This window comes from Haliotis cracherodii, unplaced genomic scaffold, assembly GCF_022045235.1.
Source record: "Haliotis cracherodii isolate W230 unplaced genomic scaffold, xgHalCrac1.p SCAF_12, whole genome shotgun sequence".
Taxonomy (NCBI): Eukaryota; Metazoa; Mollusca; class Gastropoda; order Lepetellida; family Haliotidae; genus Haliotis; species Haliotis cracherodii.
In genome coordinates this window covers 27,489,857-27,561,932 of record NW_027266267.1, presented here as the reverse complement: position 1 = coordinate 27,561,932, position 72,076 = coordinate 27,489,857, and the positions used below count along the sequence as shown (strand labels likewise).

The window sequence follows — 72,076 nt, the reverse complement described above, 5'->3', positions numbered from 1 at the left end:
AAATACATTTACAATTCATGTTTTGGGTCATGGGTCATTGCGTTGTTAGGAACCTGCACAGTGAAGAGGAAAGGTGAAGGTTGGGGTAACATTGTAGTGATCGGTATACAGATAATCGGGGACAGAGACTTGTACTTTCTTTCAGTTTTTGATTGTTCCACCAAATGGACAATTATTATTACTACATCGCAGTAGGATGTCACAGAGATATCTATACACTGTATCATTTCACATCCCGAACATTAGTGAAAGGGTATTGGTTAATGCCGCTTTTAGCAATAATTCAGCAATATCAATGTGGGGGACACCAGAAATGGGCTTCACACATTTTACACATGTAGGGAGTCGAACACCATCACACATATCAGGTGTATCAATACAATGCCGCATGGATGAATAATTTTTACATTAGATTTGTAAGCAACCTATCTGAGATCGTGTCTGTAACGACAATGTTAAACATCTGAGGCCTGCATTACTTCCTGGTTTCTTCCCACGTCAAGCTGACACAACTGATATAACTTTAAAACTGCTCACAGTGGCGTTACAATAAGCTCACAGTCACGAATAGAGCAACAGGATTATCGCCCTTGGATTGTTGGCCAAGTGTGAACGAGCTCCGCTGAAAATGCTCTGTCAAAGGATTTCCACAAGAAATTTGATAATATCATTGTTGTGATGACGCCATGTGAAGTTCGAAAACACTTGTGATCAAGAGTAGCAGGTCAAAACTGTAATGTCAGCATGTGAACTGCGTGAACTGTGAGATGTTCTCACCTGTGGTCGCTGACACCCCTTTATTCGTTCCTGTGTGGGTTTTCGTGAGTTATAAAAGCAATCAGTTATCAGCGATTAAGAGCACTTTAACTGAAATGCCAGGGAAATCGATAATCGGAAGTTATATCATCAAATGTAGATAACATTTGTCAAATCTCAATGTAGCATTATTAAACAAGAAATAAAAAAAGAGATTCTCTCTGAACAAGAGGTTGATCTTAGAATATGAAAAATGATATTCTTGGGTGAAATTGAAAACGTAAAACTTGAGACTTGACTTGAGGTTCTAACTTAAGATCTTAAGATTACAACATTCAAAGCCTCAGGAAAGCTTCAAAAAGATTTATGGTAGACACTTCCAAATTAATGCCGAGTTACCAAGTTTTATTCAGTACTATATTTACTACAATTCAAAATACTTCAGAGTTACATTTTTCAGAGAAAGGACATACACTTAAGAATGACATTGCTTCTGTATGTGAGTGCACGTAATACTTGGCATCTCAGTTCTCAGCTTCATAATGCTTCACACAGGTGGTATTTCTTGATGTGTGTATATGGAAGTATACGCATAGCATGACAAACACTTGCTATTCGCCAGTCTACAACAACTCAAAATAGTCAATCACGTTTGTGTCGTTTATGCAATATCCTATCTTTAGGGACCGCTTGTGCACAAGCAAGTTGTTCAGTAAAATAGTTTTAAAATCAAAATCTATTTGTTTGAGCCATTTTCTCTCTATCCTGTTGGGCACGTTAAGTTTGCTAAATCGTATTGCTCATGTCAGTGTTGCCAATGTTTCTCCTTCCTGATCGAACGTCATAACATTTCAGGTCATAACCATCATCTAAAACACAACACATGATGCCAAGACATGCTTTATTTGTCTTTATTGTCTGTACGGTTTACAATTGATTTTATTAGTCCTTGAATCTTATGTCTAGTGCATATGTTCACAAACAGGGCTGTTAGCTGATATAAGGATGTCACATCCAGTTGATCGACCAGTTATATATCTTACTTACTGTTTTGTATCAAATAAGAGAGCTGTATACGACATACGTCAGTATGATAACGAAGTGTTTACAATTGATATTCTGAAAAAGACGGATAAACGACAGTTGTGACAGGGAGAATTGTATGGTAGCTGAAGCAGACAGATTGACAGCCGTTGTTTACGAGAGTTGCGTGCATCCTTCCACCATGACACCGCAAGTTATTTGTCTACCGATTTCATAACTCTGACTAACAGGGTGGGGAAATGGGGTGGTAGTTCACACGAAACGGACGACACTGTCTGTGTCTGTGTTGTGCCGCGCCTTTGATATCGCCTCCAAACACACATGTAATAGAATGAACCATTATGCGATGATACACATCGGGAACGCGGTGTTGATCAAGGCACCATTTCATCTTTTTTGTTTCTTTGCACCTAATATATCCACAATTAACGAAAATATGTCATACATGTATCTACAAAAATATATATACAGGCAAGGTATTTGCACCTAGCATAACTGTTTATTCACGCGTGGTGTTGCAGATTGTAATTGAACGAGACCAGGTATTGTAGACGCACCGACTTCTTAGGCGAGTGACATTGTGTATTCAAGAGTAAACTGACCTAATCATACGAAGAAGGAACTTACTGAAGGTATTAATCAATCCGCATATACAGAGAGACAGTTACAATGAATTGCGATTACTAACATCATGTACGTGTATTCGTGAACAACTTAAAAATATTGTTTAACTATTAAAAAACTAAAAACAATATCTACTCTTATTTATAAGGATCTCACTTACGGATTAGACATTATACAACGTACAAGTGAGAATATGGGAATTATCAATCAAAAGAAGGCTGTTTTATTCTTGCCGAATTGTTCCCAATTTCAAATCAAAAGTGGTCATGCATTTAAAAATATTTGTGTCCCAATATTCATACAATTTTTCATCAATCGGCGGAATATCATATCATTAAAAATATTGTCGATGTACATGATATATACCTTCAATGTAAAGTTCTACATTTGAAAACTCAAAGCCCAGTGCACTGGTTGGAGTTTGTTGTCACCTGTGTCTGTGACTTGGTTACAAATGATAGTGTACAACTTCTCCAGCACAATGAACATGGATGGAAATCAAATGTCATACAAGGCCTAGGGAGGTGATGATAACTGAATCACAAAACATTTTCCAAGGCTTATCCCCACTTGGAATATAAATGGGGGGATTGCGAAAGTTTAGATTTTTCACTTGAGTGAAATAACTACATCTATATACACAATTGGTAAATACCAAACGTCAGAACAATTAAACCTGGTTATTTATTATCTTAAAACTAACAATATTTACACGCACGTTTAACTTTAATCATCATACAGTTATGTTCGCTTGAGAGTTGAACACATTATACATGTACATCGTGTTGCACCGTGTTGCCACACTGCCACATGTGCCACACTGAACTGATCATTCTGAACATAAGATTGATATACCCCGGTAATTAAGTAGTCCAGCAATATATCGACAGGATAATATACATGTAGATGCACCAGATTACAGGGTTCACATTGTACTCATTTGAGACATTAAACCGAATTTTAGCGAGAATAATGCTTCAACTACCATCCGACACATTCACGAAAGCTTTTTAATATCTGGAGAAAAACACAAAGATGCACTGACTTAGATGCACTGACGACAATTGATGTACATAATACATTAATTACAAATTAATACAAGATAGTAAGCTGTCTCACTGACCGTGTGTCTGATTGTAATACCCTGTGCAGTACGTGTAAAACGTGTTTGAATGTACACGTTCTTCTGTTATGTCACAATGACACTGCGCATATGTTATGCACAGAAAGATCCATATGTTATAGTTGTTTATTATTTAAATAACATGGGAATTGAAGTATATGTGTAAGTATAAGCGTATATAATAATGAGTTCTGTTGGAGTACATGTATTGCACTTCATATTGTTATCAACGTTAACTGTGAGGCCACACTAATCAGGAAGTCTCTCCTTACATGTACAGGGTATGTGTTTTTCACCCAAGTACATGTACATACATCAACTGTGATATAACAGTATCGATATATGATACATAGAAGTAAACATGTCTTTATCTTTCCTCTATCTTTCTAAGAATTGTGGATACAACTATGACTGCGACTGTGCCTTGAAACAGATAACACACATACCTGTGCATGTGATCTCACCCACCACTGAGAGTCCCAGCCTGTATGATTTACTTCCTTGTTGAGCGAATTAATTCTTTGTCCTGAATGCACCAGGTATAGCATTTTGAGAGTTGTATTATAAACAACTTATGTGTAAATATATCTCGGGTCATGGTGACAGTGTCAATAGAGTGGAATATATTTTGGTAAGAGCGTTTATACAGGAATCTACCCATTGAAGGGGAAAGGCGTGGGGCGTGGGGTTGGGTAGTTTCCATGACTATGGTCATACAGATACCAACATGTAACAAGTGAATATTCCCCCTAAAGGCTGCGGGTAGGCAGGACATGTTTTCTCCTTTTGCGAACACCTGGTATCATCACTGATTTTCAGTGATCCATTTATGAAATTTTCACTGCTATTTTGACTTTTACGCCATAAGAAATGTTTCGGTTAATTGTGATTGGTTATTCTCCGGCGTTGAGCTTATATTTCTACAACGATCATACAAACTACATTAATGAACATTATGAACCTTAAACACACATACCTGTACCTGCGATCTCAACCACCACTGGAAGTCCCAGCCTGCCCTATACTCCTCTAGAGATATGGAGTTGTGCAGTTGTGCAGTTGTGCAGTGCTATTTGCGTTAGATTGCGGTTGAATGCGGATGTGGGATCCGCCCACCACTGTTAAGGGAACAAGGAAGGTTGTGGTGATCGTGGGTATGGGGATAAGCAAACATTAGGACACAGGGAAGTATAACCTAAAAGGGAGCAACCATTTCATTTCCGGTGGGGGGAGGTTTCTTAAAATATACAAACCTCTCTTTCACTTATTTTATTTATATATGCCTCGCATTGTAGGAAAAAATATATTCTTTTTACAGACTGTGTGTATTTCAATTTTGTGAAGCAATGGTAAATTAAAAAGTTATTCTAATTTTAGTGTGACCTGTCCAAGGGTGTGTAAAACTGCCGTGGCATAGGGGACAAGTGGCAATCTGGCATCTCAAAACCAGATGCATTGGGCTAAGGGGTCTAGTCAGTATTGGTTAGCTTCTCGTCTAGGAGAGAATAAACTTTCACTCATATCCCACTCTGCCTTGCGTCTGTTCAATCCATTGGAAAGGCTGAAGGAGTCGGAGTCCCTTATGCAGTAAGTTGTTATCTTCAAAACCCCTCATGCAGCTCTTACTACCCCGTTAATAACAAGTGGTATTGTATTTTTCCTTTCCCTTGTCTCTATCAGCGATACATGGAGAGTTTGGACCTCTTGCAATGACATCACACTGCCCAGGTCTGTGACCTGAAGCGGTAACTCCTCCAGTATCATCTCAGGGTGACGGACAGCCTGGTAAGCAGTACTCCTCCGATAAGTTTATCTTTATTGGCGTAGAATATAGCCCCAGGGGCTGCTTCCGATGGTGGAGAGTATCAATGCATTGCACTCTGGCAAGTCTGACCCGCACACTGTAAACTTTGCACCAAATAAGACAACACAGCAGGACGAAAGAAACTCATGAAACCAGCTCTTTGGTTGGAATGTTCGTATGTATGCACCATGACGACAGGATTGTCAGTGGACCTTCGGGTGTTGAAGGATGTACCCAAGACTGCTATCATCCACAACAAACTCCGAAGACTACAAGTGGACATCGCCATGCTACAGGGCCTGATCAAACCATCAATCATGGTGTCAGCTTTGCTGTGAAGGATTGAATGCTCAGAATGATAAGCTTTGCAATAATGGAACGAGGACGAGAAATCCACGGTTGGAATGGATGGGATCCCTTCAGAGGCTGCCAACAATGGAAAGGGGCTCCTGCTTAGTCACCCGTTTGAACGTCTGTGCCAGTGATGGAGGAGGGTGTGGTGCACCATGGCACTGTAGACTTCAACATCATAACCTTGTACAAGAATAGCGTTTATAGCAGGGTGACAGCAGCGTTTGTAACAACTACTCCTGGATCTCTTTTTACTGAGCATTGCAGGATTGTTCTTCACTTGTGTGGTCCTCAGCAGACGTGTTGATATGGTGCATCCCGAATCAGTTTGGATTCGGGAAAGAATGATCCATGACCAACATGCTCTTCTCAGACGACGGCTGCTGGAGAAGGGCAGAGAGCAGATGGAGCCAACCCATTTCACATTCCTCAACCTCACAAAAGCCTTCGACTTTGCTAAGATTGGCTCCTCGTTATGATTCAGTCACTCCACACTGACATGAAAGGCGCCATGCAGTTCTAAGCTCTTCCAGTGAGGCTGTCGACATCCGAAGTGGTGTAAGCAGGGCAATGTGCACATGAACCTACCCTGTTTGGAATCTTGTTCCAAGTCATACTCAAGCACGCTTTGTATGCCCGATCGTCGTAGTCTACCTCCAGGATGGGAACCTGTTACAGCTCGCCTGAAGGCAAAAACTAAAGTTCGTGAAGCCCTCTGCTTTTCGCAGATGACTTGGCTCTGGCAACCCACTCAACAAAGACAAAGAGCAGACAAGACAAACAAACGAGCTCACATCCAGCAACAGCAGCACTTTCAAATACGTCTGCAATGGGTGGGAGGAACTCGCTGACGAAACAGACGACATTCCAAATATTACAGTTCGATTATGTATATTGACCTTAAAACATAGTTGAGCACCTGCTTATGTTAAAACAATAATTGACCTAGAAACATAATCGGGGCGAAACGGGATTCGAAGCCACACTCATATGTTTCTGGTGTTCCCAAGGAAAGCAACTCTGCACAGCGAATTATTGCGCCTTAGACGACCCGGGATATCCGTGTCCCAATGGAATGTTAAAGGAATACATCCATTCCAAAGAAGGCCTGAGTCATAATTAGTAGCTCTACAAGGTGTAGATGTAAATATCGTTACTTTTAGTACAGTCCGTTTGGCTCCAAATGGGAACAATGAATTGCAAAAATAACTCAAAATCGGGAATAGTCCATTAAATGTCAATACGGTACACGGCAATGAATACCCTATACCCAACAATATCTGCTGTTTGTTATTTTCATCCCCCGCACTGATAAAAGTTGATTACGAAACAATCATGTTGTTTTGTGTACAAGTTGACATCTTGAACAGTAGGAGGAACAGCGCAAACATCAAATAATCTTTTCATGTGAGTGAGGGAGTAAAACTTTAACGTCGCATCAGCATTATTTCAGCAATATGGCAATGCGTTCGATGCAATTCCCTACATTGACTTGTACCATATGTTCCCGTGTATTTTTCAAGTGGACAGTTGACTTGCTTTTGCATGTATTTGCCACGGTTTCCACCGGTTGTGCAGATTACACTCACATTTTCGCGAACACCTGGTATCATCACTATTTGACTGAGTTTCATTAATACATGCCCATGATATTGTCCGAATGGTACAATCAATTTAAGCAAGCCTCTAGTATATCTCTATTTATCTGTCTCCGTCATTTTACAGAGGGAATAATGATAAATATCACGTTGTCAGCACAGATGTGTTTAGGTCAGACTGACCCAATGGTCATATCTGAGTCAGTTTAATAAGGTCATACTAATGTGGTCAATTTAATATGTTCAAGCCAGGCCTTTTGAATATGCGAGGAAAATTAGAATTTTGAAGCGCATTGAACTAGTCATACAGATTATAATAATAACACTCGGGCATATTTTATAAATACTTACTTTTTTATTGCAAATTGTATGAATGGCAAACATCTGGTGTCATCACTGATTTTCAGTGGTCCATTCATATAATTTTCACAGGTATTTTGTGCCCAACCCGCAAATGGAATCTGTCCTGGCGAATTATCTAGACTAGTTATTCTCTTGCATTGAAAATAAATATTTTCTACATCATGTTTTGTAAAGAATAGACGGAGCTGTGATATATTTCAAATGACAACATTTACACATTTATTTCACATTATTTATTTCATAGAAGGAAAACAAACAAAACTTCCCTCGTGCATCTGTTGCAACATAGGCAGCTCAACAATGTGTTGATAAGATGTGTCTTTCTATGATCTGTTCATTTTAATGTATTCATTGGTATGTAGCAGTATCACCCACAATATCACAATTAATTATTGCCTTCTCATCAGAGATAATGGTCTGGAATTGTCATCTTGCAGTTCAACATGTCTGCCGATACTTCCAGGGAATCGAACAACGCCAGGACGCAAACTTCCGTCAACATCTCTCTGGCCAGTCAAATGTCCATATCCAATGAACCAGTCAGTTCATCTGTCATGTGTTAAACCGCCCCACACCACGACACTACCACCCTATATCGATCATGGTTAAGCACTGTTGCCAGTGCCAACAACGATTTCTGCCATCTGTGACTCGGAGACAAACACCTTGATTCGTCTGTAAGCATGGTGTAACGCCATTGGGGCACACCCCGCCCCCTGGTGTTACCTTTCCCACCCAAACTTGCCGCCTATGGTCAACTGTTAGGTTTATACTATTCACAGGACACCTTACTTTCAGGTGGGCTACATACAACCGGTTTTCAACGGTAGATGTCGAAATACGCCTGTTATTGTGCTGAATTCTCTTTTGATAACACGATCAGATTTGAATCTATTATGAAGGTCATGTCTAGGTGACGTTTTTTAGGCCTGCCACGCCTAGGTCTCGTAGCAACCCCACCCGTTTGATAGTACTTTTCCAACAGTCGAGATATTACACTTTTTGATTTGCCCAACATTCGGGCGACCTGAGACACTGATGCCTTCCTCCTCCCCTCTCTCACTTCTCCCCCTTCCCCTTTAAATCATTATATCCCTTTCTTTTTGTCAGTAGTATAGATTCAACCATACATGTACTTTATCAACAGAACAGTTATCCTCATATCATCATATAAAAAAGAAAGCGCCCATGCTGTACTGAATATGTCCCTTTAAGTGTTAACCCATCCATGATCACAGAGCATGGACACAACGTTCAAATACTAAACCAGGTGACCCCTGTGGTCTAATGGTAGAGCGTCCGCCCGGAGAGCGGAAGGTGTGGTGTTCGATCCCCGTCTGCGTCGTAACAAAAGAAGTCAAAAGATGGTACTTGTTGTTTCCCTGCATGGCGCTCTGCATTAAGGGACTAAAAACAATGACTGATCGGTATACTGTGTCTGAGTGGGGTATGCATGTTAAACTGCGGAATAGTATTTCAGTGGGCTCCCACTATTAAATCGGCAATAGTATGGACTAGTACAAACAATTAGTCCGGACTAGTAAGCACTTCACACACGCACGGACGCACGCACGCACACATGTATATCGCTATATAAGTGTTATAATCTTAAATGCGACGTTAAACACCTTTTCACCTCACCTCGTATTTTCAACCAAAACCGAGGTGGAGTGCTCTATCTGACGGTCTTATAAGCCGAAATAAATATCTAAAACATCATTTATAAACAATTTCATTCTTCGAACACACTTTCCATGAACCTTAGGAAAGGCACGTAAAATGTCTCTGGCTGGCGAACATGTTTTTGAAAACGTGATTCTTAAAAGCACTCTGGTTTATCAGCGCCTCAAAACCGAAGGTTGCAGGTTCGATCCATCTGAAATATGAGTAAATTCTGTCGTTTGATTTTACAAACTTCCGCACATTTCCGTAAGTTAGAATTGTAAAATGTTATATCGATTGTTATATCAAATGCAAGACAAATATCTGAGACAGAGGTGTAGTCTGCAGAAAATCCCTGTTGACAGGTTATTCTAGGCAAACAAGGCCCCGTCATTAAGATGACGTCCTTGTAGGCTTTTCGAAGATATATAAACTTCAAATGTTAATGGGATGGGGTCACTGGAGGTTTATAACAACACGGTGTTACGTGAATTCCCTCCTCTATCAGCACACAGTCATCTGCACTTCCGTCTCTACCAGCACACAGTCATCTGCACTTCCGTCTCTACCAGCACACAGTCATCTGCACTTCCGTCTCTACCATCACACAGTCATCTGCACTTCCGTCTCTACCATCACACAGTCATCTGCACTTCCGTCTCTACCCGCACACAGTCATCTGCACTTCCGTCTCTACCATCACACAGTCATCTGCACTTCCGTCTCTACAAGCACACAGTCATCTGCACTTCCGTCTCTACCAGCACACAGTCATCTGCACTTCCGTCTCTACCCGCACACAGTCATCTGCACTTCCGTCTCTACAAGCACACAGTCATCTGCACTTCCGTCTCTACAAGCACACAGTCATCAGCACTTCCGTCTCTACCAGCACACAGTCATCTGCACTTCCGTCTCTACCAGCACACAGTCATCTGCACTTCCGTCTCTACAAGCACACAGTCATCTGCACTTCCGTCTCTACCCGCACACAGTCATCTGCACTTCCGTCTTTACAAGCACACAGTCATCTGCACTTCCGTCTCTACAAGCACACAGTCATCTGCACTTCCGTCTCTATCATCACACAGTCATCTGCACTTCCGTCTCTACCATCACACTGTAACCTGTATTGCGTCTCTACCAGCACACAGTCATCTGCACTTCCGTCTCTACCATCACACTGTAACCTGTATTCCGTCTCTACCCGAACACAGTCATCTGCACTTCCGTCTCTACCATCACACTGCAATCTGTAACCCTACCTCTACCAGCACACAGTCATCTGCACTTCCGTCTCTACAAGCACACAGTCATCTGCACTTCCGTCTCTACCATCACACAGTCATCTGCACTTCCGTCTCTACCATCACACTGTAACCTGTATTCCCGTCTCTACAAGCACACAGTCATCTGCACTTCCGTCTCTACAAGCACACAGTCATCTGCACTCCCGTCTCTACCAGCACACAGTCATCTGCACTTCCGTCTCTACCATCACACTGAAACATGTATTCCCGTCTCTACCAGCACACAGTCATCTGCACTTCCGTCTCTACCATCACACTGCAATCTGTAACCCTACCTCTACCATCACACAGTCATCTGCACTTCCGTCTCTACAAGCACACTGTTACCTGTATTCCCGTCTCTACCAGCACACAGTCATCTGCACTTCCGTCTCTACACACACTCTAACCTGTATTCCCGTCTCTACCAGCACACAGTCATCTACACTTCCGTCTCTACCATCACACTGTAACCTGTATTCCCGTCTCTACCAGCACACAGTCATCTGCACTTCCGTCTCTACCATCACACTGTAACCTGTATTCCCGTCTCTACCAGCACACAGTCATCTTCACTTCCGTCTCTACCATCACACTGTAACCTGTATTCCCGTCTCTACAATCACCCAGTCATCTGCACTTCCGTCTCTACCAGCACACAGTCATCTGCACTTCCGTCTCTACCAGCACACAGTCATCTGCACTTCCGTCTCTACCAGCACACAGTCATCTGCACTTCCGTCTCTACCAGCACACCGTAACATCCATGTCGTTCAATATGTACACCTCCACGCACCTGTAATCTGTATTCACGTCTCTTTCAGAACATTGAACGTTCATGTCGGCCCTCATGTATACTTCCATACACTTATAACCTGCACTTCTGTCTCCACCAGAACACTGTACCATTCATGTCAGTCTCTATTTATACCTCCGCACCTGTACCCTGCACTCCTGTCTCCACCAGAACACTGTACCATTCATGTCAGTCTCTATTTATACCTCCGCACCTGTAACCTGCACTCCTGTCTCCACCAGAACACTGTACCATTCATGTCAGTCTCTATTTATACCTCCGCACCTGTACCCTGCACTCCTGTCTCCACCAGAACACTGTACCATTCATGTCAGTCTCTATTTATACCTACGCACCTGTAACCTGCACTCCTGTCTCCACCAGAACACTGTACCATTCATGTCAGTCTCTATTTATACCTCCGCACCTGTACCCTGCACTCCTGTCTCCACCAGAACACTGTACCATTCATGTCAGTCTCTATTTATACCTCCGCACCTGTACCCTGCACTCCTGTCTCCACCAGAACACTGTACCATTCATGTCAGTCTCTATTTATACCTACGCACCTGTACCCTGCACTCCTGTCTCCACCAGAACACTGTACCATTCATGTAAGTTTCTATTTATACCCCTGCACCTGTACCCTGCACTCCTGTCTCCACCAGAACACTGTACCATTCATGTCAGTCTCTATTTATACCTACGCACCTGTACCCTGCACTCCTGTCTCCACCAGAACGATGTGCCATTCATGTCAGTCTCTATCTATACCCCCGCACCTGTAACCTGCACTCCTGTCTCCATCAGATCACTGTAACCTTTATGTCACTCTCTATCTATACCCCCGCACCTGTAACCTGCACTCCTGTCTCCACCAGAACACTGTACCATTCATGTCAGTCTCTAGTTATACCTACGCACCTGTAATATGTACTCCCGTCTCTACCACCACACAGTAACATGTTCTCCAGCCTCTATCGGCACATGTACCTTAATCTGTACTGTTTTCTCCATAAGCTCAATGTAACCTTGAGCTTATTCCCTATACACATCTCCATGCACCTGTATTCCTGTCTCTAAGAACACACTGTAACTTTCAAATTGACAAATTCACTAAAAATAACTAGACTTTTATTCTGACATGAAAACATATACACAAATGCACGGGAGGTAAAGGTAGCTGTTAATTATTTACACACAACGTATATCATACTAAAGGTACACGTTAAATAATTACTTACTGGCACACAACGTATATAGAACTAAAGGTACACGTTAAATAATTACTTACTGGCACACAACGTATATAGAACTAAAGGTACACGTTAAAGATTTACTTACTGGCACACATTGTATATAGAACTGAAGGTACATGTGTACATGTTAAATATTTACTTACTTACACACAACGTATATAGAACAAAAGGTAACTGTAAAATATTTGATTACTTACACGCAACTTATATAGAATTAAAGGTGAGTGTTAAGGATTTAATTTCTAACATACACCCTATATATAACTAAAGATAATTGTAAAATATTTAATTACTTACACACAACTTATATAGAACTAAAGGCACTCGTTAAAGATTTAAAACTTATATAGAACTAAGGGTAATTGAAGATTTAATTATATACACACAACTTATATAGACATATAAGTGTCTGTACTGAATTCCATTTCAAGCCACAGAGTTGTCGTTATTTGATATAGATAAACACACCATTGTTCATTTGAAACAATACTGTTATCAAAAGATAGATCAACATTTAGTACAATAGTACGACCATGGTGAACACTGAGGTATCTGTATGCTTACTATAAGAGCACACACAGAACAGTTGCCTGTCTGAAGTGTTATCATCACATCTCATTGGCACGTCAGATATAGAGATATGTTATCACATCGGCCTCATACCATCAAGGGCGAGGACAACATTCACAAATTTTAAAGTGAGTGCATCTGAAGCGACAGTGTTGTGCTAGTACAGTGATTACAAGGGGAAGGGGCGGTTTTGTATTGCTAGATATATTTGCTCTGTGCTAGAGTTTTCACTTAATGTTGATCCATTTCAATTCCGGTAAAAAATATGAAGTGAAGTAAGGTTACAACATCTAGACTCTCCAACTATTATTACCGACACAAAACATACATGTTGTAGCAACTACCGACATATAAATGCAACGCATAAGTGACAATTTAACATCTTCTTTATCATTAAGGACTAATTAAGCTATTAAGTTAATATTTTATAAACAATTGTATAGTACATTTGATTACATATTCTTATGCGGTTACAGATTGCCCTTTGACTGTCTATATGATTCCGAGATCATATACAGGTATGCATATGTATTCGACACCTTCATCACTGGACTTCCGTATCTGTGTGTGGAAAATGGTTCCAGAGAACCTGCTAGTCAATGTGAGTCAAATATAAATATTTGTATTTGTATGAAATAAGATCAATTATTGTGGTGATGATCAGATATTGGTATTGGTAATGAGGCTATCGGTTCGTATACAATATTATGTCACTGTTTTATATTAATAGCACACACATGTCAATCTAACCTGCCTAGTTCTAGCTGTCGAACCTGTATTTGACTATAATACATCTGTTTTTGAACGGCATTTAGATGTCATACAAATAAGAGAGACAATTCATGAATACCAACTTCTCTAATATGAGGAAAACGTTTCGAAGTATATGCTTAGACCTTCATCAAGTTATCAGGTTATAAGCATATACTCCGAAACGTTGTGTACAATAACTTGACATCCACCGATTCTTTCTCTTTAACGCCTCTGCTTCAGTACTTTAGATACTCCTGTGTCAATGAGGGAGGAAACCTGAGCCGGTTTACATTTTGTTGATAAGATTACTAATTACTTATCTATGATAACTTAAGTGTTAGCTTCCATTGTCCATTGCCTATCGCCTATCAGCGCCAATCATCTGTTGGCTTCCTTTGTTGGCTTCCACCCTTTGTTATTTTCCACCTTTTGTTAAGGGCATCCATATACTCTCTTCCTTATGTGTATCACTTCTAAATGTCTTTCAAAGACCAGTTCAGGATTATTGCTCTTATCTAGCGACGCATGCACGTGAGGGTGGGTGTGGGTGTGTGGGTGTGGCTGCTTGTACTAGTGTCGACGAATGCCGATTTTATATTGTCAGTCCACGAAAAACATTTCGCAGTTAAACATGAATACCGACTCAGACACGCTTAATGCTGAGAGCCAGGCAGGGTGACAACAAGAACCATCTTTTAACTTCGTTTGGAAGGACGCGACCGGGGATCGACCCCCGACCTTCCTCTCTCCGGGCGGACGCTCTTCCCTCAAACCACGGAGGCGACCCAGAACGCTTTGTCATGTGGTGTATACAGATAAGTACCATGTCCCTCCACATATTAGCGTTGTGTTTCCCGCACATGGACGTTGACAGTTGTTCTCACCATCTCTGGTGTGACCAGTTGGAATAGAGTTGCCACAGTAGCACTGATTTCCTGACTGAAAACAAAAATAGTCAAATCTCCAAAAGTTGTCACTATTGAAATACTGAACCGCAACAGAAAAGTCACCCCAAGTAACATTGCATGAAAAGTTGTCATTTAAATATCTGGGTAATTCTTGTCAAAGTTTCTACCTTGTCTGGAAATAAGAAATTTGATAATATAAAACCAAAGCAGATGACAATAAGCCCGATCGCCCAAACTCATCACGGTAACGGCCATGGTAACCCGATGCACGTGAGTTCCGTGCAAATTGAAATGCACACGCGTTCCCCCATTTCTTGCCCTATAAAAATCCACCCAGATCGGGTAACATTCATTCGTTATTGAATTGCTACCACGTGCCCAGATCGACAAGAAATCAGCGACATCAAGCCCTTGGACGATTGCAAGTTGGACGAACTGCCCGGCAAGTAGCCAATGCATTTCAAGTCAACGTAAGGACCATATACAGGCTCCAGCAACGGTACCAGACCACCAACACTACAGATGAACGACCACGTAGTGGCAGACCAAGGGGTCACTACCCGACGTCAGGATCGTTGGATTGTGCGACAGCATCTTCAGGGATCGCTTTGTTACTGCTGCGGAAACTGCTCGACAAACCATCCACACCTCCACTGTCACAGGCCACACCAAGGACCCATTCTGACTCCTCGTCATCGCCGGGACCGTCTTCAGTGGGCAACACAGCACCAGCATTGCACCACCAGCAGTGAAGAGGCCTCTTCTCAGACGAAAGTCGTTACTGTATCTCAACAGCAGATGACAGAGAGTCTGGCGACGCCGTTATTTGGATGCTTGTGTTGTAGAGAGAGACTCGTAGGGTGGTCCGAGCATCACGGTCTTCCAGAACATCGATTCAGTGTTGTCACAGCAGCTCGGTACATTGATCAAATCTTGAGACCACACGCCACACCTCTTTTGTCACATCGCCATAACCGCGAGTTTCAGCATGATAACGCCCTTGCCCACACTGCGAGAGCAACAAGGCACTTCCCCCAGAAGAATGGCATCAGAACCATGCAGTGGCCTGCCCTCAGTCCCGATATAAATCCCATTGAACACCTACTGGAGGAGATTCAAAGACGGCTGAATGATGTCTGAACAAGGCCGACAACTGCAGCTTAACTGCGTCAGGCGTTCCTCAGACTGTGGGCACAAGTGCCTATGGCCTTTATCAACCGTGTATCCATGTATCGACGTTGCACGGCAGTCATCTATACACATGGCGGACACAGGAAATACTGACTTGTGGTGCCATTTTCTCAGGGACTAGTGTTGTGTTTAACTTTAAGAACATTTGACACTTTAATTTCAACCTTGATGATCAGTTTTGCCAAGTTTGATCTTTTTGATATGTCCAAAAGTATGTTCACAGTGTTTGGACCAATAAGGTTTCTCAGATATCTAGCCATGGTGACGTTTCTTTTGCGGTTCAGAATAGTTACAAATGATGATAAGATACGATGGAACATAAATACTTTTAACTGGTATCGTGAAGTGTGAAATTCTTTTTATTCAACAGTGCCCCAGACATGTAAGTTGTATACCTTCAGGAAAATTACTGCTCTTTTCTACAGTGCTTGAGACAGATACGTCGCTGGTTATATTTCCTGGCAACATACAGTTCTCTGTCCGGCAGTGCTTTAGACGGATGGCTGTACAGCTCGGCGAAACATACATACAAACATACGCTGGCTTTACCTAGTTGACTTACCTCAGTGCCCGCAAGTGCGTATCCCTCTGTTGAGCAGTACTCTGTACACACCTCTTGGGTCATGCTTTGGCTTGAATATGGATGTGGCAATACACGTGTCCCGCTATCCTTAAAACAACCAAGATATTCTGTAATAAAAGAAGTTATATATTATCTGGTGCGCCATTGGTTGTTTGCTGCAAGAGCTATAGAACGATGATAGCCATGACATGTGAAGTCAATACAACGTCTAGTGGTCTAAGATGCCACGACATGTGCCATTGACATTACCTAGAAAACATTACTTCTCCTTGACATTATCCAGTATACAATATGTGTCCTCAGCACCCATTTCAATACATGTCATCAACATTATCAAACATACAATGCGTGTCATTGACATTATTTACCTTAATAAAACACGTGTCATTGTCATTATCTAGCACACAAGTGTCATTGACATTATGTAGCATACGCTACATGACATCAACACTATCGGGGATACAAAATGTGTAATTATCATTATCCAGGATGTAATACGTGTCATTAACACTATCCAGGATACAATACGTGTCAATAACACTATCCAGGATACAATACTTGTCATTAATCCTTTCAAGGATAGAAAACGTGTCATTAACACTACCCAGAATGCAATACGTGTCATTAACACTAACCAGGATACAATACGTGCAATTAACACTATCCGGGATACAAAACGTGTCATTAACGCTATCAAGGATACAATACTTGTCATTTATACTATCAAGGATACAATACGTGTCATTGACACTATCCAGGATACAATACGTGTCATTAACATTAGCCAGGATAGAATACATGTCATGAACATTATCCAGGATAGAATACGTGTCATTTACATTATTCATGATAGAATACGTGTCATGAACACTATCCAGAATGCAATACGTGTCACTAACACTATCCAGGATACAATACGTGTCATTAACACTATCCAGGATACAATACGTGTCATTAACACTCTCCAGGATACAATACTTGTCATTAAAACTACCAAGGATACAATACGTGTCCTTAGCACTATCCAGGATACACTACGTCTCATTAACACTATCCAGGGTACATTACGTGTCATTAACACTATCCAGGGTACACTACCTGTCATTTACACTATCAAGGTCATTACCACCATGTCAATTTAACTGTCCATAGTTTCGATCATGTATCGAAATGTCAATAAGCAAGGGGCAATAAAAACTCACTATTTCAATGAAACTAAAATCCAATGCAAGACTAAAAGAAAGCAAACATACACCATGTTTGTATTATCTAGGTGTGTGTATCTAGGAATAAATATAGAAATCTGCCTGAAGGCAACCAACTTGTTCGTTTTGTCGATAGTCCATGGTTTACCTTCGTGAGCTAAATATGTTGTTTCTCTGATACGCAGTTTATAAAGGACATTATAGCTGGAATGGACAGAATTCTCATTAAACCGCCCGCATGTTGTCAAAAATGAGCGGGCCACTGTAACTTGATAATGCCCTCATATTGCTTGACGACGGGCTGTTATCACGTCCGTTGTTAGTTGACGTCATATTTGTGCAATAGTGACGCTTCCATATTGTTGTTTCTTTTTATTTGATAACAAATTCCATCCATAATAACGCTAACGCAATTTTTCAGGGCATTATCATTTGCAGAAGCCTTCGCTCATTTCAGCTTCCCTCCTTCGTCCGGCAGCTAATGGAAGACCTTATATTGTAGCTAAAATGGATAGCATTATGATTAACCTCCTGTATGTCAGAGGGACATACATATCCCTCCTCTACAACCCTTACTTTGAAGTCGAATAAAATTCAAAATACATTTCACAGTTTTGAATTAGCTGGGGAATTCCCCGTTCTGTGTTATCATCCACTGGCATTTGAGGCCAAGTAAACGTACTTAAAATGACCTCTGAAAATTAGGTACATCATAAATGTCGCCATGTTTTACACATTACGAAATCACCACTCATGGTGTTATTTACAGCATGTTTTGACATCTAAATTTCGGATATTTACTCGGAGAATTGAATTTTATCACGGGTGTCTGTCTTGTATCAAATCACCAATGAGAATTCCAAAACGTCGGCGATAACCCCTTGAATCGTTTAGAATGTTTTGGTAAATACGCAACACGAACGCTCATGTGAACTTTCCACCATGTTGGAAAGTGTTTACAAAATCACGTTTCAGGTACACCGGTTGAGGCGCCTGTAACATCACGTACATTTCAAACTTAGCTGCGAAACATATTATCCTTGAATTCCTTATACATTTTAGAATCAAATGAGAAAATGTCACCAATAAAAAGCGCCTAGATGAAATCAAGCAAAATAAATTAGGTGTGTAAACGTATGCTTTGTTCGAAAAACTGCACTTGTTTGAAATGTAAAAAAAGCAAAATTCAGATTTTACACAGTGTAGCTTTTTCTCCTATTTTGAGCTATCCATTCGTCCTTTCGTTCAAGATATTGGCTCATTTAAAATAGATACATTGCAATGATTTGATATTTTCCAAAGAAATTTTCAAAGTTACCGTCCTGTGTGACGCCATGACTGACGCAAAATCACGCACAACGATAAAGGTATTCATCGGAATTTCGTAGTATTTAAACAAATTTATGTCCAATATTGAATATAATTTTGGTAGTTTTCAAATATTCTTGTGGGGATGTATGGGCATCATATTGATGTTCAATAGTGACGTCATCTGGTTTGTTCTATGACGCTTCCGTATTTGTAAACATGGGTCAGTGACATTGGTTGTGTGCTGATTGCAGTAAATGTTTCAAAACCGATATTGTTGTTTATTTTTATTTGATAACAAATTCTATCCATTTTAACTATGATAACGGTAACGCTATGTTTCATTGCATTATCATATCATTATCTCTTCAACTGCCCCCCTTCGTCCGACAGTTAATGGAAGACCTCGGGTTGAAAAAACTAAAAATATCGTTACCCTTATATTATACAAATGTTATGAGTGACAGCAGAACAGATTCGAGACATCATGTATGGGCAGTTAGGAGCCACGCAAATTCATGTGGTTAGAACCTTTGTGCTTGGTTGCAAGAGTGTCCGTAGCTACATTGCCGCAAGACTGGCGATCATTAAACCGACCAAGAAACGACCGCCCACAGGTCACAAACCCTCATGGGGATCTCTATCCCCGCACATGGCAGTTACGCAATAGGTTTACTGACAGTGATGTCATCAGTTTCGAAGGCATTGCGTCAGCGTATCAGCGCATCAGCAGGCTGTGTACGCCTGGAACTCAGGCTTACATACATTTCTGGGGTGTAGCTGGGCAGCTTATACGTGGGGTTTGTTGTGTGAGAAGATGGCCGCTGAGTGAATGACAAAGGGCGCTGTTTCAGCTTGTTTTCATGCTGACGGAAGTTTCCGAGTCTACTACCAGAAAGGTAAAAGGTATGCTCCAGGCGCCACGCTGAAGGTTCATCTCAATGTACGTGGGTTTGTTTGTTTGTTTGTTGTTTAACGCGGTTGTTTGCTGCGATAATACAGCAATATGACGGCGGTCTGTAAATAATGGAGTTTCGACCAGAGAGTCCAGTTATTGACATCATGAGTATCGATCCATGCAATTGGGATACTATGACATGCATCAACCAAGTCAGCGAGCCAGACCATCCGATCCCGTTAGTCGCCTTATACGACAAGCATAGTCGCCTTTTACGGCAAGCATGGATTCTACCCCTGATCTTCACGGGTCCAATGTACGTGGGAGTGACACAGTGTGGTGAGGGATTTGGTACAAATTAAGATCAAGCTGTTGGTGAACAGAAAAGAAATATCTTTACAATGGTACTGCGATCAGGTTCTGCAAGCAGCAGCAACAGTGACGGTTAATCTAAAATGACAACGCCCACACCACTAGAATCACCCAGGACTTCGCTCTTTAGCTATGTACTGCATGTTCACTCTTTCACCTTCTCAAATTCTGTTGGATCACCCAGGAAGACAAATAAGTGAACGTGTTCTCGCCTCTCGCCGCCTCTTGCTGGAACAATACTAACTGAGGGTTGCAACGCGTCCATCGTGACATCATCGGGTGCCTAACATTCTTCGTGACACCTCGTCTTCAAACTTGTCATGATTCCCAAGGAGGCCATTGGAGATATTGCGACTTTATTTGAAGTCTTCGAAAGGACCTGGTCATTTTACATGACTGATCTGCGTGCATGTAGTTAGATGCCACTTTACAGAACCATGCTGCATGTATGTTGAAATGTTTCACTTTATACCATTGCGTCATGTGTATACAGGAACGCGTGTGTGGTCATCCAAGTGAACTGAAGCTGGAGACTAAGTTGTGACTTACTTGAATCACATGCCCATGTATCTGTAAACAAGTTGGATCTACACTGGCAAACTCCGAGAAGACAGACTGTTCCCATAGCCAGACAGCCCGCATCACTGCTGCAACTGGAACCAATTTGCTTCTCGCCTTCAACAGATTCAAGAAACCAGATACACAGTAAGTGCTATTTTTGGATATTAAATATATTTTCACCTACATGAAAACCTATCAAATTAAAAAAGTACCATTTGCATAAGCAATAACAACGTCAAATCACCATGAAGATCTGGGTCTTCAGCAACCCATGCTTGTCCTAAGAGGCGAATGACGGGATTGAGTGGTCAGGCTCACTGACTTGGTTGATGCTTGTCATAGTATCCCGGTTGCGCAGATCTATGATGTCAATCACTAGATTGTCTGGTCCAGACTGTCTTGTTTACAGATCGCCGCCATACTACTGGAATATTGCTGAGTGTGCCATTACACAAGACACAAACTGACGATCAATGTCCACTTGCATCTACGAATCATTTAAGAATTAAACGTCAGTTTGGATGGGTTTATTGAAGTGTGAACGATTTAAAAGCACTGGTTAAACTTTTGTGTGAACCTCCGTGCAACCAGTGCTTTTAAATTGTTCACACTTTAATGAACCCATCCAAACTGACGTTCAATTCATATAATTTCATACTTTGTAGTTTACTGGTCTCGCCGAATAATATCGCAACACTGTTTGCTTAAATTTGAAGTCCTCTGGTTTCGCCGAAGAACATTGCAACAATGTTATTTTGTCGGTATTTGCCGGCTCTCAGTCACATACGTTTCCCCACTCATACTCAGTTACGCAAAGAAAAATAGTTCTTTGAATATATACAACATAATCTAGAAATATATCAACATAATTTCTTTCTCTGAGCAAATTTACAAACAATATTTGGGATAAATCAAATCTTAAAAATAGGTTACAGGAAGGTGAACAAAAATATGAATTTCACCTCGATGCACCGAGGCGAGGTCAACCTTCATGCGCGGATTTATATATGACGTCACATAAGTTTGTAAAGAGGTGCATTTCGAGTCGAACGGGAGCATGAGGATGAAATTTATACTGCTGTTGAAAATGACGTTTAGGGAGCAGTTATGGAAAACACCCCGACGCGTGAACCCTCTCATGGCACTAGCAAATTGGGAATATCACCGATGAAAGAAAGTGTTGCTTGTGTTTGGATAATCGCAAACCCATTCGGACGATGCGGAATGGACCGAGTGCTCTGAAACGTGTGTGTTTTGTGTTAATTTTCAACGTCAGGGTGTGTTATATTTTGAGTTTGGGATTTGTCGCGTGTGCTGTAATACTTTCCTTAGCTGGTGTTTGTTGTCACCTGAGATGGACCTACTGTATGACCTGATACTAGCTTCATTTCTGTGCCCCGTCACTCCTCATGTACCGCCGCTTCTCGGCCTAGAATGCACGGAGAAGGTCGGCCAACTCAGAAACCGGAACAGTAGATTTCTAGTCTCCAATGACCTATCGTTAAAACAGGTAGGCAAGTTTTTTTTTTTGTTTTTTAGAATTTAAGTTTCCTTCCTTACCTTTTTATGTTTTATGGTTTCTCAAAATCTCAGATTTATTTCCCGATTCGAAAGTAAATCGGGTTTCGGATTGATCAGGAGCAGTCGCGTTTGCTCTGTGTCAGCGGACACATCAGAGCAGGGTACGACATTGTTTTCATTGGCGCGAGATTCCTGTCATTTCCGAAAACAAGGCATCAAGTCAGTATCGCTCAATAAATCAATTTCGTTCACCTCAGTAATTTTGCAGAATTAATTTTCTTCACTTGCGTTATTAGTATTGAAAGATAACCATTCAATATCCAAAACATCGCAAGGACAAACAGTTTTCCATTTTGTTTCATGTAGCAGCTAGACGACATCAATCACCAGACCCAAAGCATTTATTTATTTATAAGTCAAATGAAATGTTACAAGACCAGGCAAAAGTACTAAATTAATTATATTGCTGATAAATGCAGGTATTAAAAAGAAAAACGTGTTGACCGTAAACATCGATCGAGAATTCGGGGAAACCCCGGAAAGAAGTTCCGGCAAAAGTTCACACGATCAATTTCCCAAAAAAATGTTCATATCGTGTGAACTTTTTTTGTCCGTTCACGGGTGTGTGAAGTCCAAATATCAGATCACGTGACTACCCCTTCAGCCAATCAGCATGAAAGAAACAGTGTAAACTTCAAAGTATGAAATTATTTTCTGATATCCAAACATGGCACATGCATTGTCTTCTATAAATCATAAGACGGTAATCATATATCGTTTCTGTATCACTGCATGTCCTGTTGTTTTTTTCCATTCATATTAGACAATAGTGTAACAATAGTGTAACCATAAAACGTAGGGCGGTCGGGTAGCCTAGTGCTTAAAGCGTTCCCTCGTCACGCCGAAGACCCGGGTTCGAATCCCAACATGGGTACAATGTGTGAAGCCCATTTCTGGTGTCCCCCGCCGTGATTTTGCTGGAATATTGCTAAACGCGGCGTAAAACCGTACTCAATCACTCCCAGTAAAACGTATCTATATTTTCATGCAATGACGATACATGTATGAACAGGACACAAAAGTCTGGCGGGGGCTTCGTCATGTTTTTGTTTTTTTCTGATGAAATACTGTCCACAATGTCATAACCTACCTGTGCACGTCAGGTATAGTTTGTTTCCAGTTTCTGTCGAGGTGTTAACGAGATGGGGAGACGTGAAGGTGGACGCGTGCCCCCGGCAGCTGTTGGTGTTCAAGTTGAATTGATAACTGAAGCAGTTGGTGTCCAATAGACAGAGACGGAAACAAAGCTGGGGGTGTGGCGCCGGTCTAGACCACAGGTGATAGTCCAATACGACGAGGTTATCAAACGCCGGTGAGTTAGTCACCAAACAATCATCACACAGGTCGACTGACAAAACGTTATATGAAAACAAAACCATCACCATCATCACCAAATGGTCATGAATACTAGTATGTTGTATCAATGCTGGTGACGACAATGCCATATTTTGAAGCAGGCACTGCGTTTTCTTGTGAAATAAGAGTCTTATAGAATTCTGAGATTCCTGGTTCCTGAGGTCCGCGGTGACCCTTTCCCTCAGTAGACGTGTACGTGGCACCCCAGGCAGATGGTCATTGATGTATCTAGATCTCAGTTTGTCTTGCTTGTAACTAATGGTCACCAGCTGATTTTGCCTGTACACCCACAGCCAATGGTAGGCTGTGTAGATCTTGTAAACTATGCACTGCGTTAAGGTGTGATGCTCCGTATCATCAGGATATGGGTAACATATATATCCCCTGAAACTTTGTAATCTCCATCTTCAGTGGAAGTGCAGGGTATGTCCTGGGTTTGCAATCTGACCTCAGTTACTGTGTCTCCAATATCCCCTAATATTAATTCTCGGTTACTGTGTACCTGTTGGCCGTGGTACCCATATAAATGTACCACACGAAACGGTGTATATTCCAAGTATTATCGGCAAAAGTGTGGCATGTGTTTCACGATCCCATGCGTGTTCGTACATACCGAATAAAATAAAGGCACATATGGTGTGTGCGGTCTCAACGCTTCATCGCCAACTCTTTTTTACATTAGCAACCACGCTTTACATCTCATGCCAGCCATTGGCAGAGATCTGTTTATGGTAAATACGAGAACGTTTTCATTCACACAGACAGTAATTGCACTGAAACCGAAAAACAAGTTGGAATCAATACAAGATCAATGCAAAACCAACCATATTTAGTTTTGGTTTTGTTAGATAAGCATACATATGAACAAGTTATATTGATTGTCAGGTGTCGAGTTGGTTGCATGATCAATGTGAGAATATTTATGTTATTAACACACACTCCTAACATTCCTTCCTGTCAAATAATTCGCTTTGTCCAAAAGAGAGGCCACTTTCATGGCAAGAACGATTGATTCGTCTCTGTTACTATGAGAATTTACTTAAGAACGGAAATATATTAATTTTGATTACAAGTAAGATGGATAAAATTATTGATTCATTAAACCGCACGCATGTTATAAGAAAAGAGCGGGCCACTGTAACTTGATAATGCCCTCATATTGCTTGACGACGGGCCATTATCACGTCCGTTGTTAGGTGTCGTCATATTTGTTCAATAGTGACGTCATCTATGACGCTTCCGTATTTGTAAACGTGTGCCACTCTGAATGAGAAGGCCTAGCTGTGGTAACTGTTTCCAGTTGCCAGGAACCGAAGGGTGACAGCAAGCTTCAGCCCAGGACTCAAACATCTTCTCCAATTAGGGCCTTGTTTGGTCAATCCGAGTGTGAATCTTAGTACGGAACATGACAGGCTCCATTCTGAGGTAGCCCATGACTTTCTCTCACCAACTCTGGCCTGATATTCTCATAGTCAGTTGCAATACCTAGCTGTGGCTTTTTTGCGATCCAAGGTCTCAGCCACTGCTGCCGTCGCCTTGTCCTTCTCATTCTTCTCTACACCATCATGGCGGCATCTGCAGCATTTTGATTTATTCTTTGCAGGCGGAGCAACTGCAACTGTTCTGCTGTTAACATCTTGACAACTTGCAAAGAAATGATTCAGAAAAGCACACTTTTTATATGCACTATGTTTTGATCAGTGATGGATCGACAACTAGTCACCGACCAATCCCCTTTTAGTTGCAACAAGTCGCCGAAGATTCGCTGACTAGTCACCGATCGGTCTCAACAAGTTGCAAACATTTCGCCGTAACTGCGGTGAACAGTTGCCGACCAATCACTGACCAGTTGCAACACATGGCGCTGGTCGATCGGCGATCATACCCTAATTCCAAATATGGGCAGAAGTTGTTGCACCGGTCTCAACGATCGCCAGTCGGTCGCAAGGGAAATCAGTCGCCAAGAGGTTGCATCGAGGCCGCATTGTCTGTGTGACTGTAGCTAAAGTTAACCTAATGAAGCTTGGCGATTTATAAATATGGTCCCTCCTGTTGCAATCGTTATGACGGAACATGTAGGTAGGGCTGCAACGATACAGGAAGGTCACGATACGATACGCATCTCAATATTCTGGTCACGATACGATACATATCTCGATAGGCAATGATAAAAAAAAACCAGACAGACAGAAGTTTATTCAATATTTTAGGCCATATGACCTATAGTACAGTAGTGTGTTGTTTTTTTTGTATCAACATTGTACAGTCACGTGTAGGTAATAATAAGTTTACATAAAATATTAACGTCTAATTTCAAAAATCTTCTTCAGGAATATTGACAGAGATGATATTGTATTTGCATTGCAGGAGTTCAACAAATTTCTCATCAGTTGTTCATCTTTGTACATAGTTGAAATCATAGGGAGGTATCTATTTCTAAGAAACTGATAATATTTACAAATGAGAAGTACATGAAACTCATCCCCAACATAGCCTTCATTACAATAACGGCATAAACTACTTTCTTTATCTTGTACATTTTTCTTTCTGAGATTGTTAACATTAAAATTATGTAATGATATACGTAATTTACACAAAGATCTCAAAGTTCTATCCTGAAGTACAGATACATATTTTTCAGGAACAAGTAAAGATTTTATATTTATTTAATGGCATAAAAACCTTGAGGATGATATTTGACAGTGCCAATCTTGTGAAAATATATCCACAAATCTTTCCTTAAGCATGAAGATAAATAGTTTATCATTTCCAACATCTTGAGATATCCATGCAAGAGGAAAACCAGACATACAGAGAATATTTCTGATATCAGACACCCATAATCAATATTTACCCTTTTCATCCAAGGCTTTTAACATATTATAACAATGAAGAGGAAATCTATTTGAATTCATACGAAGTAGCTTTATCCAATATTTGACTGCCCGTAGCTGGGATGAAACAAAAAGACTGGTACGACCAGTTTCTCCTAGAATGGCTTTGTTAGAGGCATATTTACCGACACCTAAAAAACGTTTAAAGTACATGGCATGATTTTTTTCTATGGAATCGTTATAATGACATCCCCATATTTCTGAACCATACAGCAGAATTCATATTAAATGAAATTTTGAATAAAATTAAAAAATATATTACAAACACAAGTCCAGCTATACAATGAACACGTTATAACAACAAGATAGTATAATAATGGTATTGAATTGCGTACTTCAGTTCGGATTTGCTGACTGGTATTTTCGGTGTTATGTGCTTGCAGTGATCAGCTGATAATGTTTTATGAGATTGGGAAAAACATCTGTCGGTGTAAAACCTGAGCTTATTACAAATGTAAGCACGTTTTGGGGAGCCATGCCTTAGAGCGCGCTATAACCAAGTTAGCGGTTTATTGAAAGGCACAATAGCGAGGAAACGCTGTACTTGAGATTTGCGTTCCGTATCGAGGCGTATCGATAAATGGGCCCACGTTTACCGTATATCGTATCGTGGGTCAAGTATCGCGATGCATCGGAATATCGGTGTATCGTTTCACCCTTACATGTAGGCCCACACATTGAAATTGATTATCAACACTTATTAAGCAGCCTAATGAAGCTAGGCAATATACAAATGTTGGCCCAATTGTTTCGATCACCATATATGACAGGAACAATGTGGCACCATATTTTAGAGGGGGAACGGGTGGCTCCAGTCGCCTAAGGAGCCGCGATTCGCCATGCAGAGTTGCGTCCCTTGGGCACGCCAGAAACCTATGGTTGTTCGAATCCCGGTTCGCCCCGATTATGTTTCTAGGTTTGTCAGCACCATACCTGTGCTCGCGGGTTTCACCGAAGTGGTAAACGTCTAAGGCCTGCATCACTTCGGGCTTTCCTCCCACATTAAGCTGACATGCCGCAATATAACTGGAATACTGTTAAAAGCGGCGTTGAACCCAACTCACCCACTCACCACGTTATAAGTAACTTTTCCATTGGCAAGCACCGTTTTTCATTTTCTGCAAGTTACGGATGGAAAAATAAAAATATATAATGTATTCAAACATTTAATTAAGAATACGGTTTACCTTAGGGGTTAGATGGCTAATTAATTGATGGACCAACGACAACGTTCAGCCTGACTGACGCCGTTTTTCGCAAATAGGAAAACAACTTCTAAGTCTATCGGTCACTCAGATCCGTAGTACGTCGGGCATACGTCTTTAAAATATAATGAAAATACATATGTACATAGATATGAATGAAACTGACGTAATCAATTAATGTCAATAATTATTTATTATTCGGTTTTGGCGAACTTACCAAAATAGTGCATTTAGTGCACAGTCTGCGTTGACAGCGAGATGAACCATCAGTAACCATCTGCTTATTCCCAGGAATGTCATACACGAGGTGCAGATATGGATCTATCTTTTCACAGGGGATAAATGGTTCACGTTACACATCGGTAATCTATAAGTTGTTATGAAAAGACACGGTTCTGCCTATAGCTAATAGCATTCTGAAATGATCAAAGAGCCAAGTACGTCCTTGTGGAAATAAACAATACTGATTGCAATGTAGGGTTGTACGAGTAGCGAGGTAATTCTCTCCTCAATAGTCGTGACATTTTATCCAGGAATAAAAAGCAAGTGCATTTTATTTAAACATTTGATCTGAAAATAAAAAGCAATGCCTTCTTCTAATACACAACACGTAAACAAATTCTATACGCGCAATATACTGTAAAAGGAAAGACATGTGATTTAATAAACATACAAATTTGGTTCAACCACACATTTCCATACCCCTGTCCTCCACAGAGTTGTTGCATTCGTTCGTGTTCATTGTAAAGTTGATCTGACATCAGTGCTATAATGTGATCTGACACTGGGGGAACAAGCTTTCAACAAGGAATGGGAACAGCTGTTATTATGAAGGAGAAACATGTATTGCTTCAGTTTTAGAGACTACCAAGTTTCCGTGTATTGAAACACAGAGACCTGCATGATACTCCAAAGTATGCACATTAAGTACTTGCATTGCTATTGGTTGTATGGCTCCAATACACCGTTCAATTCTCAGTCTGGAATAGAGTTAATATATTGTTTTAAGGCTGCATAAAATCCCGTTCAGACACTTTGGGCGCCCCGCTCCTTGTTAAGTCAACGTGGCGTCATCTAGCAGAACAAACTTTAAGTCTAAGAAGGCGATCATGTGACGTGCTTTATGTACAAGCGCTACAACAGCCGTGAACAGTTAATATTACAAACACTGGACTGCTGGTGTCAATCGGACAGTTCCAGTAAGAGATCCGCTTTTCATATAGCTGGAATATTGCTGAGTGCGGCAATAAACAACAAACAATCAAATCTTTTCGCGAACACCTGGTGCCAGCACTGATTTTCTGTGATCCACTCGTTTCATGTTCACCATTATTTCCCTTTTAAGCTTAATGGAATCTTTTTCAGGAGATAATCAAGACCGATCATTCCCCGACATTTACATGGACTGAGCAGTTCTTCCTGCTGATGGACTCAAGTCCCCGAGTTTCCTCATAATCTCAGTAGCATTTATGAAGTCAGCTACAAAAGACATGTTAGGCCGACGTCACGTTGTGTGCTAACCCACTAAGACACCATGCCGTAGTTTAACATGGATACCCCACTCAGACAAAGTATACTGACTCCCAGCCCTTGTTTATCCCCTTAATGCCGAGTGCCAGGCAGGGTTACGGGAAGTACTATCTCTTTACGTTTTTTGGTATGGTGCAGCCGGTGATCGGACCACCAACCTTTCACTCTCTTGGAAGGCGCTCTATCCACTAGACTTTTTAAACTTAATTAGGATAATGAAATCTCTGCTAAAAGCAAAGTCCATAATACGATTCGAACTATATCAAACGAATGTGCTTTTGAATCGTTATCCAATAGTGATGATGTCAAGTCAACTGTTCAGCAGACATACAGGGGAACTTATGGAACAATTCAAGATAAGGAATTGCACCGGATATCAGTGATGCGGGAAATTGTCCACGATAAAACGTTTTGAAAGCATTACTGAGGTATTGATTATTGTAATCCGGATCAAACAGCTTCTGAGTAAGGGTCGAATGGCTCTCTTTGAAATATTAGTGTAGAAAGAACATGCTCGGTCGTTCCTCAAATGTTGTGATTGGTAGACACCAAAGGTTGGAGCTGTTGGGATATTGCTTGACATGAATGGAAAGTTGAAATTTGGAAAGTCATTCCTTTGGTCACACAGTTTAGTGGAGTGTTGTTTGTCAGGCTCAGTCTTTAAGCACAGATCAAATTATAAAACTGGTGAGGCAGTTTCGGTGGTCTCTTTTATTTCTGGGGCGGTCGGGTAGCCTAGTGGTTAAAGCATTCGCTCGTCACGCCGAATACCCGGGTTCGATTCCCGACATGGGTACATGGTGTCCCCGGCCGTGATATTGCTGGAATATTGCTAAAAGCGGCGTAAAACCATACTCAGTCACTCTTTTATTTCTATTTCAGGTTGGTAAATCAGTGGAAGCGACTTGTCTATGTAACCGTTGTTGATCGTGTCCAAACATGGATATGCATAAGTAAAGAATTAACCTTGTTAGATTTTGTCAATCCGAACAGAAAATCTGAATCCTATGCACAAAGAAACAGATTTGCAAGAAGAGGAGCAAAATTTGTTCCCATGAGGATGCCTTTTTCTTGCCTATATGCCTCATCCCCATATTTAACATAGATGTTATCAATGATGAAGTCCAGTAAAGTAAACTTCAGATGCCATTTCGACAAATCGTCCCGAACCTTCGAAGATAGAGATTTAACTATATTTATGGTCACCATATTTAGTGAAAGATGCCCCATAGATCAAGGAGTGAAGTTTTTCTTCTTCATGGTTGTCTTCTCGGTTAAGTGTCAAGTTAAAAAATTAAATGTTTCAGATTATGTTGGGTGTGTTTGAGCAATGGTTATCGTTTTCAACCAGAATTAAGTCTTTTTTAGCCAAGGTATTAAAACATATTTACAAGCTAACAATACATACTTTCTCCAAATTGACAGTTTAGTATTTGAGCAATCCGTTATTGGTGATTGTGCGGTCACACTTGTCTCAATCAGACTATTCTTTTCAGGCTTGGTCATGTTCTGTATTTATATCAATATGCTTAGGGAAATTATTTCGCAGGGCGCTCGTATGTCGAAGTAACGTAAAACACCAAAAAGATGGTCGACTACACAACTAATAGTAGACAGAAATAAACTTCTTTATACGTGAATCAGAATAGATATACAGGGTAAGATAACTACACTACTAAGAGTGTCTAAGTTGACGTTAACAGGGGAGATTTTACTGCCACGTTATACGTGAATCAGAATAGATATACAGGGTAAGATAACTACACTACTAAGAGTGACTAAGTTGACGTTAACAGGGGAGATTTTACTGCCACTTTATACGTGAATCAGAATAGATATACAGGGTAAGATAACTACACTACTAAGAGTGTCTAAGTTGACGTTAACAGGGGAGATTTTACTGCCACGTTATACGTGAATCAGAATAGATATACAGGGTAAGATAACTACACTACTAAGAGTGTCTAAGTTGACGTTAACAGGGGAGATTTTACTGCCACGTTATACGTGAATCAGAATAGCTATACAGGGTAAGATAACTACACTACTAAGAGTGACTAAGTTGACGTTAACAGGGGAGATTTTACTGCCACGTTATACGTGAATCAGAATAGATATACAGGGTAAGATAACTACACTACTAAGAGTGTCTAAGTTGACGTTAACAGGGGAGATTTTACTGCCACGTTATACGTGAATCAGAATAGCTATACAGGGTAAGATAACTACACTACTAAGAGTGACTAAGTTGACGTTAACAGGGGAGATTTTACTGCCACGTTATACGTGAATCAGAATAGATATACAGGGTAAGATAACTACACTACTAAGAGTGACTAAGTTGACGTTAACAGGGGAGATTTTACTGCCACGTTATACGTGAATCAGAATAGATATACAGGGTAAGATAACTACACTACTAAGAGTGACTAAGTTGACGTTAACAGGGGAGATTTTACTGCCACGTTATACGTGAATCAGAATAGATATATAGGGTAAGATAACTACACTACTAAGAGTGACTAAGTTGACGTTAACAGGGGAGATTTTACTGCCACGTTATACGTGAATCAGAATAGATATACAGGGTAAGATAACTACACTACTAAGAGTGACTAAGTTGACGTTAACAGGGGAGATTTTACTGCCACGTTATACGTGAATCAGAATAGATATACAGGGTAAGATAACTACACTACTAAGAGTGACTAAGTTGACGTTAACAGGGGAGATTTTACTGCCACGTTATACGTGAATCAGAATAGATATACAGGGTAAGATAACTACACTACTAAGAGTGACTAAGTTGACGTTAACAGGGGAGATTTTACTGCCACGTTATACGTGAATCAGAATAGCTATACAGGGTAAGATAACTACACTACTAAGAGTGACTAAGTTGACGTTAACAGGGGAGATTTTACTGCCACGTTATACGTGAATCAGAATAGATATACAGGGTAAGATAACTACACTACTAAGAGTGACTAAGTTGACGTTAACAGGGGAGATTTTACTGCCACGTTATACGTGAATCAGAATAGATATATAGGGTAAGATAACTACACTACTAAGAGTGACTAAGTTGACGTTAACAGGGGAGATTTTACTGCCACTTTATACGTGAATCAGAATAGATATACAGGGTAAGATAACTACACTACTAAGAGTGTCTAAGTTGACGTTAACAGGGGAGATTTTACTGCCACTTTATACGTGAATCAGAATAGATATACAGGGTAAGATAACTACACTACTAAGAGTGTCTAAGTTGACGTTAACAGGGGAGATTTTACTGCCACGTTATACGTGAATCAGAATAGATATACAGGGTAAGATAACTACACTACTAAGAGTGACTAAGTTGACGTTAACAGGGGAGATTTTACTGCCACGTTATACGTGAATCAGAATAGATATACAGGGTAAGATAACTACACTACTAAGAGTGACTAAGTTGACGTTAACAGGGGAGATTTTACTGCCACGTTATACGTGAATCAGAATAGATATACAGGGTAAGATAACTACACTACTAAGAGTGACTAAGTTGACGTTAACAGGGGAGATTTTACTGCCACGTTATACGTGAATCAGAATAGATATACAGGGTAAGATAACTACACTACTAAGAGTGACTAAGTTGACGTTAACAGGGGAGATTTTACTGCCACTTTATACGTGAATCAGAATAGATATACAGGGTAAGATAACTACACTACTAAGAGTGTCTAAGTTGACGTTAACAGGAGAGATTTTACTGCCACTCTATACTTTTTTCGAAGGCATCTGACACACTCAGAAAATGATTTGCTCCTTCAATCATTACATGTAGTAAGGATCTCTGGCACGTCTCATAACATTATTGCTTCAATGTGTTCTAATTGAACAGTCAGTGTTAGAACCAATTGTGGACGTTCATCTTGTTTTAACTGTCCTGTTGGTACCCGCCATGACTGCATCCTAAGTCCACAGATATTTATTATATTTATTTATGAGCTCCATAATAAAATGGAAATAGAAACGGGACAAGGGACTTTCATAAACCAGTTCTTAGCTAACTTGTGTGCACTAATGTTTGCTGAAGACATTGCTGTTGTTTCTGACACTTGATGTTTACTCCAAAGGAAGTTAAATGTTAAGGAAAATCTTTGTAATAAAACAGGAATGAAGACCAAAATGATTGTCTATATAAATGTTGGCCCCCTACGCCGATATGAGGAATGGTATTGTACACCTAAGCTTGTATGGAGCAAAGCACACACATGCCTTGAATCTCAAGCAAATAAAGCTACAATATCTTTAAATGGTTTGCGGAGAAAGATTGGTAACATAACATACTCTTTTTTATACAAATATTTTGATTCAATGATTATGTCAATATTGCAAATCAAGGGGCCATTCCTATATTGAAGATGAATTCTATGAGTTATTTGTGGTATTTATAAAGAAATTTGAAAACATTACATTGGTAAATTTATTCATGAACCTTATATCATGCACACTATAGTGAGTCTTTTTCAAAATGAAATCCAGGAAGCCATGTATAACATGTATTTATTTCTGTATTATGTCTATAAAATTATCAATCTGTCTGTATTTTAGGCCAAAGGCCTTGTACCGAATAAATTTGTCTTGTCTTGTCGATTTGGGGATAACCGGGATTCGAACCCACATTCATAGATTTCTGGACTGCTCAAGAGACGCAACTCTGCAAAGCTTCCCTAACTTATACAAACAGACAGTACTGGAACGAAGAGACAGTTTAAGCAGACTCCAGCCCGTGCCTAGGCATCCACGAGTTATCCCCCTTGACCCCTACTCCTCATATTCTTCACTGGATGACATCCGACGTTGAGGACACAGTGGCGCCAACGGTAAGGCGGAGGAGGAGGAAGTGTGGGCCTATAGGTGTAGCGTCAGGTAAGTATTAAAAGATTGCATTTAATCAGAAATGCTCATGTTTTACCTTACCTGACGCTACACAGTGCTTTATTCGACTGATGGAAGGTAGGCTTACCGTGAGAAGCGCCAGGCACCCTGAAGAAGCACAACTAAACCGTCCAGCAGGAAACCCAGCAGGCGACAGCAAGGTAGCGGCTCCCGGAACGGCAGGCAAGGTGATAAGATGCAGGTCAAGCCCTCTATGAACTGAATGGTGGTCTGACGGTAGAGAGAACAATGCTTGACAGAGGGTAAAAGGAAGGTATTCCGTGTCTGCCTAAAAAAGAGGGGGAAAAACTGGACAAAACTTCACTAGGTACCGACATAATAGTAGCCAGCAACCCAAGAGGAACAGCACAAGGGATGGTAGGCGTCAGACAGCAACGTTACTCGGAATCGGCACAGAACTCATGTGGATTGGAGGCTGTTGTTGGTGGTAAGTCAGCACAACGATAAGCCCTCAGAATAGCAGAACGAAGCCAAAGGGAGAATGTATTATGAGAGATCTCTGCAGAGCCACGGGTGGAAAGAGGGATGAACAGCCTCTGGTGCTGCTTGCGATGTTACTGAGACACCTGAAGATAACGTGGGAGGGCCCGAACTGGGCAGAGGGCGAGCTCCAGGTCATCATCCGGGCCGACAGTCTCCGAAAGAGATGGGACGTGAAACTGCTGATTGGGTTGGCCGGGCAGTTGGTTTTAGGCGATAAAGTCCCAACAAAGGCCAAGGTGAACCAAACCGTGAGGACGCTGGTCGAACCGGACACGGGTCATATCCAGGGTATGAAGCTCGCTTACCCTGGTGGCAGCTGTTGCAAGGGCCAGGAGAAAGCAAGTCTTCAAGGTGAGATCTTCAAACGAGGCAGACGAAAGTGGCTCTTACGGAGCCCGGCGTAAATCCTGCAAAACAAAATTGAGAGGCTGGTGGGCGGAACCTCTTAGTCTGGTCCTCCAGTGGAAAACCTTGGACCATGGCAAAAAAGGCCGGGACGATAGGCTGGAACGTCTAGCGATCTTGGGGACAGAATTGAGCGCAGCAAGATAGGTCGCAATCGTGGAACCAGCCAGGTGACGGGATTGGCTAAGGAAAACGAAAAAGTCAGCCACTTGTGGAACGGTAACCTCCACTGGAACGATGTGCCTGGACAAGCAGAAGGCCTGGAATGATCGCCACTTGTCATCATATAGGGAGCAAGTGGAGGGACGATGAGCTCCGCCGCAGCAGGAGCTGAAAAACCTTTAGCGATCAGTGACTTCTGGAGACACGCCAAACGTGCAGACTGTAACCGTCTGGGTCTGGATGCGGTTGTCCGGTGCCACAAACTCCAGATTGGTTATGTGCCACTCACGTTCCGAAGGAGTCCAAAGGCCGGAAGCAGTTCCCTGGAGAAGGTGGGCGCCCAATCCTTGTAGAGAGGCGTCTACAAAGAGATGGTGAGTGGCCTCAAGTTTGTCATAGAGGAAACACTCAAGATGTTCGATGGGACTTGCCACAATTCCAGGAACGGATGTAAGTCCCTCGGCAGAGGAAGAAGGGGACCCTACAGATCTGAGCGCAGAAATGGCAGGAGAAATCGCTGAAGGGGACGCAGTTGAAGAGGACCCCTGGACGTCAGGTTCTGAGCTGAGAACAACACCCTGAGGAGGCTCTGCCACTGGCGGAGACCGAAAGATTGAGAGAGGGCTCTCTTGACCTCGGATTGGATCACCGCGAGGAACTTGTATCAAGGAGAGGTCTGTCAGAAGGAGACCGCCCATGAAAGTGAGATGACGAGAGGGAGTCAGATCCGATTTCTCCATACTGATGATACAACCCAACCAATGGAGGTAGGCAAAGGGTCAAATCGCGGAAGAATCAAGTTTTAATTGACACCGTGACCGAGGATGCAGTGGTTGAGGTAGGCTCCGAACCGAATCAACCCTGCGTTGAAGGAACGCAACGATAGGATGGGTGATACATGTGAATAACCGCGGAGCCGTTGAAGGTCGTTGAAGAGCACCAACCCAGTTGAAGGTTGGCGCATCAACAGTGGACAAAGAGAGTGACGGAGAGCAGCGTCTGACATCGGAATTGAGGTACTGGAACGAGAAGAACCGACGAGCATCAGAACATCTTCATCAACAGGAGGGTAGACGTTGGCAAAAGTCATAACGTGGAAAGGATAGTGTTCTTTCCGAAATCTCTGAACTTGAATCGATGTCTGGACAGACAGTGTCGTAAAAGCAGTGTTTAATGATGTGGCCACATCAGCTACCAACGGGTCACGTGGGAGGAGAACTTCTCCAGACTCCGAAACATTGTGCTCCACCTGGCGAAGCACAAGGGAGATGACATATTAGCAGGAGTGAGAGAGACTTGGTCAGAGATGCTTCGTCATAGTCTGGTACAAAATGTTACTCATCATCCAAAGGGTGACGATGTGACGTAAAGGAGGAGTCAAGATGTATGGCGCTCTGTGTCGGGACACCAGATGACGAAAGTGTGCCCGCAATGTTCGGCCAGACGAAAAGGCGTCCTGGCGACTGTACGCCGACATATGGAGCTGGCGAAAGTCCGGCGGAGAGCAAGCGAAAGCTGGCGACGATCCGGCGCTGGCGGCGGCCTGGCGATAGCTGGCGGCGGCCTGGCGATAGCTGGCGATCCGGCTAGCACAGGCGACGGCCCGGCGATCGCTGGTGACAGCCTTGCGATAGCTGGCAACGGACCCGCTAGATCTGGCAACCCTGGCGATAGCGGACGACAATTCGGTGATAGTTAGCGAAAAGCTGGCGACGGCCTGGCGATCGTTGGCGACGGTCCGGCGAGCACTGGCGATAGCTGGCGATACGGCGAGCACTGGCACCGGACTGGAGAGCTCTGGCAAGCCTGGCGATAGTGGACGACAATTCGGTGATAGTTGGCGATCCCTCGATCGCTGGCGACGGCCTGTCGATAGCTGACGACGATTCGGCGATAGCTGGTGATCCGGCGAGTGCTGGCTATAGCTTGGCGATAGCTGATGTCGATTCGTTGATAGCTGGCGATCCGGCGAGCACTGGCAACGGTCCGGCGAGCGGTGTCAATAGCTGACGACGTTTCGGTGATAGCTGACAATCCGGTGCGATGAAACGAGGCGACGGAATATCTAGAACAACGGCGGGACGAAATATCTCACGAGGCGCGGGAATGCCGACCCTGTGACTGTCGGGAGCGAGCTGACGGGAGTCAAAGCAGGTCGTCTGGACGATGCTGAAGGAGTACTCCCAAAGGGCACGAAAGGCCATAGAATTCATACAATCAGGCAGCGTAGATGGCGTAGATTGGGGAGGAGCACCCGAAGGACCATCGTCGGCGTAGTCGGATCCGAAGGCGCAGGCGCCTGATTCGACGGAGAGGGAGAGGTTGGTGGCGGAGAAGTACCAGTCATCTTCCTCCTATAAGCAAGTTATTTCTGGCATCGAAGAGGAGCCTTTCTGTAATAATTAAATTCTGTAATTGTTACATGAGAGCGCAAACAGAGCAGCAATGATAAAACGAGCACGCAGGCTTGCAGCAGGGGCAAAGATGATGTGGGTCTTTCCCCGACTCGGATCCTTTACATAAAGCACAACCCATAGAATACATTCTGCAAAAAATGTAAACAGCGCATAAGTGTAACGAGCAGAATCACATATGAAGCAAAACATGTTACTGGACAATATGTGAACAAAGCGCACAAACACACAAACACAACACAGTGAAACGCGACTTGAAGCAATTCAAAAACATGATACGCCTAATTGATAGGAATTATGTCAATAGAAAGCCATAATCAACAAAATAAATGAGAGGTTCAACAATAGTTTAAGAAAACTATAGCAAACAAAGGACATTAACGCGCAACCTCGTAAACACGAGACGCACGGAGTTAAAATGGCGACCAAGGCGCGAAACGCGCAAAGTTACGCAGCAAAAAAATCGAATTACCGCAAACAAGCGGATATATCCAGCATGGAAAGGATATATGGAAGTAACACCACCTAAAAACGGAATTTGAAGATAATTAACAAGGTAAGTTTAACTGTGTTCCTGTACAGAATATGAGGAGTCGGGGCCAAGGGGGATAACTCGTGCATGCCAGGCACGGGCTGTAGTCTGCTTGAACTCTCTCTTCGTTCCAGTACTGTCTGTTTGTATAGGGTAGGGAAGCTAAAGCACTGTGTAGCGTCAGGTAAGGTAAAACATATATTCTATATACATAATGTGCTGCAAAATATATGTAAATACTTAGAAGATACAGTTACGTTTGTTACTTTTGCCGAAAGTTATTGTCATTCAACAACTGCAAATTCATTTGAAATCGACTCCGATAGGCATATTTGCATATTTAAACATGGGTTTCTTGGCGGTGTGTCGGTAAATGTAGAAATACGCATGCTGAATCACTGTTGTACGGGGAACATTATACCGACACTCTAAATCTATTGAGAACATTCGGACAGGTGACCAAATAAAGCAGTTTCAGCAGAATGCGGAAGGTACCCGATATTTGGAAACTACCAATGCGGAGTTGTCTTAATACTGGATACGTTTTGCTCATACAATCACGATACTCGAGACAATGTTATTACATGCTTAAACGTCTTGATGACTCGGTGATACAAATCGAGCCTTAGCTGTTTTATAAATTCTGTTTAGGCTACAGAAATAATGTCCATTTGATATTTTGACAATCAGCGTTTACAATGACTATCATGTCTGAGCAATTGTCCGATCACCGATGACATGATGTGACTGTTTATTGATAGTTGATGTGCCTGCCTCCTCGTGTCACACACTATGGGGTGTTAGTATCTCTTCATACGTGTTGGGTATCCCATCAGTTTCTCGCTGTAGGTAGTCGTAGTCATTCATGTCTTCAGGAATTGTGTACCCATCGTCTACAAATGTAAACAGTAAGTACATTAGCAATGTACCTCGGATACATTTTGCTTTGAGAGAAAAGCAAATTGTCTTTGAATTTGTAAACATCCACTTGTATCTGAATGGAGTGTAAATGTTGTTTCAGCATTATCCCGGCGGACTTTATCTCTCTATATCTCTCTCTCTATATATATATATCTATAAGCCTTTGTGCACTACCCTACTACAAGCTAAGTCATGCTAAGAGCGTCTTAGATGTAGCTGTTAGTCCGAGAGTGGTGCAGAACAAGGTATAAATGCTGGAATATTGCTGAGTGCGTTAAACAACAAGTAAACCTTTGGAAATAGGTACACTCATGGACATTTACAAGTCTGCAGAACATGAAGACGTGATGTACTGACATAATTGTGAGGTGAGAAAACCAACCTAACACAGCATTGTCCACAGTAGAATAACCCACGTTGTCCGCATTGTTGCCACTGGATGTTTCATACAGGTCGTTGTTATGTACAACTGCAACACGAGAGGGAAGACAAACAATAGATAGGGGTTGCCAGGGCCAAGATGATTGTTGGGTGTTTCATTCAGGTCGTTGTTATGTACAACTGCAACACGAGAGGGAAGACAAACACTAGATAGGGGTTGCCAGGGCCAAGATGATTGTTGAGTGTTTCATACAGGTCGTTGTTATGTACAACTGCAACACGAGAGGGAAGACAAACACTAGATAGGGGGTGGCCAGGGCCAAGATGATTGTTGGGTGTCTCATACAGGTCGTTGTTGTGTACAACTGCAACACGAGAGGGAAGGCAAACAATAGATAGGGGTTGCCAGGGCCAAGATGAATGTTGGGTGTTTCATACAGGTCGTTGTTATGTACAACTGCAACACGAGAGGGAAGACAAACAATAGATAGGGGTTGGCCAGGGCCAAGATGATTGTTGGGTGTTTCATACAGATGCACCTACAATTTCCCCTTTGTTGATAGGGTCAATAAAATGTATTTCTAGAACGTGTCTGGACTAAACTCCAAGTCGGACGAATATGAATAACATAAACTTTGTTAACTTATTTGATATAGTCGGGCTAACTGAAACATGGTTGAAGGAGACGGATTTAGGTGGTTCGTTCAGTGCTTTTACTATACACACAAAGGATGGGTGAGCGGATATTTACCCGGGGACGACTCTTAGGTGGAGTTACATTATAGATCAGAAACTCTTTACCCCCTCTTGTAAAGTGGACCAACGTGTATGATAGCGGTATATTTATTTTACAAGATAAGGCAATAAAGAGAGACCTGGTATCATTACCTGTCACATCAATGTAAACACGGTATCTCACTATTACAAGATGAGCTGTTGCATATGCCTTCTAAATGTGTATGTTATCATCGGAGTGAGTGAGTGAGTTGGGTTTAACGCCGCTAATAACAGTATTCCGCTTATATCACGGTGTGTCAGCTTCATGTGGGAGGAAAGCCCGAAGTGATGCAGGTCTTAGACGTTTACCACTTCGGTGAAACCCACAAGCACGGGTATGGTGCTGACAAACCTAGAAACATAATCGGGGCGAACCGGGATTCGAACCCACAGTCAAAGGTTTCTGGCGTGCCCAAGGGACGCAACTCTGCACAGCAAATCGCGGCGCCTTAGACGACTGGGCCACCCGTGCCCCCATGTTATCATCGGAGGTGATTTTAACTCTAGAACTGGCACATTACCTGATTTTGTTGAAGACGATATCATTGAATACTCAGAAGCTAATGAAAATAACAGATTGGACTGTTTGTTGGATAGTTTTAACATGAAACGATTTTCGGTAGTTTCAACTATAAACAGGTTTGGTAAATGCTTGTTAGACATGTGCAGTATTCTTAACATCCATATAATGAATGGAAGATGTGGATCAGACGCGGGAGTCTTGGATTTCACTTTTACAGGAAATCAAGGTGCTAGCGTGGGTGATTATATATGTTCATCTGAATTGCTTGATATACGTAGTAGATTTGACAAACGCGGTGAGTCATCACATCTTCCCCTCACAATGGATTTACGTACGTTTCACACAACTGGACAGATTGAAAGTGATCAAATTATTAATGAATCTTTCAAATTGATAACTTCAGATATAATTTGTCATCAAATGAATTATCTTATCTACTTGAGAAGGCAGTAAATACAGCATTCGTAAGTATAAACTATCAAGTTCTTTAAAAGGGCGGTCGGGTAGCCGTCATGGGTACAATGTGTGAAGCCCATTTCTGGTGTCCCCCGCCGTGATATTGCTGGAATATTGCTAAAAGCGGCGTAAAACCAAACTCACTCACTCACTCCTCTTTAAAAATCGTTTCTATGGAGAGCAACACTTATTTGATGTTACACTAAAATCATTTCGAATTGCACTTGCAAGAAGTGGTTCCCACGAACTCTTTATCGAGGCATGGGGATCGTAACACTACACGATTTTTTTCTGTTTTGTGATTTAAACACTGTAGAAAGTCATACAATTTTTCACTTTGTTATCCGTGCTATGCTGAACTCAGAAAACAGTTCATTGATAAATATTACATCCGTTATCCAAGTTTACAGAAATTCTTTTCGTTTATGTTTAAGTAACAATGTTGTAATAACGAAATAACTGTCAATGTACCTATTGCATGCTATGAAGCCAAGGAGTTCCACATGCGTTACCTTATAAATGTATACACACCCATTACTAGTATATAACATGTACTAAATGCCTATGGCCTCTCAGTAGTATGAATAAACATATATTGACATAATTGTGAGCTGAGATAACCATCGTCGACAGTAGAATAAGCCACGGCGTCCGCGTTGTTGCCACTGGATGTTTCATACAGGTCGTTATGTACAACTGCAACATAGAGACAAAATAGTCTTACCATTTATAAATAACCAAATCCTACATATGGTATTTTGAACTTTATACCCCGTTGGTTTTATTTCAAACGATTCCCCACGGACTTATAATATATCCGACATACCATGTGTCGTGTGTTGACATATGAACCGTATAGTTGACAACTTGTATTGAAATTACATGAGCGAGTATGGCTCAGGAATATCACGGCGGGGTACACCCAAAATTGGCTTTAAACATTGTACCCATGAGGGTAGTCGAACCCGGGTCCTCGGTGTGACGAGCTAACCACTAGGCTACCTCACAACCCAGAAATCACGTTGTTACTGTTACATAATTCACACTTTCCATCCTCTAAAGGTGCCTCAGGGCTTGAAAACCTCCCGGTTTCTAATTCCCAGGGCTAGGTTCTTCAACGAAGCTTACTTAAAATACTTCTTTGATATTTTTCATTACCATGTTCTCCGCATTAAGCGCCTCACTCCAATAACCATCCCATGACCAAATTCTACACCAATCTGCCAGTAGGCGGCCAGTACTGAGGTCGACGATATACATGACAGTCCATATTTTCTTGTGTATATTTAGGAGATAAAGCTGCCGTGTTTTGGAATTTGATGAAGCCCAACCGTAGAGCAGATACCTCTTAGTTTAATTTATTTAAAAATTAATGTAACATTTGGGAATAAGACTTTAAAGCAAGGAGTAGCATCTTCATCGGCACCAACTGTGCTCCCCTTCTTGCTGATCGGTTTCAGTTTGAACATGAATCCGAATTTCTGCTCGGGTTGGCAAAAGTGAAAACAAGGATATTTGTCCAAGAAGCTTAACTTACGCTTCACGTATATCGATGACCTGATATCGTTCAATAACTACAGCCAATTCCATTCCACTGATTTATCCATCTGAACAAAACATAACGGTGACCGCCTTATCTGTTTCATATTTAGATCTTTGCATAAAGATTCAGTGTGACAAAGCTCTCTCCACAAGACTGTACGGTAAGAGGGATTGCTTCAACTTTCCAAATGTCAACCTTCCCTTTATGTCGAGCAATATTTCAATCTCATTAAACTCAGATCTTAGCTCTCGCTAATGCTAAACTAAGATCTGAGAACATCCCATTACGGGTCACGTCAGAACTTCTGCCGATCAATGAAATTATTAAGAAGAAGTCGACATGAGCCAATTAGAAAGCAGCTTTCTCGAGCTTCACGGCACTCGTTTTAAACTGGCGACTACTAAATCTTTGGTCAGCTCTGACACCCAGCACGGAACACTTGGATTCTTTACCTCTGTGGAGTCACTATTTAGTTTTAATCTGTTGGATATGTTTATCCAAATAGTGAGTGAGTGGGTGAGTTGGGTTTAACGCCGCTAATAACAGTATTCCAGTTATGTCACGGCGTGTCAGTTTTATGTTAGAGGAAAGCCCGAAGTGATGCAGGTTTTAGACGTTTACCACTTCGGTGAAACCCACGAGCACGGGTATGGTGCTGACAAACCTAGACACATAATCGGGAAGAAACCGGGATTCGAACCGACAATCATAGGTTTCTGGCGTGCCCAAGGGACGCAACTCTGCATGTCGTATCGCGGCGCCTTAGATGACTGGGACACCCGTGCACCCTGTTTATATTAATAATATACATGGATACTTTAATACATTTAATATGTATTGACAAACTCTGACCTTGTGTTTGGGTTCCGACATGTGACATCCCTACAGCGGAAGCATGTATGCTGTTGTGGCTGAAACAAGGTAAATATTATGGCGACGTATCGCTGATGCAGATGATACGCGATCATTCAGATCTATATAGAGGCCAACAAGGACATTTTGAAACTGAGACTAGAAACACAAATCATATGTTTGTTACGTAGCTGCTAATGTTTCAATATGTTTATTATTGAAAAGAGGCACCTACAGTATTTGCACTTCTACATTTCTGCTCCAGGTCCGTACAATGTACACAGCCAGGACGACGCAGCTCACGAAGATAAGCAGGACTGAGACGGCTCCGGCGAATAAATAGACATTGAGCACAGGACCTGTAGAATATAAAATGCATGCCATAAAACCCCGTTAAGCCGGACTGTAGTACTCCCATTGGAATCGTCAAGATTAACACATGTCCGGAGTAAGAATCATGACCATTGTTGTGAACGTGTAAGCCTTCACAGCAGTTACTGTCTGGAAAATAACGGGGTCCAAAATGTCGAGATCTTTACTTCAGATGATACTATATATTCGGTTCCATAACTGTGAGTACAGCAGCAATCACAACGCCCATCATGTAGATTAAAGAATTAATATCATTTTTCTGGGCTGTGATATTTATTAAGACATAAAAAAGGCTCTACGTATGAAATAACTACGGTAGTCTTATCCTACAAAGCAAAAATCATCGTCAATGCCAAATATGGTTATAGAGGTGTGAAGTGCCTAGAGCTAACGGTAATTCTAACGGTGATGTAACGGTAATGCGGACGATGAATATATTACTTAGAGCGTCACGCTTACGATGATTCTATGGGAGTTAAGTTCTTTATTGTAGGATAAGTACGCCGCGGTGGCGATGATTCTATGGGAGTTAAGTTCTTTATTGTAGGATATGTGCGCTACGGTGGCGATGATTCTCTGGGAGTTAAGTTCTTTATTGTAGGATAAGTACGCCGCGGTGGCGATGATTCTATGGGAGTTAAGTTCTTTATTGTAGGATATGTGCGCCACGGTGACGATGATTCTCTGGGAGTTAAGTTCTTTATTGGAGGATAAGTAGGCCGCGGTGACGATGATTCTATTGATAAGTGCGACACGCTGACGATGATTGAATGCATAAGTGTGTTACGCTGACTATGATTCTGAGCATACATGTCTGACGCTGATGGTGATTATATAGCTGATAATAATGACGCTAAAAGTACGCTAAATAGAATAATGATTAATATCATACACTCACATTTTTGGTCGTGTGTAATGGTGTACGTTTACAAAAGGGTCCCAATACATGTTCAGTAATCAAGAGATAAATCAATGTCGGATTCAGCAACTGTAATCGCCAGGCAACAGCGAGTTGCAAATATAAATTTGTTTCATGCCCGGATGTTCCCGGTACGTGATCATTCACACATAATATGCCACCCAATTATTCATTATTATTATTTAATTTGCAAAATGACAATGACAACTCTGGTGCTATAACATGATTCTCGTTCGTTACTTCTCGGGGAAATGTGTGGTGCATTTATCTGATTAGATTAAAATTAAATCTTTCCTCTCAAATAAATTGAAGATTAATGAAAATATTCTGGCACAAGGACAATCCAACGCGCACATTATTCATATGCTGACGTTCAAAAGAAGCTAGCTATGACAAGAAAAAATTGGTTCAATACCTTTATAATTTGGAGAAGGGAAATGAAGAGTGCCCTGAAGATGTGGAGCAAATACAGCCAAATGTATCCGATGACTTTAAACAGGTAAACGTGTGAGTTAACAAACCAAATGTTCATTTTGCCATAATGAAATTGCACAGGCAGTACCACCCGTTACTATCGCTACAACAGAAAGGACATGGAAAAATGCATCGTTTTTCAGCAGCACAGGGAGAGAGAGAGGTATTGGTATGACCCACCTTGGAGCCACGGATGACCATATTACCACAACGCTCTGCTGTACCCGTGCTACAATAGCCAGGCTGATGGGACGTTTACGTCAGACAGGGCAGACACTTGACAGGCCTTGGAATGGAAGACCGCGTGTGACCACGCAAATTCACGACCGCCACTCCGAACTCCGAAACCACTTCCTCCCCGCGATAACATCTGCATCGACGGCACTCGGGCATCGTTTCAGTAGATGATTGAGCACGAGGTGCCTACCGTGGAGTGACGTTAACGCAACAACGCCGACGTGAGAGATTGCGATGGACCAGAGGAGCACGCCGTCGGCACGTGCTTGACTGGGGAAGAGTTTAATTATCTGACAAGATCAGGTTTTGCCTGTTTGGAACTGATCTGATGGTGACAACACAGGTGTCAAAGTGAACGAGTGGCGCCGAACTGTGTCGAGTTCAAGTGAGTATAAGGTGGTGTCATATATTGGAGAGGAATGTGTTGGGACTTGAAAACAAGGGTGGTTATCATTTGAGGCAACCTTAAGGCACAGAGGTATCGAGATGAGGTTTTGAGACCCGTTCTGAAGTCATGATTCGTGCAGCCACAGGGTATACTATTTCAACAAGACAACACGAGACCTCACGCTGCAAGGCTGACCCCCTCCTCAACATTAATCACCATGTCTTGCCATGGCTTTCGTGTTCTTCTAACATAAACCCATCGCACATTTGTGGGATCATCTTGACTGGCCTATCAGAAAGTGGACAATAGCACAGCCAACCGTCAGGGTATGAAGTGATTTCTTCTTTATGAATGGCAACGGGTTCCAGCTACAGTCATTGATCATAGTTTGCACGCGTGTTTGGACAGTGACAATGTGGATCTAAACATGTTTACCCCCATCTGTCTTACTGTTACTCGAACAACTTCTGCTTTTGGGGAGTGTAATCTTTATTTCACAACATTCCAAATCACCAGCCTCGTTAATATATATGTTTTGAACATACAGCAACTTTTGTATGCGCGAATCAGGGACTAGGAGCGATGTTACTCAGATCCAGGCATGCCAAGGGACGTACCGCAAATTGCGGCGTCTGCATATATCAAATTGACTGCGGATGAATTGTTCTTGCAACTCTAGTTAACAGGGCTCGTGGTTCATCAATACTCCCGAACGTACTCTTCTAAGGCGCTACAATTCGTTATGTAGAATTGCATCCCCAAGTTGTACCTTTGACTGTAGGTTCACATCCCATATTTGCGTTAAATATAATAGCCGTGTTTGTGGGTTTTACCAAAGTGGCTAACGTCTAAGACCTCATCACTTCTGGCTGTCCCCGTCACTTCAAGCTGACACGTGAAATAACTGATATACTCTTTATATCGGCGTTAACCCAAACAGACTCACTCATCACTCACCAATGTGAACATTCACAACATGTATGAAAATTATAGAACACACTAACGCACGTCCACAACGCACCACATACCTTGACAACAATATAACGGTAACCTATAACAAACATAACAACTAACGCAAACGTCAGTGATTTGTGCTGTGACATAAGTGTATTATGATTGACTATCGTGTTATACTTTACATATCGATTTGTGAATAATCAAAACGTTAGACAACATATCGTCTGTCAAAGAACAAGAAAACCTTAAAGACAAATTGACAAGACCCGATATAACTGAAATATTGTTTAAATAGGAGTTCAACCCAACTCACTCACTCATACATTATTCTACAATCACAACGTGTGATTATTACAGAAAATTTTAGCACGTACATGCATGTTGTTGCAGTATTCAAATCGTCCACGTCATCACATCATATATAAAAACAACAATATAACAGTTACCTGTAGACATAGTAAGTGAGACGGAACTTGTTGTCGTGGCACCGTAAGTGGTGTTTTCTGTATAGTAGATGGGCGTTGTTGAACCTGAAAACCACAATGGAAATGGAATGGTAAGTATGGCCACGTTGGTCGTACTCACTTGTTTTTGTTATCAACACATAATATAGGACCTCTCCTTGCTGTTGTCCTAATTATAACAGCCACGTACATAGGACAAGACAAGCAGCCTTGTGATAGCGGTTCAGTATTAATCCTGCACACGTCATGTTTCAATGAACGACGATACGTTTCCACCACAGTTGAACTGACCAGGTTTTCAGAATGCCACGAAAAGGCATCCAAATCGGAGTTTGTAAATATTATTCAAACGCAATATATAACTGATGCGATATTAGTCTCATATTGCGGAAAACTGCTTCCAGTAGATTGTGAGAGTGGTTTGATGCGGTTGGCAAAATTACAATTTACATTCTGCTGTAATAGAACAGGGAAATTTACAAATGATTTGTGCAATGTAAATAGTTTGTTATGATCAACAGGCTTGTTACATTCTACATATATTATAACTGTATGTTCAAAACGTCAGACAAAATTCCACATTTTGTCTGTAAAGAAACAAGAAACCTTAAAGACGTATTGTTTAACCTCATCTATGTGTTATTACTTCTGTGTTCACACTTACAAAGACAATCATTGACATGTCAGAGACGTACCATTTGTGTAGAGGTTATCTGATGTATTAGTTGCATTTGTGACACCTGGTGTTGAACCTGTACATACATATAAACGTCAATCCCTGGACAAAACAAAACGTACTTAAATAAGCTTCCAACCCTGGGGTTATGTTATTTCAAAACATAAAGTTTATCTGTCAAAATGTCAGTTATATGTCACTACAGGTCACAATCATACTACAACTGATTATCTGGATGTATTCGTGGTAAAGATGCATTTCCATTCAACCCATGGTCACTTTACAGTTAAGTTTACAGCGTCTGTGCCAGGTAAACCTGTGGTTGACAGTCCTGACGTCGACCCACCCCTCACGACATGATGACACACATGGAGTCCACACGATCTCTCCGACATCTCCACAGGGATGGACATGCAAAGTCCGTGTGAACTACAGTATTGCATATTAGAGGAGCAGAATTATGATGGCAGCGACATCTGAGAGTTGGTCCAGACATACATGTCGGAGTAGTGAGGGGCGGCAGGGTAACGCCGCTTGTTACGTTGTCACCAGGGGTTCGATTCCAGAAACAACGTGATGTACAAGGCCATTCTTTGTGTCCCACGGCTGGGACATTGCTACAATTACTCTTTACATTACTTCTTACATTACATTACTCACACATTTCCTCCATCGATGTACGACTGAGATATTGCAGAAGCGACTTTGAATATAGACTCACACATTTCCTGCATCGCTTTACGACTGAGATATTGCCGAAGCGACTTTGAATATAGACTCACACATTTCCTGCATCACTTTACGACTGAGATATTGCCGAAGCGACTTTGATTATAGACTCACACATTTCCTGCATCGCTTTACGGCTGAGATATTGCCGAAGCGACTTTGAATATAGACTCACAATTTTCCTGCATCGTTGTACGACTGAGATATTGCCGAAGCGACTTTGAATATAGACCCACACATTTCCTGCATCGTTGTACGACTGAGTTATTGCCGAAGCGACCCACACATTTCATGCATCGCTTTACGACTGAGATATTGCCGAAGCGACTTTGAATATAGACCCACACATTTCCTGCATCGCTTTACGACTGAGATATTGCCGAAGCGACTTTGAATATAGACTCACACATTTCCTGCATCGTTGTACGACTGAGATATTGCCGAAGCAACTCTGAATATAGACCCACACATTTCCTGCATCGCTTTACGACTGAGATACTGCCGAAGCGACTTTGAATATAGACTCATACATTTCCTGCATCGTTGTACTACTGAGACATTGCCGAAGCGACTTTGAATATAGATCCACACATTTCCTGCATCGCTTTACGACTGAGATATTGCCGAAGCAACTCTGAATATAGACCCACACATTTCCTGCATCGCTTTACGACTGAGATATTGCCGAAGCGACTCTGAATATAGACCCACACATTTCCTGCATCGCTTTACGACTGAGATACTGCCGAAGCGACTTTGAATATAGACCCACACATTTCCTGCATCGTTGTACGACTGAGATATTGCCGAAGCGACTTTGAATATAGACTCACCCATTTCCTGCATCGCTTTACGGCTGAGATATTGCCGAAGCGACGTTAAATATAGACCCAAGTACTTCTTGCATCGCTTTACGGCTGGTATTTTCTTACACACCTGTGGGTGAGAAACCCATTTGAGATAACTGGTATCAAACATATGTGTGAGATCAAATTCCAGGCCCGTGATTGGCTACTCCATGGTGATGACCTGGGGTTAGATGATGACGGACTACTTTCCTGAGTGTAAGTCATTCATAAGTAGCTCGTGCTTCAGTCGAATGTTCACCTACGTCTGTATTGAACAGCAAGACCGTGTAATTAATAATAAAAATAAACAAACTCGTCTTTGTTTGTGCGAGTTTGTTTGTTATTATTATCAGTTACATTGTCTGTTGTTATGGCAACATTATCGTTTTTTCAGAGTGTAAACCCCCTGGATGCCACAGCGACACATATGTCCCTTCTCTTCAACCCTCACTTCGAAATCGAATAAAATTCACAATACATCACGCAGAATCTTCACAGTTTTGAATTCCCCCTTCTGTTTATCATTTACTGTCATTTTAGGCAATTCAAAATTACTGAAAGTGACTGAAAGTTAGGTACATTGTAAATCTCGCCAAATCACAATTCACGGCGTTATATAAATATTTACTGTGTATTTAGAAATCTAAATATCGGATATTAACTCGAATAATTAAAGTAGAAAAATAGCATATTAGTGATCACGGGTATCACATCACTAATGACAATTCTGAAACGTCGCTGATAAGCCTAGAATCGTCTAGAATGTTTTGGAAAATACGCACATACGAACGCCGAATTGTACGTTCTGCCATATTGGATTGTTTACAAAATGCCGGTTATGAGACTCCTATTCGATCAGGTGTATTTCAAACTCAGCTGCTATACATGCATCTCTGAATTCCTCATACATTTTCGAAACAACGGATAAATGGTCTTTGTCACCAATGCAAATTATCTAGATGAAATGATGCGAAATAAATAAGGTATGGAAACGAAAACTGTGCTCGGAAAACTGTACTTGCTGAAATGTAAACAAATCAAAATTCAGATTTTACACTGTGTACCATTTTTAGAGGTACTTTCGACTAATTGTTGCATACATTCGCTCCATCACGCGTTTGAGAATATTCATGGGAAGAGTATCGTTGCACTAATTATGGAATTACACATATATACAATACAATGATGTGGTAAATTCAACAGAAGCCGTAAAAGTTTCCGTCCTGTGTGACGCCATGACTGACGCTAAATCACGCACAACGATGACGGTAGTTGTCTGCATTTCTGACTAATTCTCTTTGATACATTGGAAAACATGGTAAACAAATAACAGTACGCAGATTGTCAGAATGTTTCTGATTACCTACGTGACACATTTATGTGTATACGATCCCTCAATCAACAAAAACCTTCTCTGGAAATCCCGCGTACTGTTGTCAGTGAACACGCCATTTTATAAAAGTCGGTCACCGGTTGTACATTGTTTGGTAATTTCTTTGAGGTATAAACTTTCAACTTGGCACCCAGCGTGTTCTTGGTTTTTGTCTAGTATGCATTTTCATCATCGCCTTGGTAATCCACAGATATGACGGAAACCTTTTTAGTGTAGGGTCACATTATTTATGAGTAGTAAGCAGCACATAGGAAGACGTCACTTATGGCAGAGGTGTTACGTATTAATGCACTACTGCAATCATGAGAATAGACAAAATTCATCGGTTCGATGCTAAAAAGGTGCGATTTTAGGGTGTGTAAGAAACAGATTACTGCGCTCGTGCCTGTCAGATACTATTGATCTTACAACTCGTTGTTACAAAGCGTTTCTAACTCGCTTTCGCTCGATCAATGTAAGATCAATGGTATCTGACAGACACTCATGTAGTAATCTCTATTTCTCAAACACGTCTTGCGCCAACCGCCCATGTGCAAAAATGAAATACATGTATACAAACCTGAATTGTCACGTGTACTTGTCAATTCAAATATAGCCGTGTTGGCCATGGCGCTCTTTTCTGTGAAGCAGAACACATTTATCCAAGTATGAACCATAATTGAAATAATTAACATCATGATATAACTAACCACTTATAGACCAAAGATTTCACACCACATTCTCAACCATATGGGGAGTATTCGTGCTTTTGAAAGCAGGGTGCACATATACCACGAGAGGCAACTTAATCCATGTTCCCAGCAGTGTCCTCTGATCGCCGGGTCATTAATGCACTTAAACCTACAATGGCATTGTAATAAGAGAATGTTGTGTTGAGCCGCAATCTTTGACTGCAGGCCGTGTGTGCAACAAAGACACATGCCACGACTCGGTGTTCACTCAATTAATTATTTGTTGTCGAGATGTTGTTCATCTGACGTGTACAGAAAGAGAATTTCACTGGGACGTATTGAATCCACGTATTACAATAGGTCTTCGCGTACTTTTTTATGACTCGATGACTCACTCACTCACTCTCTGCAGCCAAGTACTTAGTACATATTAAGTTGTTTTCATCCAACTACCAAATATATTATTTCTGCCTTCTCTGAGTTGAGCACTAAGCAACCACTGTTTTTCTTAAGTGGCGACTGTTGTCAGACTGGATGATGTAGTTGGTTGCGTGTCACCGGACCTCGACGGCGGCGTACGACATCGTGGGACCAACATCATGTCAATCACTGGTTTGTCTGTACAGACTTGATGATTTTTCAGGCCGCCGTCGAAAATCTAGGCTATTGCCTTCAACAACACATACAAAGTAAGTCTCCCAGTCGATGAGAGTATGGTTTTACGCCGCTCTTAGCAATATTCCAGCAATATCAAGGCGGGAGACACCAGAAATGGGCTTCACACATTGTACCTATGTCGGAATTGAACCTGGGTCTTCGGCGTGACGAGCGAACGCTTGAACCACAAGGGTCGACCGCCCCAAGTCGATAAGAGAAAGCCGTAGTACACTTTCAGGCGACCGGATATTGAGCGTCACGAGAAAACCGCTGTAACATCTGAAGCATAAATCACTAGGAAGGAAAGTGTGTTCCAATTCCCAACGTTCATGTCATACTCACCGCCAAATGGAAAAGTGAAACACAAGGTATCACATGGACTGTCACAAACATAAGCTCACTTCACTTGTGAATAGTTTGTTGAAATAGGGAGTCTCGCAATGTTCCTCATGAAATACAAGTCAGGTCTTGATGAATACCTGGACCTCGGTATGCATAAGGACGATGAACACATGAACACCGCTATAAAGTTCAGTATGATTGGATGACCATGTCACAGTGTAACTGATTACGCAAGGAAATAAAAACTGTGACATTGTTATTGCTGGTGACCAACTGAATACTGAGGAATCTTGTTTAATGTATTCAAAGTTGGGTGTTTATAAAACTAATGAATTATTCTCGTCCTGGTAGATTTTGTTGCCATAGTGATAGATATGCATGAACGCTGGTTAGAGTTCCCTCTCCGAATGATCAAAATGTTTTGTCACTTATCTTGCGGCCAGTGTGAACTAGAATAGTAGCCTTCAGCTGTTAAGCTGAAATATGGCAAATTGCCTTTGAAAGTAACAGCTTGCATATAAACACGGTTCGATCAACGTTATGTGTATCAATGCTGACCTCTTGTTGTTTATTACCCACCCTGACAGCTGAAATATTGCACTTTAGGGTTGCTCAATAACGACTCACCCAGGCACAAGCACCCATCCGTCGTTGTTACAGTAGGTATGCAATATATACAATGTTATCACGCGTCTTTCGTGTATTAAGCTGCCAGTTAAATGTTTGATGTTCTCATGTTGTTTGATGTTCTCGGGTAGTTTGTTGTTCTCGTGTCGTTTGCTATTCTCGTGTCGTGTGCTGTTCTCGTGTCGTTAGGTGTTCTCGAGTCGTTTGCTGTTCTCGTGTCGTTTGCTGTTCTCGTGTCGTTTGTTGTTCTCGTGTCGTTTGATGTTCTCGTGTCGTTTGCTGTTCTCGTGTCGTTAGGTGTTCTCGTGTCGTTTGCTGTTGTCGTGTCGTTAGGTGTTCTCGTGTCGTTTGCTGTTCTCGTACGCGTGTCGTTAGGTGTTCTCGTGTCGTTTGCTGTTGTCGTGTCGTTAGGTGTTCTCGTGTCGTTTGCGCGGTTGTAACACGCTTAAAGACCTGCATAACTTTGAGTTTTCTACCCTCATTAAATCATAGTCTTCTTAAATCTTCATTATAATTCTCTCGATCGAATTTCTAGAATTGCATTTAATAATAACTTCTATTTGTTTCACATTCATCACATCTTCTTGGTGATCTAATTCCCAAAGAATTCAACGTATAACATATTGTTCTTTGCTTGTGACGTAGCCTCTTGACATCAATAAGCAGTAATGAACAATTGTCTCACACATGCATAAGATTCTCATTTGGATTTTTTCAAAGGGGTAAACATGAATGAATTACACGGACTATCTTTTTAAATAAGATGGCATCGTTTTTCACATAGCTGTGTGACCTTGGTGTGTCTATTGAGAATCGTTAACATATAACATTACCAAGCAGATACTTATCAGCACTTATTTAACAAGTCTGAAACCACAGTGTTGGTGCTTTCATAGTTTATAGACTTGATGCTAAAGAAAAATGGATTAACCGTGATCTGGTGAACGGGTAGAAAACATCTACAAAAGGGACGTAACTCTATGTGATTAATCTCGGATGTCTACTTGAGTAGTGTCGGAGACGACCGATCCTTTTCACGCACTTGTCCAAGCATAACTCTGTTTCCCTTGGCGACATACCATTGCACGGAGACTAGCTGAGTGGCTCACAAACAAGTACATATAGGAATATACAAACAGTTGATGTTGAATAAACATCACAGTTGGCACGTGTCTTATGCGCAGTCGTTGTCAAATAATGGCAGTGTTACTATCTACATCTTTTGTTTGTTTGTTGTTTAACGCCGTATTCAGCAATATTCCAGCTATATGACGGCGGTCTGTAAATAATCGAGTCTGGGCCAGACAATCCACTGATTGACATCATGAGCATCGATCCACGGAATTGGGATCGATGACATCCATCAACCAAGTCAGTGAGACTGACCACCCGAACCCGTTAGTCGCCTCTTACGACAAGCATAGTCGCCTTTTATGGTAAGCATTGGGTGCTGAAGACCTATTCCATCTTCCATCAGTCGTCAGGATAGTACTATATTTAGATGCTTGTGTTTGTGTAAATTTCCAGTCCGCAAAATTGCATGTAAGCCGTATGAGTGTTCTGCGCGCACATCTCGACTGTCAACACTGTATACAGTGCTAAAATAACTGAAGGAAACTACGATTAGAGAGACTATATATATAGTCACACGCAAAAGAAACGCAAGTGGTTTTAAGCAAATAGGTAACAAACACAGAACCATAAATTGATACGAGTTGTAGCATGTAGTGAAGCCTGATGGTGTTATCAATATTTTTGGTTGCATTTTGGAAGCCCCGAGTAAATACGCAACATAAAAAAGAATCGCCAAAACGCACCATTTCAATGAATATGTGGGTATCATGCACCCATTTCTCGCGAAATCGAAAATGTCACGAACTGTAGTGGGTATAAAACTGTGGACCTACCACTGCTTGGTCAACAATGCCACGCCTAATTCAAATTCAGAGAAACCAGGCTATCGGACGTTTGGAAGCTGGAGAGTCTGTCCAAGATGTTGCCCGTCATTTTAACGTTAACATAACCACAATTTACCGTCTCCTGCATTGACACAATACTACACAGACCACAGATGACCTTCCTCGGAACGGTCGTCCTAGGGTCACCACACCTCGACAAGATCGGCAACACCAGCGACATCCGTTCCTAAGTGAAAATGCTCGACAGACCATAGGAACACATAATCGACACATTACCCGGGACACTGTGATCCGACGTCTCCGTTCCAACAACCTCAGATGTCGCCGACCAGTGTGTCGTCCTGTTCTCCAACCACGACATCTCCCATGCAGACGGAAGAGTCAGAATTTGGCGGCGCCGAGGTGATCGTTTCGCTGACAGAAACGTTGTGGAAAGGATCCCTGGGGTGGATCTAGCGTCATGATAAGGACAGGGATTGGACTTAATGCGAGACTTTGACCCATGTGCTTTCTGAATGTTGGTCAAGGTCGGGGACACGGCGTCACTGCTCAGCGGTATATCGACCAAGTGATCAGACCCCACGTTGTTCCAGTTTTTGTACAACATCAACAACACATTTTCCAGCAGGACAACGCTCGTCCCCATGTTGCCAGAGCTTCCATTTTCTTTCTCCAACAACACAACATCCGCGTTCTACCGTGGCCAGCCCTCAGCCCTGATCTGAACCCCATCGAACACTTGTGGGATGAGGTTCAAAGGCGTCTGCACAATGTGCGCCCAGTCCCTACAACTGCCGATGAACTACGCACAGCTGCTCTGGGTTTGTGCAGGAGGATCCCTAAGGCCTTCACAAATCGTCTGATCCACTCAATGTACAGGAGATGTGTGGCAGTGATCAATGCTATTGGTGGTCACACCAGGTATTGACTGACATTTTGGGTATTGACCCGAAACTCTGTAAGCCCTTAACATTTGAAAAAAAAAACAATTATGCCATCTGCCTTTTAATCCATGAAACTGTCTTCAGTCAATTTTTTGTCAATCTGTTCCTATCAGTATTTCTTGTATTTATTGTTGAAACTAAATAACACATGTACTGCATACCCGACTTGCGTTTCTTTTGCGTGTGAGTATATATATATATGCAATCTGTGTTTTCACTGAGGCCCAGCTGGGCCATGGTCTTAACATTCCAGTAACAAGTGCGCGGTGGATTCCGTCTGATTGCAACATGTGCATACCTTGTCGTGGTGCTTTTTGGGACTTAGTCTGAGGCATGATATGGCCACTACATGAGATGGTCAACTACTCGAACGTGTATAAACAGAGCAGCCGATAATAAGTTCTAAAAAACCCTCTCAAATCGTATTAATACGAAAATAGATATATCATCAAAGCAAAAACAGAAATTTAAAATGTTATCAGTACTAAAGAAAACTAATAGCAATAGCAACAATACCCTACTCACACACATGTTTCTGTCAACACCAAGAGCTGCATACTTTCCAACAGGACAACACCAGATCACGTACAACACGTGCTTCTATGGACTTCCTCGCACAGAATAACCTACCTGTCATGTCATGTCATGACCTGCATTATCTCCCGGTATATCGTCCATCGAGCACTTCTCGGACTACCTGGGATAGCGCATTGCATGTCGACGTCAAATCGCCAAAATAAGAGACCTCGCAATGTGTGTGGCGTAGGATAGCACAAGCTGTTACCCAGAAACTGATAGTGTCCATGAGATGGCGTTGTGTGGCATGCATCGCAACCAGGGATGATCATACCCGGTACTGACTTTGTCTTTGGACCCCTTCCATTTCCCCAACATTAAAAGTATATACTTTCACATGCCACTTGGCAGTACTAATGTGGAACTTAGTTATCTGAGCATAATTGTAGTACCCAGCCAACACCATATGCAATTTGGTTTAGCGTCAATTTCACTTTTTACCTCTGGTGCGTTTTCAGTGCGTTTCAGAATATATAACTATCTTATCATGACCATGATATCCATATCAGTTAGCAATATCTTTTATTCATCAGATCAGATAGCAGTTTACATTGTAGGCACTCTGGTTAAACACGTGACTCATTTTGGTCATTTTATATCAGTCGTGTAGAAGAGAATTTGATTCACGTTCCTAATATTGTTACCTCTCTATATCTGATACACCATCCATAAAACTGTGACAAACATTCAGACAAATTATGTACTTTAGTATCACCAGATGCACATGTGTAAATATAATACATAAAATGTGTCATAAAAAGTAATAAGTGGGACTTAAAATAATAATAAAATGTGAGGACACAATGATATCTTACAAGAAGAATATTAACGTTATATCATATCAAAATGTATAAAGGCCGCCGTGGAAGTAAAATATAATAGCAGCTTGGGGCAAAATATTGAAATCGAGTATTGTTAAGAGGTAATCGGTGTGCCGCGAGAGACACACTCACAATCATCACCACTCGCTGCTTCCCATTTGCCCGTAAGCCCACCATTTGGTCCTTCTCCCCAAACGCCTCATTGGCGCTTTTCCGCAGCTATGTTCTCATACACAGGAGGAAGTATGCGCCCATCGTTCTTAACCGCCGGTGTCTCTCTAACGACGTCAGAATAGAGGTGGTGAGTGGTGGCGTCAACGGAGGTGGTGACGTTGTTTGACGTCATGTCGATGTACCCAGTGGCGTCGGTGGGCAGAGAGGACCCTCTGTTTGCATTCGTCTGGATTCCACCCTTCGTCCTCATGGCACGCGGTAATACTGTAGTGTAGAGGTCGGATATTTTCCTGCCGGTCCGTTGCACGGGTAGGTTGGAAGTTTCCGTCTCGGTGTGCACATTTCCTGATAGGGATTCTTGGTTGCGGAGAGAACCCCCGTTAGCCAATAGTGACATGCCTGTAAAGGAATATATGGTACAGTTTAGTATTGGCTCATTGTAACAAAAGGGTGTGTTGTTGCACTCAGCAATGTTGCAGCGATATGACGGCGCCTGAACTATCCGAATATCAGACAATCCAGTGATTGAAATGTTGATCAACCGCCTTCGGGGTACTTTGACACGCTTTCAGCCAAATGTGAAACTGACCAGTGGTTCACTTCTTACGCACGAATGTTTAAATAATTACATCAACATTTCAATCATAATACTTATTTATGTAATGACATCGTCATTAATGTATTGTAGTGTGATAGGGTTCAGAACTCTAATGTTTATATTTGTATCATTGAAACAGAACATGAACTAAATGCCAGTGAAATTCAATAATTACTCATTCTTAGAGTTTCATGATGGCAAGTACCCAGGTATTTACCCCTGACACGTATGTTCAGTTCAATTAACGAAATAATCATATAACTAGGTTAAGATTTCATGTCCAGGAAAGCAGGGTAGCATAGAGGTTTAAGCGTTTGTTCGTTCGTTCCTCACGATGAGGACCTGGTTCCATTCTCAATATGGGTATGTTGTAAATTGTCTTTCCCAATTGAGTTACAGGAATGTTAAACGATAACCACTCTCACATACTTCGATATAATCGCCATACCTGAAAACTCTTTTTATTTAATATGGTATTACACATTTCACTTTTACGTTTCACTGCCTTCTGTTACATGTTACTTAGCTGCAGTGGTCTAGCCTAGTGGTTAAATCTTTCGCTCGTCACGCCAAAGTGAGTGAGTTGGGTTTAACGCCGCCTTTAACAGTATTCCAGTTATATCACGGCGTCGTCACACCAGAAACCCGGGTTCCATTCCTCACATGGGTACATTGTGTGAAGTCTATTTCTGGTGTCCACCGCTGTAATATTTCAGGAATATTGCTAAAAGCGACGTAAAACCATACTCACTCACTCATGACATGCTACTGCTAGTTTGTATCGGTGATAGGTAGCCTATTGGTTGAAGCGTTCGCTCGTCACATAGAAGATCAGGGATCGTTTCCCTACAAAGGTACAATGAATGAAATCATTCTGGTCTCCGACGCTTAAAGATAACTGGATTTTTGTTAAAAGCAGGGCACATTCACCCACGCTCTCACATTTCCTTCTGTAGTACAGGACGATGACAATGATGGTGATGACGAGAACACCGCACTCAAGGCCGGCCACGATGTACACGAGGTTTGTACCTGAAATGAAGTCGTACCTGTTATAAAAAATATGGAAGGAAGTTTCGATATGTAAACGCCTGTTTATACACAGATCCGGTGTGTACAATGCATAAAACCTGTCTCACGTTTCACAGATTGTGTTCACTATGGTTGGTTGGTTTGATGTGTAACGCCACACTCAGCAATATTCCAGCTATATGGCGGCGGTATGTAAATAATCGAATCTAGACCAGACAATCCAGTGATTGATATCATGAGCATCGATCCACGCAATTGGGATCGATGACATGCATCAACCAAGCCTGACCACCCGATCCCGTTAATCGCTTCTTACGACAAGCATAGTCGCCTTTTACGGCAAGAATGGGTTGCTGAAGATCTATTCTACCCCGGATCTTCACAGATTGTGTTCACTATGTATGGATGTTTGACAGTGCTACATTATTCGTAAGCTCGTTTCTCTTAATGCAATCACTTATTTCGGTTTTGGGTATTAAATGAATCAGTACAGAAATTAATACTCACCTCGAAAAAGTCCGATTATGACTATAACAACCTTAGCCAATAGTGTCGTGTCCTCCATTATCACTGGAAAACAAAATTTTGACCTTAGAACAAACTAATTTGTCAGAAAGGGAATTGGGTTTAACACTGCTTTGAACAGCCTATCAGTCACACCGCGGCGTGTCAACTTAACGTGTGAGCGAAACCTGAAGTGATGTACATTTACCACAGTGTCGAAAACCACGAGAACGGGTATTGTGCTGACAACTTTGGAAACATAATCTATGAGTCGAACCAACGATCATACCGCCTTACACGACTGAAGCACCAGTGTCCCCTCGCCAACTATGACCCTGTTTGAACACGGCTCCTTCATTACTCATTGTATTGACACACAATACAGATATTTCACTGTCCTAGTGTCGCCTCTGACGACATCAAACACTGGGACTCTCTTACCCCACAATCCCCACAGACTGGTTGGGTTAGATTGCTACTCTTTATGACACAGCAGTGATGGCTATTGGCCTGACTTTCGTATTGCAATGTATTGTAACCAAAATTCATGTTTTGCGATACGTACTACAATATATTGCCTGAGTTCTTTCATTTGTAATTTGTTATGAACATGAACAAAAAGACTCCTCCTGCGTGTTTTTGACAACTTCGTATTTTGTTGGATGTTGTCACAAAGCATGCGTAACAGACACATCATATACAAGAAACAAATAGTTTCACTGTTTCGACCCCAGGAAAAGTTGCTAATTTCTGAATTTCCATTTGGGTTGACATAAGTGTAAAATCGTCCAACAAGATGATACTCATGATTTTGAAAAACGCCATATACCTGTATTTTCCAAATGTATTGTGGTACGTATTCATTGGTATTTCCTATCGTGGTAAGACCGCCTCCGTGGTCTAGTGGTAAAGCGTCCGCCCGGAGAGCGGAAGGTCCGGAGTTAGATCCCCGGCCGCGTCATACAAAAAGACGTTAAAAGATGGTACTTGTAGTTACCCTGTCTGGCGCTCGGCATTAAGGGGCTAAAACAAGGACTTGTCGGCTCGGAGTCAGTTTACTGTGTCTGAGTGGGGTATTCATGTTTAACTGCGACATTGTATCTCAGTGAGCTAGCACCATAAATAGGCATCAGTCCGGTCTAGTATAAGCAGCCACACACACACACACACACACACACACGTGCATGCACGTCGCTATATAAGTGCAATAATCTTCGACGCGACGTTAAACCCCATTTCATCTCATCTCACCTCCTACCATGGTATACCGGTAAACCGGTAACATCGCGGACCTCTATGACACGGCATGCACAGGTGTCGAACCTAAACCAGGTAAGCCAGCGATTGATTGGGGAGCAACATTCACGTCATGGTGTTTGTGTTGACTTGTATATAGTATGTGGTTATATATGTTGTAATTGTGTATGTTCTCTGTGTCACTATGCGTGATTTTTTAGAATAAAGATTCTGTTCTGTTCTGTGGACAATCATCCATCTTTCAATAATAACGCTATGATTTTAACTTATATAATCCGCCTCGGTGAGATGTAATCGCTATGGTTATGCAAGATGCATTTTCAATTCAATACCAAGTATATCATTAGGACTATACAGCTGAGCACACGTACCTACCTTTGTGATTGTCGTGCCATACGGGTGAAAACTCATCGCCAGACTGCAGTAGATGTATCAGAAACCTGTCCTACGTCACGCAACGTATTCATAATCAATCAGACAGCAACGAGGAAAATGATTTAGCACATAAAGGTAATTTTAATACAGGTGAATGTTATATCAGACATCAATTGAATCGAAACAAACTCGCACTTCCTTGCCAATAATTCCTGATAAAAATGCGCATATGTATTGTGTTCATTATGTTGTTGATTGCAATCGTTGATTAGGTATACGGTTGTATAAATTAAATTAACAATGGGTTTTACGCTCCGCTGTAATACTTTTATCGCCAGTTTGTCATTTGCAGCGTGTTTCAACATGCATGTAAATTTTCACAAAGTAAAAAAAATCGACATTTCCCGCCGATCAAGTTTACTCTTTTGAGGCAGACAGATTCCACATTTGCTGGCGAGGTGTAGAACGCTCACATTGCCCATATATGTAATGAGGAAAATCCAACATAAGTTTTACGTAAATCTGTCCATTTCTGACTCTCAGTAATAAATGTGTGGGTTACAAGGTATAAACACTGGGCTCCAATGACGTTGACCAGTTTCAATCTCCACTTGATTTTCAAGGATCTCATTAATCATTGCAATGTCAGGAGCCTGAAACCGACCACAGAGGGACATTTGATTGACGAAATTCCACCACTGACACCAACATGGAAATGTCAGTTATATGTAACATGCAAAACACAATGTTGATAAACTCATTCATTCAGAAGGCTATTCTTATTTTGTATCCCACCGTAATCCGGACTGGCAATGTAGAATTCTTTGAGTGTGTATATATTCTCATTTTGTATGGAAACATATGGAGGACGCAATATTTGCAATTTGCAACTGCTTCAAGGTGTTGACATTCGTGACCCACCAGGAGAAAAGGGGCCTTATGGGTGCTGGCATTCTATTGTACAGTGTGTCATGGAGGCGTTTGACAAAAACGCACTTCAGTCAAAAGTGCCATGTGTGCGGACTGTACAAAGATATCTCATATTTCTCTCATTAGTTCGCAATGTTTTAAAAACATTATTTCAAAAACTGGTCGGCATACCTGTCTACTTTCTATTTATCATGCATTGTATCTAAAAGCTGCAATTATTTAATTTTATTATTAATTAATAAAGTGCATTATTTTGGTAATCTTATATTATTCCATTGCAATGGGCGTTCTCCCCCTGCATTTGTTCCACGTTCAAAGGGAAGCTACTCTTCCTGGTTTAATCAAGCTCCTTCCCAGTGCGTGATACCTTCGTTACACTCCCGGTAACATCGCTGCCACCAGTGTGGGCGCGGCCATTACAAGAATCTTGAAATTTGCCCTCTAATCCAAAAAAAGCAGTAACCTTGATACTTTTGTTTATGTCTTTGGGGATGCCATCATATTTCATTTTGAAAAGGTTTACGACTGACCATATTTTCCAGATGAATTTACTTTGTTGTTTTAATAATCAGATTGGTTCGAGATTGCAGACTAACGGAAAATCAACCAACTTCTCCCTTACATTCTTACTATATCAACAACAAGAATGTTTTAATGAAACAGAAATTCAAATTGACAAACGAAGAAAGTAATTTAGCAGCGATAAGTGTATTTGGCGTCACGACAGTCGTCACTTGTTTGTAAACATAACGGTCATTCGGTTGCGAGTTCAACTCCAAGCATGGTTGTGGCCACATATTCACAGTGGGGAGTTTTGACTGGTTGCAGCGATAGTTAGAGAGCTCCGTGAACGTACTATCGCTGTGAGGAGCTTGTGGTTTAATATTGCAAGGGAAGCTACTCTTCATGGTTTAATAGGGTAAGGCACCTTATCAGTGCATAATTCAGGAATTGTTCTTCACATGCTCTAAACAAAGGGAAGTAACCCATGTTGCAGCTGAATTTAGTTGAGACATTCTCTTTTCATCCACACAACCACACCGGTAACACGTTTTTTTAAATGGCGGAAACACTTACGTTAGAAGAAACATCCCTCAATCCCAGTATCATAACAATGCACCTAGCATGGTTAGTAACCCAAATCATGTCCCTCAATCCCAGTATCATAACAATGCTCCTAGCGTGGTTAGTAACCCAAATCATGTCCCTCAATCCCAGTATCATAACAATGCTCCTAGCGTGGTTAGTAACCCAAATCATGTCCCTCAATCCCAGTATCATAACAATGCTCCTAGCGTGGTTAGTAACCCAAATCATGTCCCTCAATCCCAGTATCATAACAATGCTCCTAGCGTGGTTAGTAACCCAAATCATGTCCCTCAATCCCAGTATCATAACAATGCTCCTAGCATGGTTAGTAACCCGAATCATGTCCCTCAATCCTAGTATCATAACAATGCTCCTAGCGTGGTTAGTAACCCAAATCATGTCCCTCAATCCCAGTATCATAACAATGCTCCTAGCGTGGTTATCTCTGTAATAAATATGAGTTGAAGCTTGTGAATTGTATTGTGTTCCTAAGATACTTAAGTCAAAATGTGATTATCTCAGGGTTTGTCACAATATATTGTGTTGGTGAACGATGCCAGAAACACTTAATATAAAATGAGAAAAATGACATATTTATTTAAACCATTTGAAGTTATCTGAAAATAATGTCTCAGTGGCCGAGCAACACAGTTTTCCTTTGGCCATGCAGGACCTAATACATATATCCAAAGATAGTTAAAGTATAAGTCCCGGTGTCTGATTGTTGAAAAGGTTCGTTACAAGAGCTTCACAGCCTACTACATCACACCTGATGCAGCACTTACAGATTTTCTCTTGGAACTGTCAGTTTATGAAAAAAGTCTCCTCTGACAATCAATTGAAAACATTATTATCTTGATTCACTTTCATTGAACTAAATCTCAAGGTTGTAATCTAACAATGACTGTTCAGACTTGCTCACATTTGTGTGTTTGTTCATAATTCTGTGAATAGTGGTGTCAAGAGAATATTACTCATTATAAGGACGCAGTGTATTTAAAGCTTCATACAGTCTTTTTCAGCTTAGAAACAGGAATGATACTAGGATTTGTGTATATTTTCCCACAGTCAGTGTATTACCATGACCAGAACAAGGACAGCCTTGACCAGCTAGATGATGCTCAGGTGATATATGATGATCCGTGTGAGATCAGCTGAAATATGATGCTCAGGTGATACTAGCTGGGGATTTTAACAGTGGAACTGAAGAGGAAGTTGACTGTTCTTTACTGATGATTACCCAGTTAAATACCCTGACTGCTATGACAGTGAAGACTTTCCTTCTCCGCGCTCCAATATAGACAAGGGAGTCAACAAGAAGTCTTTTGGAAGACGATTGCTTCACATCTGCAACACATACTCAATTCCGTAAAATTGCCGAAATCCCAGCGCATGGATGGTTGGTTGGTTTGTTGCTTAACGCCGCACTCACCAATATTCCAGCTATATGACGGCCTGTAAATAATCGAGCCTGGACCAGAAAATCCAGTGATTAATATCATGAGCATCGATCCACGCAGTTGGGATCGATGACATGCATCAACCACGTCAGCGAGTCTGACCACCCGATCCCGTTAGTCGCCTCTTCTTGGGACAAGTTAATTGTAGGCAAAATCACAAAATTGTCCCCTGTTGTCTGTTTTCTACAAAGATACAAAGGTTAGTTCTAACACATTTAAATGATTATTATGTATACAGACAATTTTAAATAATATCCGATTATCTTATGTATGACGAACGCAGAACTTTATTTCTTACCTCTGGTTTAAAACTGTCTTATCTAGAAATCCACATATGTACATGACATGAATCGGCAACATTGGGAGGCGGATATTTTGAATTCCTCAAAAGGTGCTCCGTACCGGATACTCAAAAACTAACACAAACGTGGGACCTTTCTCACTAAACTCCCTCTACATTTGACTTTACACTTTCTCTTTATTAGGACTTCTGCCACCACTTACCAATTAAAGTCAGGAGATGGAATGAATTACCCATACCAAAGCACAATCTACTCTCGGTCATCTATCCGATATTTGAGATGAATATTATTACAGTTTTGAGTGTCCACATTTTATTTGAGAAAGTAAGATATATCTACCTAAATGTTTTTTCAGCTACACCGAATATGTTAGTTTTTCAATCTCTCTTTCAATGTATAAAACTCGGAATCATGAAAAATAGTTAGCAGATGTTGTAAATAGTATCATGAAATACTAGTATGTTAAATGTTCATGCAAACCCTCTTTCCGCCATCATGTTGTTTGTATTTGTAATACGTTTGTATCTCATATGCCAAGTTAATCTATCTAAGCCCTGTCCTGCCCTGCCCTGCCCTGCCCTGCCCTGGCGGATTGCCGGGCTTGACACAAAAAGCAAGTAGATGTTCCAGACGCTGCGCTTTCCATGTGTAGGTGATGTTACGGACATTTGCGTTTACACATATTTCATTGTTCCACGCGTGTGCTAATACAATGATTTTGCTTTTATCAAACATTCGAAATCCTGTAAATTATTTGGAGAATACCAAATTAGCTATGAGTAATTTTTATTGTTAATAAATGCAAACGTAGGTTATATTACATACAGATTATAAGGGAGGATAGGAGAATGTTTATTAGTGGGGTACGAGCGGAGAGGATACGAGAATGTGTATAAGTGGTGTGTGAGGGGGAGGATACAAGAATGTCTGTTTGTGGTGTGTGAGGGGGAGGATACAAGAATGTATGTTGTGGTGTGTGAGGGGGAGGATACAAGAATGTATGTTAGTGGTGTGTGAGGGGGAGGATACAAGAATGTATGTTAGTGGTGTGTGAGGGGGAGGATACAAGAATGTGTATAAGTGGTGTGTGAGGGGGAGGATACAAGAATGTATGTTAGTGGTGTGTGAGGGGGAGGATACAAGAATGTATGTTAGTGGTGTGTGAGGGGGAGGATACAAGAATGTATGTTAGTGGTGTGTGAGGGGGAGGATACAAGAATGTATGTTAGTGGTGTGTGAGGGGGAGGATACAAGAATGTATGTTAGTGGTGTGTGAGGGGGAGGATACAAGAATGTATGTTAGTGGTGTGTGAGGGGGAGGATACAAGAATGTATGTTAGTGGTGTGTGAGGGGGAGGATACAAGAATGTATGTTAGTGGTGTGTGAGCGGAGAGGATACGAGAATGTGTATAAGTGGTGTGTGAGGGGGAGGATACAAGAATGTATGTTAGTGGTGTGTGAGGGGGAGGATACAAGAATGTATGTTAGTGGTGTGTGAGGGGGAGGATACAAGAATGTATGTTAGTGGTGTGTGAGGGGGAGGATACAAGAATGTATGTTAGTGGTGTGTGAGGGGGAGGATACAAGAATGTGTATAAGTGGTGTGTGAGGGGGAGGATACAAGAATGTATGTTAGTGGTGTGTGAGGGGGAGGATACAAGAATGTCTGTTTGTGGTGTGTGAGGGGGAGGATACAAGAATGTATGTTAGTGGTGTGTGAGGGGGAGGATACAAGAATGTATGTTAGTGGTGTGTGAGGGGGAGGATACAAGAATGTATGTTAGTGGTGTGTGAGGGGGAGGATACAAGAATGTATGTTAGTGGTGTGTGAGGGGGAGGATACAAGAATGTGTATAAGTGGTGTGTGAGGGGGAGGATACAAGAATGTCTGTTTGTGGTGTGTAAGGGGGGGGATACAAGAATGTATGTTAGTGGTGTGTGAGGGGGAGGATACAAGAATGTATGTTAGTGGTGTGTGAGGGGGAGGATACAAGAATGTATGTTAGTGGTGTGTGAGGGGGAGGATACAAGAATGTGTATAAGTGGTGTGTGAGGGGGAGGATACAAGAATGTATGTTAGTGGTGTGTGAGGGGGAGGATACAAGAATGTATGTTTGTGGTGTGTGAGGGGGAGGATACAAGAATGTATGTTAGTGGTGTGTGAGGGGGAGGATACAAGAATGTATGTTAGTGGTGTGTGAGGGGGAGGATACAAGAATGTATGTAAGTGGTGTGTGAGGGGGAGGATACAAGAATGTATGTTAGTGGTGTGTGAGGGGGAGGATACAAGAATGTATGTTAGTGGTGTGTGAGGGGGAGGATACAAGAATGTATGTTAGTGGTGTGTGAGGGGGAGGATACAAGAATGTGTATAAGTGGTGTGTGAGGGGGAGGATACAAGAATGTATGTTAGTGGTGTGTGAGCGGAGAGGATACGAGAATGTGTATAAGTGGTGTGTGAGGGGGAGGATACAAGAATGTATGTTAGTGGTGTGTGAGGGGGAGGATACAAGAATGTATGTTAGTGGTGTGTGAGGGGGAGGATACAAGAATGTATGTTAGTGGTGTGTGAGGGGGAGGATACAAGAATGTATGTTAGTGGTGTGTGAGGGGGAGGATACAAGAATGTGTATAAGTGGTGTGTGAGGGGGAGGATACAAGAATGTATGTTAGTGGTGTGTGAGGGGGAGGATACAAGAATGTCTGTTTGTGGTGTGTGAGGGGGAGGATACAAGAATGTATGTTAGTGGTGTGTGAGGGGGAGGATACAAGAATGTATGTTAGTGGTGTGTGAGGGGGAGGATACAAGAATGTATGTTAGTGGTGTGTGAGGGGGAGGATACAAGAATGTATGTTAGTGGTGTGTGAGGGGGAGGATACAAGAATGTGTATAAGTGGTGTGTGAGGGGGAGGATACAAGAATGTCTGTTTGTGGTGTGTAAGGGGGGGGATACAAGAATGTATGTTAGTGGTGTGTGAGGGGGAGGATACAAGAATGTATGTTAGTGGTGTGTGAGGGGGAGGATACAAGAATGTATGTTAGTGGTGTGTGAGGGGGAGGATACAAGAATGTGTATAAGTGGTGTGTGAGGGGGAGGATACAAGAATGTATGTTAGTGGTGTGTGAGGGGGAGGATACAAGAATGTATGTTTGTGGTGTGTGAGGGGGAGGATACAAGAATGTATGTTAGTGGTGTGTGAGGGGGAGGATACAAGAATGTATGTTAGTGGTGTGTGAGGGGGAGGATACAAGAATGTATGTAAGTGGTGTGTGAGGGGGAGGATACAAGAATGTATGTTAGTGGTGTGTGAGGGGGAGGATACAAGAATGTGTATAAGTGGTGTGTGAGGGGGAGGATACAAGAATGTATGTTAGTGGTGTGACTGACTGACTGAGTTGGGTTTAACGCCGCTTTTAACAGTATTCCAGTTATATCGCGGCGTGTCAGCTTAATGTGGGAGGAAAGCCCGAAGTGATGCAGGTCTCAGACGTTTACCACTTTGGTGAAACCCACGAGCACGGGTATGGTGCTGACAAACCTAGAAACATAATTGGGGCGAACCGGGATTCGAACCCACAATCATAGGTTTCTGGCGTGCCGAAGGGACGCAACTCTGCACAGCGAATCGCGGCGCCTTAGACGACTGGGCCACCCGTGCCCCCTGTTAGTGGTGTGTGAGCGGAGAGGATACGAGAATGTATGTTAGTGGTGTGTGAGCGGAGAGGATACGAGAATGTGTATAAGTGGTGTGTGAGGGGGAGGATACAAGAATGTATGTTAGTGGTGTGTGAGGGGGAGGATACAAGAATGTATGTTAGTGGTGTGTGAGGGGGAGGATACAAGAATGTATGTTGGTGGTGTGTGAGGGGGAGGATACAAGAATGTATGTTAGTGGTGTGTGAGGGGGAGGATACAAGAATGTATGTTAGTGGTGTGTGAGGGGGAGGATACAAGAATGTATGTTAGTGGTGTGTGAGGGGGAGGATACAAGAATGTATGTTAGTGGTGTGTGAGGGGGAGGATACAAGAATGTATGTTAGTGGTGTGTGAGGGGGAGGATACGAGAATGTGTATAAGTGGTGTGTGAGGTGGAGGATACAAGAATGTATGTTAGTGGTGTGTGAGCGGAGAGGATACGAGAATGTGTATACGTGGTGTGTGAGGGGGAGGATACAAGAATGTATGTTAGTGGTTGATTCAAATCCAGAATACAATTGTGTATTCCACCCTCAGTATGATAAGCTGTTTCAAAATCTATGAAACCTGATTCCTCCACTTGGAATCAGAATTCAACCACACATCGCCGCAGCTAAAATTGATCTATATATAACATCACCTGACCGTCTTCTGGCTTCTCCTCCCTGGCGGATGGTGAAGCCAGAGCTAGACCTCACTCTAATCCAACTCACAAAATCCGAAACAAATCCTTTGGTTTATCAACAAGCGTACAACCAATTGCGAACTTAATATAATTCTCACAGGTGCCACCGTTACTGGACCCAGAACTGTCTCCTCACGAATGCCAATACTAGTTCAATTTTACTGCTGAGGCCAAAGCTATAGCTTTGACCTATATTAAACAACAAAACCAATCTAAAAAGTTTCATCATCTTCACTGATTCATTGTCATGCCTTCAGACACTTAAAAGTATCTCCTCAAATCATCCTATAATCCTTGACATTTTAGAACCTTTCAATGATCTTTCTACTGGCCAATGTGACATCGTCTCTTGATGGTTACCAAGTCATGTAGGCATAACAGGGAACTCAAAAGCCGATGCTGCAGCTAAAGCAGCTCTTGACAAACCGTTATCTCAACTACTGATCAAGATCAAGCGTTATACTCGGTATATCATGCCTAAGAGCTCGTCACGCCGAAGACCCGGGTTCGATTCCCGACATGGGTACAATGTGTGAAGCCCATTCCTGGTGTTCCCCGCCGAGATACTGCTGGAATATTGCTAAAAGCGGCGTAAAACAATACTCACTCTCTCGTGCAAAAGAGGTTGGACACCTAGGTGGGAAGCAATAAACTTCACGAATTAAAACGAACAATCGGTCATAACTACCTCGTTTGTCAGTCGAGATATGACGAGGTCGTTTTACGACGATGTCGTATTGGCCACAGTCGGTTTACCCACGAATATCTGCTTAAGACAGATGAGGTCGAACCTTCTGAGTGTATCCCTTGTGGTAACATGTTCACCATCAAGCATATATTGCTTGACTGTGTGGACTTTGCAATCGCAAGGGATTCACATCATCAAAGCGAATAATATGAAAGATCTCTTTTCCCGTGCCAGCGGGCATCTGATCATAAATTACTTGAAAGAAATTGCTCTGTATAATAAATGTTAAATATGTATATGAATAATTAAATGCTTGTTTTTATATTTGGTGTGATGCTGTTATCAACTGACTTTATTGAAGGCTCTGTCCAGGTTAACACGAACGTTATCCTATCATAATCGATGAAACTATGGAACCAGAGCTTTTAAGCCAACCCACTGCTGAGTATTTTTTATATTGTAGTAGCATTATGCACAACACACCAGTAGCTAAAGTGATGACGTAAATCCTGCTGGGGTATCATGCAGGAAGCTGAGGTATTGTAAGCCCCCATGATCCCCAGCAAGGTGGTCTAGCTATGGTTACTGGTGGCCTTTTGCCACTGTTTTAAAAATGTATACATGATATACTGTTATGCTCAAATATGTTTCATTAAGTATTTTTAAATATAACTTTGCATAAATGACTCAATTGTAAACATATTAACGTGGTCTCGCCGCAATATGGCTGAAATAATGCCGATGCGAAGTTAAATTTTAACTCATTATTGACATTATTGATGTTCAGGTGAAATATAAATATTGAATAAAATATGTTTAAACTAAACATAATATTTGAAGTTTGATCTACTACATGGTGCCGATGCACTGACCAATATTTTATGTCCATACACATAATCAAAGGTGGAAAAAATAACTTATATAAGAATACAACATAAAATTGTAAAAGCTGTGAACAGCTGTAAATAATTAAACAACAACAAATCTATCATCAATACACAATAATGGCGGTCTTCATATTTATGCTATAAACTCAAAAGTGCTCGGTGAAATTGTTCTCAAATCATGTTTGAATCTAAGAATGTATTATAAAAGGAAAACTATCCCTAATTTAATGTGAAACTAACACTGAAAATATGTTTTGATGAGATATAGGTAATCTAACCATGTGATTTATCCTGTTTTGTATATTTAAGCATTAATATTTTTATTGTTAAGCAAGTTTATCTCTGCAGCCATTGTAATTAATATGCAGCAGATGACCACGGAGTACGGTGATCACT

The 72,076-nt window shown here is 41.6% G+C and overlaps 2 protein-coding genes, 1 long non-coding RNA gene and 1 pseudogene across 3 annotated transcripts; 1 reads left to right on the top strand and 3 right to left on the bottom strand.

Annotated features, from left to right (window-relative positions):
* Window positions 1–14,220: 14,220 nt before the first annotated feature.
* On the bottom strand, window positions 14,221–29,546 carry LOC139457255 (xylosyltransferase sqv-6-like). Its single transcript, XM_071238665.1, has 6 exons — window positions 29,455–29,546; window positions 25,441–25,599; window positions 23,690–23,778; window positions 21,007–21,132; window positions 16,654–16,781; window positions 14,221–14,931 (listed from the first exon to the last, which is right to left on the bottom strand). The coding sequence occupies exons 1-6, from the start codon at window positions 29,544–29,546 to the stop codon at window positions 14,791–14,793; spliced, it is 735 nt and encodes a 244-aa protein (XP_071094766.1). The 3' UTR covers window positions 14,221–14,790.
* Window positions 29,547–29,588: 42 nt separating this feature from the next.
* On the top strand, window positions 29,589–32,110 carry LOC139457254 (uncharacterized; annotated as a pseudogene).
* A 15,692-nt stretch (window positions 32,111–47,802) lies between these two features.
* On the bottom strand, window positions 47,803–52,056 carry LOC139457749 (uncharacterized). The gene is made up of 3 exons (XR_011652629.1): window positions 52,003–52,056; window positions 48,493–48,549; window positions 47,803–47,863 (listed from the first exon to the last, which is right to left on the bottom strand). It is a non-coding gene; the product is annotated as an uncharacterized lncRNA (long non-coding RNA).
* Window positions 52,057–57,725: 5,669 nt separating this feature from the next.
* Window positions 57,726–61,970, bottom strand: LOC139457748 (uncharacterized). The gene is made up of 4 exons (XM_071239098.1): window positions 61,941–61,970; window positions 60,312–60,374; window positions 59,715–59,804; window positions 57,726–58,573 (listed from the first exon to the last, which is right to left on the bottom strand). Exons 2-4 carry the CDS (start codon window positions 60,367–60,369, stop codon window positions 58,200–58,202), a joined length of 522 nt encoding a protein of 173 aa, XP_071095199.1. The 5' UTR covers window positions 60,370–60,374; window positions 61,941–61,970; the 3' UTR covers window positions 57,726–58,199.
* Window positions 61,971–72,076: the final 10,106 nt, after the last annotated feature.

What these genes read in the sequence shown, in the direction of transcription:
- LOC139457255 (XM_071238665.1), bottom strand. Translation starts at nt 29,546, where the DNA reads ATGTCTTTTGTAGCTGACTTCATAAATGCTACTGAGATTATGAGGAAA. An exon ending in ACTATACCTGACGTGCACAG is followed by an intron (nt 21,133 to 23,689) that starts GTAGGTTATGAC and finishes AATCTGTTGAAG; the next exon opens with GCGAGAAGCAAATTGGTTCC. An exon ending in ACGCACTTGCGGGCACTGAG is followed by an intron (nt 14,932 to 16,653) that starts GTAAGTCAACTA and finishes TTTTGTTTTCAG; the next exon opens with TCAGGAAATCAGTGCTACTG.
- LOC139457748 (XM_071239098.1), bottom strand. Translation starts at nt 60,369, where the DNA reads ATGGAGGACACGACACTATTGGCTAAGGTTGTTATAGTCATAATCGGA. An exon ending in CATAATCGGACTTTTTCGAG is followed by an intron (nt 59,805 to 60,311) that starts GTGAGTATTAAT and finishes ACTTCATTTCAG; the next exon opens with GTACAAACCTCGTGTACATC. An exon ending in CCTGTACTACAGAAGGAAAT is followed by an intron (nt 58,574 to 59,714) that starts GTGAGAGCGTGG and finishes ATTCCTTTACAG; the next exon opens with GCATGTCACTATTGGCTAAC.